Raw genomic sequence first — 72089 nt, forward strand, 5'->3', positions numbered from 1 at the left:
AGACTTCTCTTTTTCTAAAGTGGCAGTAATTTCCGAGTCTCTATCCTTGTGTTCATCTCTCTCTTCGTCGGTGGATTCTGCAATAGTAAAAACCTTTGTCTCCCTGATCCCTAGACATTTGAAAATTGTACATATGGTATGTGTTCCAGGCCACAGCAATGTGACTTTAAATGAATATGCTGACAATTTGGCAAAAGAGTCCCTTAATGGCCCCGTATTAACTATCCTTCCGGCGACCGCGTACATCACCGCAACGAGGTTTCGAAGAAACGTCCTATTAAATATGAAAAATGGACATCTTTTAAGATCTGATGACTACCTGCATCTAAATTATTCTTGGAATAGAAAATGATGTCATTCACGGCAACTTGAGATTTCACTAACAAGGCTGCGATGCCGTATCCCATCTTTAAATTTCTATCTTTACAGGTCTGGTTTGGCACTGTCTCCCGTCTGCGCATTTTGCGGTGAACAAGAAACATTAGATCACTTTTTATTGTTTTGCCGCCGCTTTACTACGCTGAGAAAGCAGTTGATGGAAAGGCCATTGCAACAGCTTGGCCTTAGTTTAAGCAACCCGACATTGTTATCATTTGGCGCCACAATCCTTGGGCACAGTCACAGGTCTGTGTTTACCGCCATGCAAAATTTTTTACTGGACTCAAATCGTTTGCCTTGCTAAATATTTAAACATCACTTGTTCTAAAATAGTAGTGTCAATCTCCCGTGAGTGTTACCACTTTTCATTTTATATTTCACTTATTTCCTGTTTTGTTTCCTTTGCTCTACCCCTCAAATCATTTTTTTATGCAAGTATATAAAAAAAAGAAAAAAAAATCTTTGCTACCCAATTCTTGGCCGATCCCCCTCTGTGGGTATGTGCCATAAGTTATTTGGACAACAACAACAACAACAACGTCGGCCGGTGCTTACAGAGAACGTCTGTTTGAAAGCCTTGTCTTCGGTGTCCGCCCTCTGCTACAAACTGAACTACCCCGTAACACCTTGGTGGAGGTACTTTCGATTCCCCTTGCCACAGCTCCTCGTAATTTCGCGCCAGAAACCTGGATTTGCGCAGTGGACGTCATCTCCCTGAGCTCACCTCACCGACTACCACAGTAAGCATGGCATCCCAGGACGCATCACCCGCTACGGAAACTCCAGCTGCCCCCATGGTTTTAACCAAAATCCGTCATCCGCCTATCTTTAAAGGCGAAGGCAACAAGGATGTTGAAGATTGGCTCGACGAATATGAAAGGTGCAGCAAGAATAACCGCTGGGATGCTAGCATAATGCTTGCAAACATAATCTTCTATCTGGCGGGAACGGCGAAGACCTGGCTCACCAAACACGAACAGGAGATGCCTACGTGGGACATCTGCAAACAACAACTGCAGGACTTATTCGCAAACCAATTGGGTGAGCTCTGGCAGCCAAAAAAAGACCTGGCTACTCGGGCTCAATCGTTAACCGAGTCATACCTGGCCTACATACAGGACGTTCTCGCATTGTGTCGAAAGGTGAATACCTCCATGACCGAAGATGATAAAGTGGGTCATATACTTGAGGGTATCGCTGATGACGCATTCAATATACTTCTCTGCAAAAACTGCTCTACGGTGGACTCAGTCCTGCAAGTCTGTCGCCGTTTCGAACAGGCGAAGCAGCGCCGCATCGTTCATCGGTTTCAGCGCCTTCCCAACACGGCGACTACATCCTCATGTGACGACGTGGCCACGTTACAGCAGCCTTCAAGTAAGAATAACCTCACTACCATCGTCCGCAGAGAAATCGAGGCCTTGACTCCTGTTACACATACGTCGCCTCCTGCACAGGCAACAATAGCTATGATACAGGCTGTTGTCCGCCAAGAATTCGCTAATGTGGGTCTCGTTTCAAATCCCGCCCAACACCCCCTGCACCACAGCCAATCCCAGTGGTTGCTGCTGCTGCCACAACCCCGCCCTACACACCGCGCTACCCTACCCGCAATCCTGCGGAGTGGCGCATATCTGACGATAGGCCTATTTGCTTCGTGTGCTGTCGAGCTGGCCATACATCCCGCTATTGCCGCAGCCGTCCGGCTCCCCCCTCTCAACCCTATTACAGCCTTGTCCGCCATAACTATTATGCACCACGACGCGTTTCTGTCACCCCAGCACATCTTCGTACTGAGAACATAGAGCAAGACCGTCGTCCTAGCCGTTCTCCATCGCCTCAAGCCCACCATTCCCGATCACCTAGTCGTCGCCGCAGCTTGTCCCCAAAGTACCAAGGCACCTACTCGGGAAACTAGGCAACGCAGCGCCCGGACGTGACGCTGCGTTACCAACCCGGACAGCCAACTCTGTTTCGACCATCGCACCACGCCGCAACCTGATAAATGTCCTCGTAGATCGAGTCCCTGTGCCCGCTCTTATTGACACTGGAGCCTGTATTTCAGTTCTTAGTTCGTCGTTCCGAGCGCCTGAAAAAAGTTCTTACGCCCGCTAACACCTCTACAGTTTGTGTTGCTGATGGAAACACTGCGGCCATCATCGGAATGTGCACTGCACACGTTAGCATCGCCGGCCACCACGTCCCTGTGCTCTTCGCCGTCCTTACTACTTGTCCTCAAGACGTGATTTTAGGCCTAGACTTTTTAACAGCCCATTCCGCTCTCATTGACTGTTCCTCCGGACTTCTGCGCCTAGCCCTGCCCTATTGTGTTCACGACCCCAGTGCTGACCACTCCGAGCCTCGCCTCCGCTCCAGTACATTTACTCGCCTACCTCCCGAGGCGGCAGTATACGTGCCCATGTCACCTTTTCCCTCCGTTCCTGACGGCGACTACGTTGTCAACCCCATCACCGACGTCACTCTACAGCGCAACATCGTCCTACCTCATAACATTCTACACGTCGAGAATAACCTCACCTACATTCCCGTACTCAACTTCAGCATGTCTTCACAAGTTCTCCCGGAGGGCATTTTCCTTGCCGAGATGTCGCCTTTGTCCAGCTTTACTATTTCTGCAGTGCTGTCCGACCGTCAGGCCGACGTACCTGCACAACCTGTCCCATCACATAGTCCGGAGGACCGCATCTCAGCCATGGTTGCCTCTGACCTGCATCCCGAATATGTCAGCGCCCTTGCCGGCCTTTTGCGGTCATACAGCGACATTTTTATTTCGGTCACGAATCCCTGCGCCAAACGTCCGTCGTCACACATCGTATTGATACTGGAGATGCCCGACCTATTCGTCGACGGCCTTACAGAGTTGCTCTTTCCGAACGCAGGATCATTCAGGAAGAAGTAGAGAAAATGTTGGCAAGCAACATTATTGAGCCGTCGAGCAGCCCCTGGGCGTCTCCAGTAGTACTCGTCAAAAAGAAAAACAACAGCTGGAGGTCTTGCGTTGATTATCGACACCTAAACAAGATAACAAAGAAAGACATGTACCCTCTTCCAAGAATCGATGACGCTCTCGACTGCCTGCATAGTGCTAACTGCTTCTCCTCCATCGATCTCCGTTCTTGATATTGGCAGATTTCTGTTGACGAAAGAGATCGTGAAAAGACGGCTTTTGTCACCCCGGATGGCCTCTACCAATTCAAGGTGATGCCTTTCGGCTTATGTAATGCCCCTGCGACATTCGAGCCTATGATGAACTCCCTATTACGCGGGCTCAAATGGAGCGCATGTCTGTGCTATCTCGATGACGTCATCGTATTTTCATCAACCTTTGAAGGCCACCTTCATCGTGTTTCGGCTATTCTTGGCGTCTTCCGACGAGCTGGCCTTCAGTTGAACTTCAAGAAGTGTACCTTTGGTCGCCGGGAACTCAAGGTCCTAGGACATTTAGTCAACACCCATAGCATCCAGCCGGACCCCGACAAAATTCGCGTTGTAAGGAATTTCTCTAAACCGAAATCTAGCAGCGATGTGCGTAGCTTCCTCGGACTTTGCTCATATTTCCGGTGATTTGTACGAAACTTCGCAGAAATAGCCCGTCCGCTCACGCAGCTTCTGAAAAAAGAGGTCTCCTTTACCAGGGGCCACGAACAATCGGCCGCCTTCGTCGCTCTTATTGCCCACCTCACCGGTCCGCCAGTGTTGGCTCACTTCAATCCGTCAGCGCCCACAGAAGTACTCACCGACGCAAGTGGTCATGGAATTGGTGCCGTTCTCGCACAACGTCAGCTCGGTTTACCTCGCGTCATCGCCTATGCCAGCCGACTCCTCTCTGCGGCCAAACAAAATTATTCCATCACTGAACATGAGTGCTTAGCCCTAGTTTGGGCCATTACAAAGTTCCGCCCTTACTTGTATGGGCGGCCATTCACATAGTCACTGACCACCACGCACTGTGTTGGCTTTCTACACTCAAAGACCCTACTGGCCGCCTTGGACGTTGGGCCTTGCGCCTTCAGGAGTACAATTTTTTAGTAAGTTATAAGTCTGTCCAGTTGCCTCGAGACGCCGATTGCCTGTCCCGTCATCCAGACGACCCGCCAAGTCAACCTGAATGTGACAATGACGCTTGCGTGCTCTCTATTTCTGATTTCTCCAACATTCGCCATGAGCAACACCAGGACCCTCAGCTTCGCGAAATTATCAATCGCCTCAGCGCCGATCGCCATGACCCTTCCCTTCGTTTCTTTGTGCTCCACGACGGCACCTTATACCGGCACAATGTGCTACCTGATGGCCCCAACCTTCTACTAGTAGTCCCTCAGCACCTACGCTCAGCCGTCCTTCAACAGCTTCAGGACTTTCCTAGAGCGGGTCATCTAGGCGTCTCTCGCACATACGACAGTGTGCGTAGTCGGTTGGCCAGGCCTATATCGCGCAGCCCGCCGCTACGTAGCTGCTTGTGACTGCTGTCAACGCCGGAAAAAGCCATCAGTTTTACCAGCTGGACTTCTGCAGCCAATCGACATCCCCATAGACACATTTTCTCGAGTGGGTCTGGATCTTCTAGGACCTTTTCCACTGTCCACATCGGGGAACAAATGGATTGCGGTGGCCACTGATTACACCACTAGCTACGCGGTCACACGAGCAATACCACCCAGTTGTGCAACTGATGTCGCTGCTTTCCTCCTCAACGACGTTATACTCGTCCATGGAGCTCCCCGCCAACTGCTCACCGACCGTGGCCGTTGCTTTCTGGCTCGTATAGTCGATGAGATCCTACGGCTGTGCAACGTTCGTCATTCTTTCACGACTGCCTACCATCTACAAACGAACGGGCTTACCGAACGCCTAAACCGGACACTGACTGACATGTTGTCTATGTACGTTTTTGATGACCACCGTGACTGGGACATAACACTGCCATTTGTGACATTCGCTTACAACTCATCGCGTCACGACACTACCTGCTACTCCCCCTTCTATCTTCTATACGGCCGTGAACCTCTGCTTCCTTTTGACAGTCTGCTCCCGTCTGTCTCCACTGCCAGCTCATATGCTCGTGACGCCATAGCCCGAGCTGATGCTGCCCGCGTTGCTGCTCGCAACCGACTCGCAGCTTCTCAGCACTCCCAGAAACGTCGCTATGATTCCTGTCATCGCAACACCGAGTATTCTTGCGGCGCTCTCGTGCTGCTTTGGACTCCAGCTCGCCGCGTTGGCCTTTCGGAAAAACTTTTGCCCCGTTATACAGGACCCTACCGTATTTTACGACAAGTGACACCAGTGACATACAAAATTGCGCCCTTTCATCCCGTCCGCCATGCCTCTACACCACGCACCGAGACGATCCATGTTGCACGCCTAAAACCGTACTACATGGACCCTGGTTTGGACGCTAGTACGCACCGGGACGGTGCTCTTCAGCCGGCGGGGTATTGTCACATTAGGCGGTGCATACGCATAAGGAAAGAAGAAGACTCTCGTGAGTTTGAGAGAAGACGACGTTCAACAGCGTCGGCTGATGCCTACAGAGAACGTCTGTTTGAAAGCCTTGTCTTCGGTGTCCGCCCTCTGCTACAAACTGGACTATCCCGTAACAATATGTTTGAGCTTGAAAGAAATGGAATCATGCCTTCTATGCCCCCTTCCACGATTTGGACACGTGTACATTTGAATAAAAATACGTAAATCCTTGGCGCCTTCTTCTTCGAGAACCTGCTTTGTATTGAGTACGTTAACTGTGGTTCAGAAAATAAAGCATGACTGTAAGCTGTAGGCTGCTGGATCGAACCATCACATCATTCAAGTAATGTTGCAAAAATAACCCTAGTGCAGTGTTCCGCTCACAGTTGATTACTATGGATAAGTCGGCTGCAATAAACCAACTCAAATTTCAATTAATAACCATGATGAATAAGTGATCCGCACACTGTGAAAAATACTTCATGTTTAGAGCACATAGGGCCACTTTTCACTGAACATAAGATACTCGAGTCAATTTCTCGACGACCGAGAAGGAGTGCCTTGCGATCATCTGGGCCACTTTTATGTTTCGTCCATATATCTATACGGCCGACCATTTATGGTGGTAAGCGACCATCACGCGTACTACTGGCTGGCTAATTTGAAAGATCTCTCCGGCCGCCTTACCAGATGGAGCCTACGACTTCAAGAATTTGACTTGACTGCAGCCTGTAAGTCGGGCCGGAAGCGTTCTGACGCAGACTGCTTATCTGGCGTTCCCGTCGACACTCCCCCGAAGGACGATGACGACGCCTTTTTGGGACCGGTAAGCGCTAGCAGTTGCGCAGATCAACAGCGATCAGACCCTGAGCTGAAAGCGCTAGCTGATTACTTACAAGGAAAGACCGCTTCCCCTCCTGGTGTGTTCAGGCGACAATTATCATCGTCAGCGTCAAGTATTGGCCTCCTCGTGAAGAAGAACTTCGCACCCAACAGGACCGCGCAGTTTCTTGTAGCGCCTAAAAACATCTTGCAGGAAATTCTGCAGGCGTTGCACGATGTGCCCACAGCAGGCCATCTCGAAATTGAGCGCACATGGCGTCGAATCCAGGAGAAGTACTACTGACCGCGACTGCCTGCCGAAGTTGCCCACTACGTGAAGACGTGTCGTGAGTGCCAACGACGCAAGACGCCGCCGATCAGACCAGCAGGACTACTACACGCGATTCCGCCCCCAATACTGCCCTTGCAACACATTAGCGAGCCTGTACAATAAACTCGATGGTGTATAAGACGTCTTCGATGAGAACACGGGCCGTGCACGCTGCTGAGGGATGAATGCGCTGGGATGAGGCGGTACGAAGCAAAAAGTCTGATAGTGCGCTGGTCACCTTGCAAAGACGACGGCAAAGAGGTTTACTGATGACGCATCCGTCGGCGCCCGTGTCAATAAGAGCGGGTAGTGTGACACCGTCGACAAACACTTATATTACGTTAGCGGGAGAAGACGACGGAATTGAAGAGTTCGAACCAAGGACAGTTCTTTCCCCGGGAACTGCGACGGGAACTCAACAGCTCTGATAGAACGTCTGAGAAGCGGGGATGTTGAACGGCGACGAGGGGAAGAGGATCGGCGAGAGGTATACGTTTGATTGGATCACGAGAAAGGAAGTCAGAACCGGGTTGAGTTCTCGGCGAGGGCTGGTCGGTGTCGTATGAGTAGTTCCAAGAAGTTGGAAGGCGTTGGCGGCAAAGGCGTGCAAAATGGCCCGGCGGCCCGCAAGAGTAGCAGATTGGCTGGTTGTCCACGGAAGGGTCCGTAGGGCGTTGGCGTACCCTTGAAATAGGGACATGGAATGCAGACCCAGGCAAAGGCTTAGGATGGTTGGAAGGGGCGGCCTGGTAGGAAACAGGTGCGGTTGGCATTAGCGGCCTGGCCGTAACTTGGGCGTACGTCAATGGCGCCGTTACTTGCGCCTGCACAGAGCTGGCCGGCCGCACAGGGCTGGGCGGGAGCACGGGGCTGGGCGGAAGGACATCAGCGATGTTGTCTTGCACGACACGTCGTATGGTAGGTTCCAAAAATAGAGCCATGTCAGGAACAAGGCAACCAGTATATTGTAATTGAGGGACCAGGGATAGCTGGCGGGCGACCTCTTCACGAACGAAGACTTTCATCTGTTGAATCAAAGGGCTGTCTTCTGATGAAGTAGAACCGCCGAGTGCTAGTGTAGAGATGGTATCGTCTCTAACACCAGACCGTGGGTAAAAGCGCGCCGCTTTCGAAGCTTGTCGTATTTCTGGCAAAGTTTAATGACGTCACTGACGGTGGTAGGATTTTTCATCCAGAGCAACTGACACGCGTCTTTGGAGATACCTTTCAGGATGTTTCCTATCTTAGCCGCTTCGGACATTAGTAGGTCGACACGTTTGCACAGGTCAACGATGTCTTCTGTATAACTTGTGAATGACTCTTCGGCATGCTGAGTGCGCTCACGTAAGTGTTGTTCTGCTCGGAGCTTGCGAACTGCAGGACGGCCGGACACTTCCGCAAAATTCTTCTTAAATGCAGACCAAGATGGCAGGTCTGCCTCATCGTTGCGAAACCAAAGGTTCGCCACGTCGGTCAGATAAAAGATAATGTTACTTAGCTTGATAGTGTCGTTCCATCTGTTGTAACTGCTGACACGCTCATACCCTGACAACCAGTCGTCGACGTCCTGGTTGGCCGTGCCACTCAAGAGGCATGGATCAATCCCGAGGTATTTAATAGATGACACACATATATAGGGAATAAGTGCAGTTATCACGGGCAGGTAAGTGTACAAAAACAAGTTTTACCACAGGAATTCACTTAAGACTATGATAGCATGTAGGCTTAGTTTTCGCGCTGTTAATATTCATTTAAGTTGTCGTGAAAACATTTCATGTGTTGAAGATTCGAGACTGCCTGTTCGTGCTTATGATGGTGAGCGATTAGGAGGGTGTAATCTGCATATTGAAAAATTATACTGGGGTGTGTGGTTTCGCTAAGATCATTTACATAAAGGGTAAATAACAGAGGTGCTAAAATAGAATCCTGTGGAACTGCTTTTGTAATGATTATCCACTCACTTGGAATTTCTTCTAATGCTGCAATGTGTGTACAATTTGTGAGGTAATCAATAAAAGAGACAGCAATGAAGTTTCCGGTGTAATATGCTATGGGCAACTTTGTCTGACGCTCGGAAACATCTAAAAACAGAGTATGCAAATTCATTCTTTTCGATTGCAGAGTTGAGAGCATCACAAACATCACATAAAGCAAACTGAGTTCCTCTGCTTCTAAGAAAGCCAACCTGACTGCTACAGAAGACGTCTTTTGTCTCTAGTAAGACATACATTAAAGTGTAAATATGTTTTTCTAAGACAAGACCAACAGGCCAACCACCAATGAGATTCACTAGCACCTGGAAGCTCTTCCGCACGCTCTCGGCGCGGCCAGCAGACGCGGTGAAACACAACGAACTCTAAAACGCGTTCTGCACACATACCCCAGCAATGGCGCTCAGCTACTGACGAGTTGTTCTCACGCTACCCCTGTCGCATACAGGATCAAGGGCGTCTTAGTTTCAGTACGCTGGACCACAAAAACGCAGAACTGGATGCTCCTTTCATGCTTCACGACCTTAAGAAAGCTCTCGCTAAGGCAAGGCGCGGTACGGCTCCCGGCAGAGACCGCATAATAGTCACGCTGTTGGTGAGTCTGACTCCTTGAATTTTTCACTAATAATTAGGATGGCTCAAGGTCCTTGCCAGAGTAATGGAAGATTTCGCTCGTAGGTTTCATGCCCATGCTTGGTAAGGCGGTACACTTTATTATTCTGCGCCCAGTTTCCCTCATTTCATGTGTCGTAAAGCTTATGGAGAGGAAGGTACGAGACGGTCTGTCCCCATACCTCGTGAATAATGAGTTTTTCGTCGACGCAATGTACGGCTTTAGTCCCCTATTTAAGCTCAGGACATCTTGCTTCAACTTCGAGAAAATGTCATCCTCGTAAAGCGTAGAAACAGGGCCTTCATTGCGCTTAACTTCAGAGGAGCATTCGAAAATGTAAAACCCGGCTTTATCTTCTCTAACCTCAGCCTAATCAAGTGTGGGCCAAGGGCATTTTGCGCAGATCCGGGAGTTCTTATCTCAGCTGCGGGTCCTCCTCAGAATCGGTGATCAGGAGTATGATCCTTACCTTATGGGGACCAGAGGTACATCCCAAAGTGCTACGCTTTCGCTTTTGTTCAACATAGCCATGATGGACCTCCCCACACTATTGCAGCAGGTGGAATGGATGCACAATGCACTTTACGCCGTTGCCATCGCCCTCTGGACCAACACATGATCCATTAGCGCCGTGGAGGAGAGCCTCCAGTAGGCAGCCATTATAGCCGAGACATTTGCTTACGCCTGCGGGCTCATCTGCGCCCCCATCAAATCGTAAATGCTACAACTTAGCGCCGTTAACACCGATCCCACCTCGATAAACATCTCCCTGAGCATAGGGCATGTGCGCGAGTTGGATGAAGTCAAGATATTGGGCCAACATATTCACTGTTGTCTCAAAGCAGACAATACAATCGCTAATCTTAAGCTCACTGGTAACATGGGGGGCCACGTGGTACGGCGGGTATCGAACCAGCGCGGGAGTCTCCAGGGACGCGACGCGCTCCGTCGTGCGCAGGCCTACGTTACCAGTGGCATCCTATGTTCTACCCCGTCCCTACGCCTCAGCGCAGCCAATGTGCGACAACTCCATGTCATCATTAGAAAGGTGGGGAAGAGGGCATTGGACCTCCCAATCATAACATCCACGGACAGACTACGCGGTCTGGGGGTTTGAACCTTCCGGGAGATGCGGGAGGCCCCAATCATTAGCCAGTACACACGCTGGGCGCAGACGAGGCCAGGAGAACGTCTGCTCAAGCGCCTCGAAATCGCACCATCTTGTGTACCGGAGGACGAAACTCATTGTATCCCGAATGCTGGCAAAGCAAGCTGTGGGTGGACTCTGTCCCAGGCATTATGAATCTGGACCTCTACGAAGGCCGCTCGAGGAGGTGCGCTGCACTCTACACATGGCTTGAAACACTGATCCAAGAATGTGGCTGGTCCGACCCTTTCGAGCCAATACTTGGCGGCGGTAATGCACCCCAATACACAGGTCGATGGATTCATTTTTTTTCCATGCCGAACGTGCTCATAGGGCAGAGGAATTCGCAACTGCTGTCGCGGTTTATGACTCTAATGCCGGATGGTCATCACCGATTCGACATTCACCTGTGAGAGTTAATGCTCGGTGAAGTGGGCATACTATGGCTCATCGCTTGCTTTCAAATCCTGTCTGCGGCGCGGAACCATAGTCTAGGCGCATCGTGTGAGCGCCGGCCCATCAGGGACTACTAGGGAAGCAAGCGGCGAACGTCGCTGCCCGCGCACTTACTCTCTGGGCACTCACCCACTGATCCCCGATGACGTGCTAGACCGACCTCTCCTGGGGGAAATTATTGACGACTGCAAAGCTCGGCACCAAGGGTATCCACCTCCGGTGAAGGGGCAGCCGAAGGCCGACGAAAGCGTTCTGCGATAGCTGGAGACTAACACTTTTCGCTGTCTGGCGTAGGCTGCTCGCTGCGACCGAATTAAACCCGAATGTCCACAATGTGAAAAGAGTCGTTTGCTCTTTATCTTATATGGTGTGGGCATGTCAGTCTAGTCCGTACTCTCTTCCCCATCCCACAGCTACTGAAGCGGCATGGAAGCGGCCTTCCTCCCTGGGGGCTCGTCGGGCAGGGCCCAAAGGTCCTGGCCCGCCGTGCTCGCGAGGCGGCTAGCACTTGCGGCGGCCCAGACTGGAACTGCTGCCCAACTGAGGCCGGCATTCACAATCGTCGCCGGCTGACGTCCTCTCATAAAGGAAGTAAAAAGCAAGCCCAATGAGCGGCACCGCATTCTTACTCCCTCGCGAAGTGCGCGCGCGCACCTCGTGAAAAGTTGCTTCCGCGGGGAGCAGTGGGCTGGCAGGATGCCGGCAGCGCGCCCAAGAGACGTGTATTGCAGCAAAGAACGCGTCGATACAGTTGCAGAAAAGTTTTTGTGTGGGCATTTTTTTTTATATAGCAGATTATCGACATATCGACCTACTTCGCGATCTCCATCGAGTTCGATATGTCTAGGATTGACTGTTGTACGGTACAGTTTAAGGATTCGAAACGGATAGTTTGGAACGCGAGCAAAGGGCAGTTATGTAGTGACTGGGTCAATAAACATTTTTACGTGAATGCGGTAGCCAAACGATATGCCTAGTGGAGGCAGTGGTCCGACACCAGGACGCTGCGGCCTGAATTTGTTTTTAACTAAGTCGCAAGTCGCATACTGAACCTTTTAAGCGTGCTTATTCGGCCCATACGTGAATACAAATTACCCTCGCCTGCTGCGGCAGGGTAGGGCAGTTTTAAGAAAGGAATAATAGCTATTTCATGTAGTTGGCTCCCTTTTCATCCGATTCCTCGTGTGAACAAAAACTTCGGAACGAAAAATGACATAGCGGTATATGTTTCCTGTTGCTGCTTCATAAATGACAAACCCGGTCAACGCCGCCGTTGGAAAGCCCTAATGCGTCCGAACCTTTTTCGCCGACTTGGGGTATAGCGCTGGGTCTGCGGACTGCCTGGCAGTCCCCTCTCAACTCACGGTGTCGGTCGACGGTGATTGCTGCGAAGGCTGCGCCAGGAAGGTAGGCATTCTTACAGGATTCCAAGTCCTGGCGATCAAGTTCGCCTCTCGGTGACCAGTTTTGTCTCTTGCAGTGTCGCCTAGAGACTGTGACACCGAGCCAGAAAAGGAAGCAGCAGGCCTGGAGCAAACCGCAAAGATGAAAGACAGCGTCGTATGAGCCCCACTGGTCTCGTATGTAACCTGTACAAATAATGTTTCCGACGTTATGGATTTGAAAGCATGATGGTAGCAGAGAAATAATTTTAGGCTTACAAAGACAGTGGCAGAAATGGGAGACAGCCACGAATAAAAGGCAGGGTGTCGTGTTGATCATATTTGTTCAACTGATATCCGCAGCGTATAAATTCACACTTTAGATGAACATATAAAGAAACACTTGAAAATACGTCTTTGTCCAAAATCAGGTTAACTTTTCTTAGTAGCGAAATAAAGTAAAGGTATTTCTTGACCTTTATATTTAACCGAGCTGCATTTCCAATTCTTCCTAACATTACGAAGTGCGTAAGGTATTAAGAATAAAATTCCTTGCGTTGTAAAGGTCAAGGCGGTGGGCCTAAAGAAAAAGATTTACACACTGAGAGGTGGCGTGAATACCCTTCTATGGGTCGAAAAACAGCCCTCATCTATGATTAGTTTTAGCAATGGCAGCAGAGCTCGACAGCATGTAATACATATAACCACTCAGATTTTGTACATACCACCACAAGGAGGTGTTAGTGTTGGGAATGACCTGTTGATGACTACTAGATAATTTCCAATATATTGTCATTTTCCGATTGGCAATGAGTAGTAACATACTAGCCTCCATATCCTTACATGCTTCCTGCCCATGGATGTCTAGAACCTCGTACACGTATCGAACATGTAGCAGCCCACACCTGTTCGTACTAATTCACCCTTAATCCTGGTTATTCTGCGCCAAGACTAGATAAAAACATTTTCCTAATAACATTATAAAGCAGCATTCTTTACCAGGAAATATCCGGTCATATACTTACAGCAATTCCTACAAGTGTGCTCTTAATGTTGCATGCTTGCTTTATTTATTTTGGTTTACTGTACCCCATTCCTTCAATAGCATCATCGAGACTGCAATATTTAGAAATATATAAATACGCATAACAATTCATTTTAGCCCCAAGCGATTGTCCTGTGTGAGTAACAAGCGACTCTCTGATAGCCGTTCAATTTTTGTTTGCTATGAACACAACTTCGTTAACTAAATACGTTTCGTTCGCCTTCCCGATTCGATGCAGTCACCGCTGCACCATGTTTACTGCAGTTCTGGCCAAAGGCGTCACTTTCGCCTGTTGAGGAAACCAGTGTAATGTCAGCAATCAAATGGTTGCACAAAATTCTTGAAAAAGGTTTGGTTGATCCGCTTTGAGCTTCATGCTTACGATAAAGGCAGTATCTTGTCCTTTGTGGTCTCCACTGAGGCGTTTTTAGAACAAAGCTGTTAGCTTTATTCAATCTCGTCTATCGGATATAACCCTTGCACATTCCTACCACTTCACTTCCCATCATCACGAAACATCAACTAGACAGTTGGCGGCTACTTTAAGCACGCACTTTATAATTAAAATAACACAGCGGGGCACACGAAAGAATACCGAAAAACTTTGGGACGCTCTCACATATACATTATATTACGGCGCGTTAAAGGCAGCAGGCCTTGAGGCGCCATTGCCACGTGCGATAGTTGGCATCTATCAGCCTAGGATAACTATCCAAACTTTGCCAGAATTATTCGGGATGCATGACTTCAATGAAGTAGTTTACTGGATCATGGAATTCTCGTCAATGAATTTCTTTTCCTGTAGCGATGACGACTGAGCGGTAAATAATTCATATTGTTGCGCTCGTTGGTAATTTGAACCTTGCTGCTCTGTTCACCGTAAAAATCGGTAAAACACGCCTATTCAAAATGATGACCACAGTAACAAAGAAGCTTGGATAAAGAAAACACCATTTATTTATTTCTTGAATATTGAGAATATTACTCACTATCTGGAGCCATTAGCCTTTTATGTTACCTTTGAGCTCAGGTTCTAGCCCCGTAAAAGCACTGTGCAATATGGTAAATGTTTATGAACATGCAAATTAGTCCGAAAGCAAGAAACTAAGTAAACCTTTTTTGCTTCCTTGTGGAGCAGGAGCGTACGGACGTTGCGCATAGCAGCGCGGGCGGTACCTAAAAATACGCGTGGACCTTTCAAACGTATTCTGGTTCTTTTTGACACATAAATTAAACATATTTCGACCTACAATTCTCAAGTAGCTGCATCGCCGAACCCATCATTCAAGAAATAAATTGCTCAAACCCATTTTTGCAGGGACTGACAATTTCAAGTACAGTTTTTTTGCGCAGACCGTTGTGGATTGGAACTGTCTTCCTGGGGCCATTTTCCAGTCTCCCAATTTTAGTAAAGCTCTAGAGGAGTATTTTCATGAGTAAACAAGCGCTGTACTTTGTTGTTTTTTTATTGACTAGAACCTCCTCAACTGCCTTTTTATTTATTTTTTTTTCATCGGCGAGGCATTGAATGTCTTGTGTTGTCCCTCCTGCATGGGCCAAAATATTGGCCTGCAGTATGTTGAAATAAATAAACAAAAAAAACGTTGTTGGCTTTTATTTGGTATATATTACATCTAGAAACAACCACACTATTCACCGTCATCTTTAGTCGACAGACTTCTATTGCGATTATTGTCAGAAGTGCCCTCATTTGTTTTCTGCAGCCTTCGAACATATACGTTTTGGCTTCAGGAAAAACTTAAAATACAAAATATTCCTACACATCGGAGATAAGGTGTAATAAAGCAAATGACTTAAACGGGGTCCTTAGAAAATGATGGAAACGTCCACTACAGATCAGATACATGCGTCATCGTCGCAGTTGGAAAAGCTGGGAGAGGGAATAGAGGGCAAGACGAGCAGTCTGTATCTTGAAGCCGGCCAGACTCGTAAACGGCGAAAAGGGTGTATTCTTCAGATCGTAACCCAATTGCAACCTCTGAACACTATAGAGAAAAACAGACTGGGAATATCTTCGGCTGCGCGAATCTTTTCTTGATGGTGTTGGAGATCGGCAGCAACAACCATGGGAGGGACGTTGATTTTCTTTCCACCGAAGCACCGTTGCTTGGAGTTCACCGCTGCTTGGAATTTCTGCGGCACAGAAACACGAAATAATTGTAGAAAGCCGGAGGACGTGGCTGTCAGACGTGGACGAGAAAACAACGACGTCGTGTAAATAATGTGCACAAGTCGTTCGTTTAAAACGGCAAAACTAGTTCACCATGCGTTAAAAGCTTGCAAGGCCATTCCAATGTCAAAGTGCAACTTATTTGTGTTAAAGAGGCCGCCAGGGGTAAAAAGAGCTATTTTTTATGGTCTCTCAGTGACGGACACCTGCGAGTAGCCCGGCGACCGTAGATCGGGGGAAGCTATTAAGGAAAATATCAAGCGCCTCATCAGTGCATGGAAGATAGACTTTTTTTGGTTATCATATATGTGTAGTCAGCCACATGCTCCAGTTGCTGTTTTTTTTTTTGTCTTCACTACCATGACAGGTGATACCCAGAGTTACTGAAAGATCTGATATATCTTTCGCCGACATCTATTTGAGCTCACGTTGTATCCCGCGAGAGTCACAATATGGCTGACTGAATAAGACTGGTGGAGACGGTGTTGATGTGGTGTGTGAAAGCGGAAGCTTGCCCTAAAACAGGACCACTAATGTCCAAAAGTTACTTATAGGTGAGAAAAAGCTCGTGCAGATTTGTGGCTAATTTGGCTTGCAGATCAGCTGCGACAGAGCTGGAAACAGGCTACGGACGCGATATTGGCGGGACAGTGGCTGCAAGTGAGTGTGGCAGATGAAGGATCTGTAATTGGAGTGAAGCTACATAATTGGTCTGCGGGGATAGAAAAGCTATTGAATTTCCTTTGGACATAACTTTGTTTGGCAACCTTAAGGTAAGGACAGGGAGAGGGATGTGATTCTTGGGAATATGGACAATGGGGTGACAAAAAGTAACGCGGCGCTGCAGAATGGCATCATGAGAAGGGAATGCGAATTGCGGCATGGATTGAAGAAGCGACATAGTGATGAAAACGGTATAACGGTAGCCTCAGGAGAAAAACAGGAACAGTGCAGCTGAGTGAATACTGAGTGAGATGGGAGTCTTTAGAGCAGAACGGAGGATCGAAGTGAAATAGGTCGAAAGAGCAATCATTAAGAGCCTTCGTGAGGGACAGTATAAAACACTGCGCCGTAAAGAAAAGCAATCGTAACTTGAGCAGCACACGTACTAGGGTATTCACGCTAATACTGCTTCTTGCACGACTACTGTGTTGAGGCAACAGCGAAATGAATTGAAACAAAGATTTGGCTTGAGTGGATTTGGACATGTACTCACATTCGATAGCTAGCAGCTTACAGGTATCAATTTAAAGGTGCTTAAATGCATCAATAATGAAAATCTTAGTGTAGTTTCACACTGGTTTAAAAGTAATTGACTAACGCTTAATACTGAGAAAATAAAGTACACCATGTCGGCTAACGCTTAATACTGAGAAAATGAAGTACACCGTGTCGGCTAACGCTTAATACTGAGAAAATGAAGTAAACCGTGTTTCACTCGCGCAGAGAGAACATGAACTACGAACACATATCTCGGACAACACGAATCTGCTAAGGGTACCCCGATACATGTATCTTGGTGCCCTGTCCCTGTCTGATATGTACCAGAATGAGCAAATTATTAGTATTTGCTGCAAATCAGCCTATGGTGCCATGTTTTACTAAGGGCCGGGGACCTCTTTGATCATTCAATTTTACGCATCCTGTATTCAGCCTTTGTGCACAGTCAGTTATCGTATCGTCTGGAAATATGGGGTGGTACATATAAAACATTCCTAGATCCCGTTTCTCGCCTTCAAAAACGAGCTATTCGTATGATTCTTGAGGTTTTTTTTTTGTACTACTTGTTTTCACTGTATTATATTCATTGTTCTGTATCTTAACTAACCCACTCTCCTCTTTATTGCCTTTCGCCCTGAGGGTACAATAAGTAAATAAATAAATAAATAACTTATTCAAATAGTACATACCCCAGTAGGCCACTTTTTCAGCAGCTTCGCATCTTACCGCTATCCATGGCATATAAACTGAAGGTAGCTGAAATTGTAAATACTGTAATAAAATCTAACAACCCCCTGCCCCTTAGTCTATTTAACAATGAAACAAACAAGAGTTGCGACTAACAACCTATTTTTTTACCATCTTATTCTAATGTACGGCCGCAGACTCCTAGAATATAGTGGCACCCATGTGCGGAATGAAGTCCCAAATGACGTTAAAGAAAAAAAAAATACCTTTTTGGCAGTTTAAAACACTATTCAATTTCCACGGAAATGTCGGAATGAATTAGTTTTGCGCGTTAATTTTGAAGTGTTTCTTTACAAGCTCTGCAGTAACATTGTACTTGTTTTGTGTTTGGACCTATCACTAGCCGTAATGGCTATGGGGCCAACCAACTGTTCGTATAGTGTTTCTTAGAGCAAATAAAGAAACAATTAAAAAAAAGAGGAAATTATACAACAGTTGCATCTTACCGGATCACTTCCGGCGCTTAAGTATGCAGGCTAATGAAACAGATCTACTCAGGATAAGTATATTGTTGAGGACTATGAAGCGGACAGTTGTAGGGGTGACGCTAGGATTCAAGCTGCGGAGGCAAGGTAGACCATAGAATTAAATGAAATTATTGATATACTACTAGGCATCATGAAAACGAAATGAGCATGGTCAATACATGCAGTGCGAAGAGCGAATAACCGATTCTCGCTAAGGAAAAGGAGTTTGATTTCAAGGAAAGGAAAGCATAGTAAGGTGTGGCAGCACATTACGTGGCAATATGAAGTTAGGAAGTTTGCAGGCCTCAGGTGAATGTACCGAGTTTAATTGGAAAACATTTGGAGAGTCCTTTGCACTGCAGGGGGTACAGCCCGGAAGATGATGATAGCATAAAGCACAATTTTCCAAGAACAAGTATAAAGAACAGTAATATCAATTCAAACTAGACAGCTTAACCAAGGGAATATTTTTACAGTGCCTTGCTAAAATTACGATTTTGCAAAATAAATTTTGGTACCAAATTTTGAACGGAGGCGCTGCGTAGAAGGAACTGTACTTGAATTCATCTGCTCGTGCAAAGATAGGCTGTAGCTTATGTTGTCTAGTGCGTTATGTTCATCTGGCAGTAGAAGGGAGGAACAATAAGATGTGTATTTACTCTCTGCTAGAAATTGTTTAGAAGGTAGAGAATTCGATTTATTTTGTGGTGGCCTGGAAGAAGTGGAATAGTATTTTCTTCCTTAGCATTGTGGGAGAATAAAATATGCGGTATTTGTTTAAATATACCTCACCGCTTTGGTTTATATATTTCAACAGCAGCTAGTTCGTTTTATATGCCACGAGCCTATATACTGAATGTGATGCGACCATGTTTTTGTTTTAGGACACGTAGTGCTGACAAAACCTGAAAAACTAATTTTGTCCATCTGCTCTGATCAAATGAAATGATTTATGCAAAGAATAAAAACATATGTGTGACTAATGTTTGAATATCGGAGCCCTGCAACGAATATTTGAATCGGCTCAGGAGTTTTCTCCTGATATTTGGAGCGCACCTTCCTTAATATTAATATTTACACTACACACCACGCAACATCTGTCGACAGCTGTAATAGAACCTGGCGAAGACCATGATCACAATGTTTCCTCGTCTGTTTAAATAATGTGCCGTCCGCTGCAAACATCCGTGCCGTTACAAAAACAAGAATACAGAGTACTGCTGGTGGAAGCAGTTGATGACAGATGCAAGTCGACTTAATATTTCTCAAATTTGTGTATGCATTCAATCGCGTCTCATACTCCAATCTATAGATAAATCTAAAAACTGTTTAAAGATTAAAAATTGTTTCAAGTGAACCTGTCGTCCTCGATTATAAAAACATAAGGATATTTTTATATTCAAAAGATTGATTGGGGGGGGGGGGTAGCTCTGTCCTCAGTTAATCTAAGACGAGGAATTGAAGAAGTGGGACTATTTTGTGTCCGGTCTTTATATTGTTACGGGAAATATTTACAGTACGGCAGTTGTCCACACCACTGAGGATGATCACAGCACAGCACAGCACTCGCACAGCACAGCACTCGTTTGCGTCTTCTTCTTCTGGGAGTCTGTCGCACTTCTTTTTCGTCAGCACGGCCAGCGAATACCGCTCAGTAACACTACCCCCCTCGGGAAAAGCACAGTCCCGGTGCGTTCTACGTTTGTGAAACAGAACGTGCATAATAGGGCCTCAGGCGGGACACATGCAGAATTTCAAAGGATGGCGCTCTGGACGAGGATTTCTGAGGCACAGATTCAACTTCGTGTGTGACGTCTGTCATGGGGCGCAAAACTCGGTAAGGGCCTGTGTAACGGGGCAAAAGTTTTTCACACAAGCCCACGCGACGGCACGGGAGCCACAGCAAGACCCAGGAGGGTAGTGGACATCACGGGGGCGACTGTCGTACCGGAACTTTTGAGAGTCTTGGGATGCAGAGAGCCTGGCATGAGCTATCCGGCGGGCATCATGAGCGCGGGCTACGGCATCACTGGCGTAAGTACTGGTAGCGTCTGCCGAGGGTAGTGAGGTGTCGAAGGGCAGTAACGGGTGTCGGCCAAATAACAGATAAAATGGGGAGTATCCTGCGGTAGAATGGACAGATGAATTGTAGGCGAATGTCACAAAGGGTAGATGAACGTCCCAATCCCGGTGGTCGTCAGACACATACATGGACGGCATGTCTGTGAGGGTACGGTTTCGGCCTTCCGTGAGGCCGTTGGTCTGGGGGTGATAGGCTGTGGTGAATTTGTGACGGACGGAGCACGAACGGAGAATTTCGTCAACCACTCGCGACAGAAAGCAGCGGCCACGGTCAGTTAGTAGTTCACGAGGGGCACCATGATGTAGAATCACGTTTTCTAGGAGGAAGTCAGTGACGTCTGTGGCGCAGCTGGTCGGGATGGCTCTGGTAATAGCATACCGCGTAGCATAATCGGTGGCGACGGCTATCCATTTGTTCCCTGAGGCGGAAACTGGAAAGGGCCCAAGAAAGTCAACACCTACTCGGGAAAACGGGTCAGTGGGTATGGGGATCGGCTGCGAATGGCCTGAAGGCAAAATGTGGGCTTCTTTCGGCGCTGACACAATTCACATGCGGCAATGTATTGCTGGACGGAGCGGTAGAGCCCCGGCCAGTAGAAGCGTCGGCGCAGGCTGTTGTATGTGCGAGAAGCACCCAGGTGGCCAGCCGTTGGAGCATCATGAAACTGGTCAAGGATGGTGGAACGCAGATGTTGAGGAACGACGAGCAAAAGGTCTGCGCCGTCTTGTCGCATATTGCGACGGTATAGAGTGTTCTCGTGGAGTACATATAAGGCAAGAGATTCATCAGGTCGTTCGCAGGTCAGACGGAGCATTATGGAATGGAGCAAAGGATCTAAGTGTTGTTCGTCGGCAATGTTAGAAAAGGCCGACACAGACAAGACACATGCGTCATCGACAGAGTCGGTAGGACTAGGGGAGTCGACGGGATGACGGGACAAGCAGTCTGCATCTTGGTGAAGCCGGCCGCACTTGTACACGACGGAAAATGTACCCTCTTGTAATCGAAGTGCCCAGCGCCCCAAATGGCCTGTAGGATCTTTGAGGGAGGAAAGCCAACACAAGGCATGATGGTCTGCTATAACAGTAAAATGCCGGCCAAACAAATAAGGGCGGAATTTTGTAATAGCCCAAACAAGTGCCAGGCACTCTCGCTCTGTGATAGAGTAATTTTGTTCGGACGTAGATAAGAGGTCCAGCGTGGACCAACTTGCGAATGGACCTCAGTTTTTTTTAATGCCTTCTATCGCTTTTAAAAGTGATTTTTTTTTTTATCTCGAGCTCCTGCTCTTTTTTTAAAGTTTTAATTGATTTTAAGCCTGGCAAAGCTTTTACTTGTCCGGGCTAACTCTCATTTTTTTATGATTTTTCTCTCAGTTCGAGAGGACGAATAAAATGGTAAAATGGCATACGCAATCCCCCTTGTGCGGCCGTGCTGTCGCTGGGCAAGTATAGCTCCAATGCCATGGCCACTTGCGTCGGTGCGGAGTTCAGTATTGGCAGATGGGTTGAAATGGGCCAACACGGGTGGTGTTGTGAGAGCAGCAATAAGTTCCGAGAAAGCTGCAACTTCTTCAGGCCCTCAGGAGAATGAAACGTCTTTCTTTAGGAGATTGGTGAGAGGACGAGGTAGCGCTGCGAAATTCGGGACGAATCGTTGGAAATAATAACATAGGGCAATAAAGCTTCGAACATCGCTGGATGAATGTGGAGTGGGAAAATCTCTGATGTCACGAATCTTGTCGGGGTCAGGCTGAACGCCGGCAGCATTAACCAAGTGGCCAAGGACTGATTTGTCGGTGACCAAAGCTGCACTTCTTGGAGTTTAGTTGCAGTCCCGCGCGGCGAAAAAGCGCTAGGATTGTAGCAGGTGACGGAGATGGCTTTCAAATTTAGACGAGAAACCTATTACATTGTCAAGATAACGCAAACAAGTGGTCCACTTGAAGCCTCGTAGCAAAGAGTCCATCATACGTTCGAAGGTTGCTGGGGCATTGCAATGGCCAAAAGGCATGACTTTTAATTGATAAAGGCCGTCAGGGGTGATGAACGCTATTTTTCACGGTCTCTCTCGTCGACAGAGATCTGCCAGTAGCCGGAACGAAGGTCGATGGACGAAAAGTAGCTGGCTCCATGCAAAGTATAAAGCGCGTCGTCTATACGTGGAAGAGGATACACATCTTTTCTGGTTATCTTAATTAAATGACGATAGTCAACGCAGAATCTCCAACTGTTATCTTTCTATTTGACAATAACAACAGGGGATGCCCAGGGGCTACTGGAAGGCTCAATTATGTCGTTCGCCAACATTTTGTCGACCTCTGTTTGGATGACGTGTCGCTCGGCAAGCGAAACACGATAGGGCCGCCTGTGAATAGGACTGGCGTCACCGGTGTCAATGCGGTGCCTGACAAGGTGAGCAAAAGCTGCTTTAACTGCGGCGAATTCAGGCTGGAGATCAGCTGCAGTTATGCTTTTAACAGGATCAGGGCGCGATGTATAGGACGAGGGAGGTTTTGCAGGGACGGCATTTGGATTATCGGTAGTCAGAGCTGAAATGTCACAATCGGTCATCGGCGACAGCTCTGCTAATGAAATTCCCTGGGGCAGAACTTGAGTTGATAAGCTGAAGTTAAGGACCGGGAGAGTAGTACGGTTCTGGGAGATATGCACAATCAGATGAGGAAGGGTGACGTGCCGCTGCAAGATGACATCAGTAATGAGACACGCGAGATAGTCGCCGTCTGGGACGGGTGGGAATGGTGACATAGGGATGTAGACAACAGCTTCAGGAGGAAGGCGGCAGAACTGTGCTAATCGAAGGCGGGGTACAGGAGGGGTCTTCAGAGCAGAGCGGAAGGTCCAAGCGAAGTAGGCCGGTAGAGCAGTCAATGAGGGCAGAGTGGGCTGTTAAAAAGTCAATGCCAATGATAACGTCGTGGGGGCATTCTTGGAGGACGGTGAACAACACTGGAGGATGACGACCACCAATGGTAACTCGCGCTGTGCACATGCCAACCACGACAGCAGGGCTTCCATTGGCGATGCGAACTATGGGCGAGACGGCTGGAGTAAGGACTTTTTGAGGCGACGGTGAAATGAGGAGCTGAGAACGGACAGTTGGGCGCCGGTATCAATGAGAGCAGAAACGGGAACACCATTCGCAAGGACGTCGTTGCGATTATTTTATAGGGCAGGGGTCAGCAGAGGTTTTTCAGTCCGGGTCACAAATGCAGTGTCACCTTCGGGAGCTACATTGGCTAGTTTTCTGGTATGTGGCTGGGATAGGACGGGGACAAACGGCGGCGAGGAAGAGGAGAACGCGAGCGTCGGGTCTGCGGGGATGGTGAACGGTTGGCAGCACGAGCAGGGACACCGGGGTCAGCAGTAGTCTGGTCGGGGCGAGATGAGGTATAGCGATTGGTATAGTCTTCGCGGGGGTCGACGTAGGTGAATTCACGAGATGGCGTGTACCAACGGCTACGGCAGTGACGGGAAATGTGGCCAACGCGGGAACAAGTAAAGCAGATGGGACGATTGTCATGGGTACGCCCCTCATTCGAATTACGGTACCGATATCCGGGCGAGAAACCGGCGGTAGGTGAGGCAGCTGCAATTACTGGAGGGGCAAGTCCTGAATCCATGGTGTCGGTGCGGCAGGTAGAAGGAAGACCCATATTGGCCACCTCTTGGCGAACAACAGCCTGAATGAGTGATATTGCAGCCAAGGTATTGTCGGGGGTATGCGAGAAAGAACCTGCAGGAGTCATTGCCTCGAGCTCTTGGCGGACGATGCGGGTCAAAGTAGTGTCATTCGTTGGCGGTCGACGAGGCGGAAGATCGACACAGGAAGAGCTGGCAGCCGTGTTCGGTAGCCGGTCGAAACGATGAGATATTCGCCTCTGTTTCGCTTGTTCGAAACGTCGCAAACTTGTACTACAGAGTCCATGGTGGAACAATCCCTGCATAAAAGGAAGTTGAAAGCATCGTCGGCAATGCCTTTTACTATGTGGCCGACTTTATCCTCCTCAGGCATGGCGTGGTCGACTTTGCGGCGGCACAGGGATAGGACGTCCTCTAATAAGGGATGTAAGACTCTGTAGACGTTTGCGCGCGAGAAGCGAGCGCCTTTTTGGCGGTAAGGTGACGGCCAATGGGCTTTCCGAAGAGTTCGTGGAGCTTCTGCTTACAGATATCCCAAGATGTGAGGTCCTCTTCATGGGTCTCAAACCACACCCGCGCTGTCCCAGTCAAGCAAAAGATGATATTAGAAAGCATAAATGTGGGATCCCATCTGCTGTGCTTGCTGACTCGTTCGTATAGGGCTAGCCAGTCGTCGACATCAACATCGTCGGTCCCACAGAAGGTTCCGGGGTCACGGGGATGGGCCATGACGACCGCAGGTGCGACGGCAGTAGATGTAGCGGTGTCAGTAGTCATAGTGGTGGTAATGATGCGTCGGCCGCTGCGGAGATCCAGCTTGTGACGGAGATCGAAAGATTCACCTCCACCAAGAGATGTTACGGGAAATATTCACAGTGCGGCAGTTGTCCACACCACTGAGGATGATCATAGCACAGCACTCGCACAGCACAGCACTCGTCTGCGTCTTCTTCTCCTGGGAGTCTGTCGCACTTCTTTTTCGTCAGCACGGCCAGCGAATACCGCTCAGTAACAATATATATTATCACCAGAGGTATAGTTGTCATGGACGTTTTATACAGAAAACTGAAAAATGCAAAAAGATGTGCAATTCAAATTAGCAGGCAGTTTTAAACATCTAATTAGCTTCAACCAAGATACTTGTCTGAAAGCAACAAAGCGCCTGTATTGTAAAATAAACTAATAATGCGATCAACTCGTGCAAGGAATGTATTAAACTTACTCAATATGGAGGAAACCTGTGTATTCATGCTATTGAGTTTAGGGCACCTAGGGGCCATAATGTTGCCATCAGTTAGATGAAGGTGGTGTATAAGAGAAGTTCATTTTTAGCATATGAAAGGAAGTTGACTTTACAGTATATAAATTAAATGAAGGATATATATCCGGTTAAGAAATATGTGTTTTATCTGCTACTGAGTAGGCTGGGGGTTCACCACGAAGCACATTCTGCAAAATTAAATTGCTGCCACAATTAAAAGTGTCCAAAGTAAATCAACTGTGGGATATTAGCCATACAGCTGTGCATAATGTTGAGATTGCTGAAGCCAAAGAACTCGAATCCTTGCATCTTAACACAACCTTGACTAGGAACATCTATTTATTATATAAACGCCTATAAACAATGTACGAGGATTGCGTATTTGTTGGATAGCAATTGCTTTGCCCGCTTGTTAGCCACCAACAATGTTAGAGAACTCGCTAGAACTACTGACGTGTGGGATTGCTCTTCCCCACACTAAGTTTCAGAAACAAAAGTGTCAACCACCAATATTCTTGATTCTCTTTCATACGATTGGTGTGAGCATTGGCATATGTATCCTGAAATTCCTCATCATTTTGTGGGCAGCAGTGTATATGATGGCTTATTTCTTTTAATCATTGTTCAGTTTAAAAGCAATATACCTTTGAATGCATGATGTTTGTTGGAATGATTTAAATTGCAAAGGTTCTTGTAGCAAAGGCAGCAGTACTTCTAATATAATTGAACAGATATTTTCATTACGAACCGGACTTCATATTGCTACGAAGATGAAAAAGCGGGCAGTGGCGTGGGGCGAAGTGCTCGCGCTAGGCCCGCTGGCCATTAAAGCATATTCATCGTCATGTCATCAGGTCATTCTGTTTCTGTTGTGTGGCCGTGTTAGATCGCTTGTCATGCCACCTCGTAACATTTGGTTGGAGGTGCGGTTCGTTCCCATCCTCGCCTTGCCCCGTCGAGGCCAACCGTACACCGGGTCCATCGGCCGAGAGCCCGTGGAGATAGCCGCCCAGCTTTACCCCAGGCCATTGTGCTCATACCCGACTAGCCCCTCTCCCCAGCCCCATCCTCAGCCCTGACCAACACACATGACGACCAGGAAGAGCCCAAAGCCGACCCAACCGACCCTACGACGAAGCGACCTCACGACCACTCGAGCGAATACAGCACCCCCGCCCAAGCCGTTCGGCGTGTCCATAAGCCTTGGCCTTCGGCAAACGGTGAAGATTAGACCTGATGCTCCGGGGCAAGCATTCATCCCATCTTCGCATTCACTGTGATGTCCAGTGTTTCATGTCCTAATCCTGTGTCTGTGTTCATCGTCACTTCATGCAATGAATTTCTAGCAATCGATCGGGACGATCGCTCGGTGGCCCCGGGTAGTGCTACGACGATGAAGAAGCGGGCAGGGGCGCGGGGCGTAGTGCTCGCGCTAGGCCCGCTGGCCATTAAAGCATATTCATCGTCATGTCATCACGTCGTTCTGTTTCTGTTGTGTCGCCGTGTTACATCGCTTGTCATTCCACCTCGTAACAATATATTTAAGTATTGTTTATTTATATTTAAAGCTAAAGCTACCTGTAAAGCTCTTGTCTCACACGAAAATGCAGCGGCGGGGCAACGTAAGATGCAGCAACCGGAGGATGTCGAGAGAGATGCAGCCGCGTTCAAGCAGATAGGACTATATGTGCCATCAAATTAGAGGAGAACAACAACTCACGCGCTAGGAACCAATGCCTTCTTCCTGTTTGAATTTTTTCACGGGGATCGCGCTAGTCGGCACTAGTCACCCTGAGGAGAGCAATTAAGTTGGCGCAAGTCGAAAGGTAACGTTGGAACAGTAATAAGCCTTCACACCGTCGACGTGGACGATTTCGCGGCCACGATGACGCTGATCCGACGATGAGGCGAGTTTTTCGATGAGGTAATTCACAGGTGAAGCCTGTTGAATGATGCAGTAGAGACGATTATAGAGGGAATTAAGTTTCGTACATAGGCCAGGGGTTAGACATGGGACCGAGGACCAACCAAGGGAGTTGCTTAGGTAGGAAGAAACTCTGATGCTTAAGTGGTTGACTTGCTTTCGTTGCTGTGTGTCTATGATGAATGCACGTGACAACTGGCCACATTATTTGGCGTGGTTAACACTCTGGGAAAGTATCGTCGGTTTCGGAATGTCCAGGTTGTGGGGAAAATTGTGTCTATGGTGCAGGTGCCGTCTGTAGAGATGGAAGAAGGGGGAGATCCTGAATTAACTTGAGTAGCGGTATTATAGACGTAGGTCACAAATGGAAGACTGACCAAATTAAATTTGGTAGTAGTGCACATACACACCGAGCATTTCGACAGGGTACAATCAAAGCGCATAACTAAGCCCTTTTTCTGAAAGTGGTGAGGCAAAGCGGTACTATGAATAGCGCGGCACTGCGTAAGAACTGTCTTGTACTGCAGCAAGAAAGACGCGGTCATGGTCACTGAGTAGTTTTTGTGAGCCCCACGTCGAAATATGGGGTGGATGATAACGCTGGCTTCCGCATAGCGAGTGATGGAGTCAATGTTACGATGGAATAGTGATGCCCCACAGGATTTGCCGGAAGGAGACCGATTCCAACATCCTAAAATGGGCGACAGGGCTCGGAAGAGGTTACAAGGGTAGGGTGGTAAAGAAGGTGGTGTCTACAGGCGCTGGCAGCTGGGAAAGAGCATAGATACTCGCTCACAAAGCATTACATGCCTCACCAGTAATACAGGAGACGAAACCGGGCGTACATTTTCAATACTCCAACATGAGCTCCCTGACGGTCGTCGTGAAAAGTGGGGAATATTTCTGGACGCAGGTGATGTAGAATAACAACCAGCGATTTCTGCAGTCAGACAGGTAGTTGCGACGGCTTAGTAGCTCGTTTGAAATGACAAAGTAGTGAGTTAGTTAGCTGTTGCAGAGCTCGAGAAGCAAAATGGCGGGAACTAGATACGAAAGCAATGAGTGATGCAATTCAAAGGTATTTTCGTTGTTCAGAACGCATTGCGCAGATGTCAAGGAAAAAGAATCGAAGACGGCAACAGGTGGTCTAAGCGGCTCACTCTCAATAAGCGACCGGAAATGAGCGTCGGCATCGGAAATAATGCGGCGAGAGAGAAAAAGACATGAATGCCGTACTCCTGCAAGTGTAGTGCCCAATGCGCATGGCACTCTGACCGGTCCTTCAGAGATGATAGCCAGCATAGGCATGATTGCAGGCAGCGGTTTAAGGGGGTGACTATAATGGCAAGAACGAAATCTAATTGCACAAATGATAGCCTAGCATAGTTTTTCGTGCTCTGAATAATTGAACTCGGCCTTTGTCCCTGCGCATAAGACACACATGACTACAATGGGCGAGGACTACACCACCCAGACCGACTCCACTGGCGTCCGCACGGATTTCGTTGGGAGTAGCAGAGTCAAACCGGCATAGAACAGATGGCAACAGGGGAAGGCGGCGTAGTATGGTAAAGCCGGATAGAAAGTTGCGAATAGAAAAACAAAACGGAAATACGAGCACAATCTTACGATGTTACGTAGTTCTTTCAGCTTCAAAGGCTTTGAGAATTCAGCAGAGGCCTGAAGTTTGGAGGTGCCGGGAATACCATGAGCCGTTTGTTCGACGTGGTCCAATATTCAGAACTGAAAAGTGGCGAACCAGCACTTCGTCAAATTCAGTTCAAGGGCAGCATCAGTCCGTTTAGTCAGGACGTGTTCTAGGCGCTGAAGTGATTAGGACTGCCCTTGAAAATACCACATCATCGAGATAACATAGGCTGGCGTGTTACTTCAGTCCACATAAAATAATACCATTATATACTAGAATGTCGCAGATGCGTTGCACAACCCAAACGGTATCCCGGTGGACGATTATAAGCCATCGGGTGTGAGGATTGAAAACTGTCTTCTCGCGATCAGGTTCGGCATTTGGGACCTGCTGGTATCCAGAGCTTAGATCCAAATATGAAAACTCTGCTAACTACATGGAGTCTTACGCGTCATCGATATGCGGAAATAGGTGCACATCTTTTCGAGAGATCTCTTTAAGCCTCCTGTAGCCGACGCAAAATCTTATAGTTCTAGATTTTTTCTGAGGCGGTCGACTAGAGAGAACTATGGAGACGCTGGATGACGTCGCCCTCAAAACATATCGGTGACGTTAGTGCTTATTACTTGAAGCTCCAAAGATGGTACGCGGTATGGGCGCTGGCTTAACGGGGCATCAGTACCATAATCGATATTGTAAACGGTAGTAGTTCTACCAAACGCTGCCTGTCGGAAGATAAATGATGCACGAAAACGACAAAGCGCTGCGTTGAGCTGATCGCAATGGGCTGGTGAAAGCTCGTGGCAATGGCTAGGGAAAGCACATCCCTGAAGTCAAGGTCATTTGAAGTCTCAGCATGAGAGGTGATTGCGTATACTTCGAGAGGAATCATGTAATCAGAAATGACGTCAGTCTAATGGTTCATTTACACCACGGAAGCATTCGCAGGCAAGAAATTAGATTTTTGAAGCGTAAAACTGAGGGACACCTGAAGATAGGTAGCACGACGAACGCAGCCAGAAGGCTCGTGGATTGCATTGAATTGCATTGAAGAGAAAGGTTCCGCGAATCCTAGAAGGACGTGGCAGCGAAACTACGGCTGCAGAAAACGGAAGAATTTCGGTGTTTTCCGCAATGAGCAGTCTGGGAAGCGAAGACTAGCGTTTACTGAAATTGCATAGCACACAGATGCCTTACTGTTCGTCTCAACTGAAAAGTGGCCACCGCAGGCCGATTTCGATCCCGCTTTCTAGTGGCCAGCAGTCGAGCACACTAACCACCGCACCAGCACTGGGCGACACGTCCTATCAGTCTGTTTTGGCAGGTTAGTGGTTTCACCGTACAACCATCCTTCAAAAGGAAATGGGCTTGCGTTTTTTGTATTTCATATTCCTCCATAATAAATAAACGTTACATTCGATAGGTAATGGGGATTTTAATAGTAATATATCCTCAAACCATTTCTCCTACTTGAAATTTAACACAATGCTGGCTTCGGAAAGCTTTATCAACCTCAATCAACATTTCGACAAAGGCAAGGCAAGAAAGTCAGTTTCTTCTTGATCTGCTGATTATGAATTCTATCTACAGATGAATCTGGCGTAATATCATGCGCAATCGTTTATATGTACGAATACGACAGGACCTGTGAAACACAAACAGGTAGACGCTAACTACCAGCGTAAAACTAATGCATTCCTCAGTTCATTTTGCAACTTACTAGCATAAGTGAGATTGCATTTACATTACAAGTGGCGGAACTACAGCTTATAGTGGTTATTTCCAAGTAATTGGACAACTGCACAACTTTTGCTTCCTAGTCAAAGTGTGTGGATAAAAGCATAAGGCTCCCCAACCTTGATTAAATCTCGAGTTACGGAAAAAATTACAATAAAAGATAATCTCTGCAAAACTGGTTTATGCACTCATTTAGTGGAGAATCTGAAGAGGACCCAAGCTACGTGTGACATGTTGGAAATACTATACGCGATAATGCGTGAAGCTAAATTGGTCGCCATACTTTTTGTGGTCTATATTTATTTTCATCTGAGGCATTAGCTACCATAGACTGCCCTAAGTATGTTAAATCTCGATTACAAGATATATCCTGGTAGAACTGGTCAACATCTTGAACAGCTTCTTTCCAACATCCGCCTTTAACAACTCACAGCACGATTCCGCTAACTATATTATTTCTTGCAATAGTAATAATTGCATGAAATTCGGTTACAATAAAAGCAATATCAATCACACAAAACCTCAATAACAGCCATAGGTGTGACAATAATAGAGTAAACGTCAGGCCTCCCAAGAATGCTGAAGGAGTTATTGCCTCTGCTCCTGAGTAATATTTAAGACATTCTTTATTATCACTACTATTATTGATATATATATATATATATATATATAAATTATTTATTTATTTCAAAAACTCAAATGGCTAAAGTAACGATTCTGTGTAAGAAAGAAGACCACGTGGGTTTAGGAAATTACAGAGCCGTATCTATATTGCAATCTCCTGGAAAGCTTTGGCAAAAGTTTTACATGTAAGACTATGATTTTATTGATAAATATAACTAACCGCATCCGTACTAAATGGTTCTTGCAAGCATAAATCTCTCAGGTTATTTTTACTTGAGCAAGAGGAGTAAATATTAACACAGTTTAAAATAAAATATTTGTTATCGATGGCTCCGTAGCTTCGTTCACAATGCCCCTTGGGGCTAATAAGGGGGGGGGGGGGGGGGGGGGGCTTTTTTCTACAAAGGTGTGTGCTTAAGATCCGCAAACGCGAAAAATGTAGGTTCAGTCTCAAAGTTAGAAACATATAAATGTAAGTTATATACTCAATCTTTCAGAACTGTAAGCCCGACAGAAAAGCTACGTAACAAGGGATGCAGATACGTAAGTAGGGCCGCCCGCGTGATAAATTCAGGTAGACAAGTCCTGAAATTTATTTTTCTTACCGGCTGGATGAATATGAATACAATTATTCTGACCTGTTCAGTTGTTCAAACATGTCTTGGCGTGTTAAGTACAGTATTATGCAGAATTTTTTGTCCCCTGTTTTCTTTTTGCAGCTGGCAACCGCATTTACCAGCTGTGATGCTGTCTTAATTTTGTGTAACGTGTCACTTTCGTTTGCGAATGTTTTTGATTGTATATCTGTTAATTACCCAGTGCGATTGTCTTTTTTTTTTTTGTGCAGGCCTTGGTTCCAGCCTAACAAGCGAAAGCGGGCTGCAGCTTTATCAAGCTGTATCTGATAGCTTCTTTGGCGCCTGCGCTGTGTGTCAGTTAACAAGGCAGAAATAAATCAATTTGGTCTGATTTGAAACATCGCAGTGCGCATAATGAAGTGCCATGCATTTTACCCGAAAATCGTTCTTTCCATATAGATGAACATATTCAACGAATGTAAATAATATTGTAAACCTATAGTCCTCCTTCATGTCCACAAACAAACAAGACGATAGAGGTGGCGGTGTGGCCATCGGCAATCCCATGCTAGGTAAAAAACACGGGAGCGGTACTGTGGCCAAGCTTGAGAAGAGCCTGTTATTGTGAGGAGCAGGCACTGTTTTGTCACACAAAATAACCATGTGCTCGGAGGGTTTACATGAGCCCGACAAAAGTCGTGTCAAGTAGCCTTTTTGAGGGAAAGGGCAAAACGCAGAGGAAGAGAACAAAACATTAGTCCCGTGTGTCCCATTCAATACTCGCTTTTTCTTTTGAGTAACCGACTCGACTCGCATTCTTTCAGTTCATCTACACAAGGCTCTGCGAGATGTTTCGTGAGCCTCAGCGGTGAGGACAAAAGCGATACATAAAAAAAGACAGAAAAAAAAACTCAACGTACACGGAATGCGGTGCCGGCTCCCAGCCGCACACCGTACCAAGCGGAGAGTGGGTTTAATGCTCATATGCGAAGCGTTGCTGCCCGCCAGGGAAAATGAGCAGTGTTGCTACCTTTTTGCTGTTTTCGTCCAACAAATGAACGACGGAAAGCGTCGAAAATTTCAAAGGTTCTGTGGCTTAGTCTCTTTCATTCGAGTAAGTAGACGGTGATTGTTCTCGCTCGTAAACAGCGCGCACAAGCTATATGCACGAAGTAATCAGCTCGAAACATATTTCACTCTCGGGTGATTCTTAATACCGAGCGGCAAATGACGCTTGGTAATCATGAAGCCTCTCGCTGGCTTCCAACGGCTTTTATGCAAGCATGGCAACAGTAGCAAGGGCATTGGGCTTCGGCACCGCATTTATTTGCTTATCCGTGAGTGATTGTTTGAAATCACCACGCTGCGCGCCTGTTTATTTGTTCTGTTAGCGGGTGGCTGTCGGCGTTAGCTTTCACAATTTCATCGCGGGTAGTGGTGGTTCCGTAGCTAGGGCAACCTAGTTCGTTCCCGGCCGCCATGGCCACATGTACATGTAGGATAAACTCAGAATCCCTCAGCGCGCCTTGCAATACGATGCCGTACGTAAAAAGATATTTAGATAGTATGAATTTTGATCCCATAAGTCGCTCGGCGATGCTGAACTCCACAACTCGCATTCACAATTAGCAGCTGTGAATACAACTAAAGCCACTCAGTATAAAAGAAAATATAGCTCCAATTGAGCAAACCAGCAGCTGTCAACGCGCAGTGGCAATCTTCATCCAGAAATAGATTAAAGTAATATCAGGCAACACGGCAAAGGCTAGCCATGCAGCATAATCACGATAGAGCTCAACACTGATCACTCGCGCAGCAGCTCACTAAGCACACGTACAATAAGCAAAGTGACAAAAAAAACTTGTTTAAGGAATTATATACATAGGTAAATACAACTATGCATGCTCTAACAAATAGACCGTCTTACGCATTACAATATACTGGCCTTTGAGCAGATAAACAGCTCTGGCGGCCCACGGTTTACGGCGAACTTCGCCGCTAAGAAACCTGTGCAAGCTTATTAAACTTCCCTTTCTGTGCCTTTGGGCACATGTCACGGTGAAGCAACTAGTCGGCATGGTGCTGTATTATTTCCTGCAGCAGCAAATCACTCTGCAATCACGGTAGGCAAACGCGACAGAAATCTTGTTTTGCCCATCATGCGAAAGTCACTGACAGAAACAGCGCCACCGCATCTTCGTGACGTAGCCGGAGCGAAGGAGATCTATTCTTCGTTCACGCATTTGTTTTTACGTTTCGATCGAATTGCATTCTTTAAACCAGAAGCAAACTTAGAAGAGGGTGCTTACTGGTGCAAATAAAACAGCTCAAAGCTAATGCCGAATAAGAGAGCTTTGTCGAAAAAATCAGTTTTGATGTTTCGGAACCTTCTGATAGGCATCGCATGCGTCTTAAAATATGTAGTATATTGCCGCAAAACCTTCAAAACTGTATTTGTTGTTTTTTAAGAGCCACCGCCATACGGCCTTATCACTCTGATTCTGGGTAACGTATCAGTTCTGCATTCTTTGTTTGTTAATGCTCGATGTCGCGAGTCACACCTTTATCAGTTTCGTTGTAGCGCAAGATGCACCGAGATTTGTCCCGAAAATTCCGGCCACTCGTGTGTCCTTCTACAATGTTCCAGCTTGTGCTGGTAGCTGCTTGCGACGTTATCTAGGTCGTTCTGAGCAGCCTTTAAATTGAGCGTTGACGAGTGTGGCGGGCATTCTTTGTTCGACGACCGACGAGCACGTTTGTTGCTATCGCCGCCGCCAGTTGCTTAGTTCTTTTGCGGGCGCAAGTCAGCCCCAATAAAAAGTTATTTCAGTACCATCACGCCTGTGTCTTCTTTGGCGTGTGCGGCCTTGTCACCACTACGTGACATCTGGTGGAGGTGCTCCTTTGATCCTTCAAGCGAAGACCCAAGCCGTGTTCCTGTCGCCCTGAAAGACCAGCCTACAGGTCACCGAGCCAGCCGCCGACTTCAAGGCCTACAACCCGAACACGGACTGCTGCCTGACCCTATTCGATCTCGGAAGGCATCGACGCTGACAATCGCCCAGCCTACAGCACCGGTTGGTTTCGTCCAACCCCGTGAGCCCCCCTGCTTCCATGGACTACCGGATGAAGATGCTGGAGACTGGATGGACCTTTTCGACCGTGTGGGCAGAATGCGATGGCTGGAACGATGCTGCGAAACTCAGGCAGGTCTACTTTGTTCTTCAACCACATGCCCGAGTTTGGTTCGAAAATCATGAGGCAGCTATGAAGGTTTGGGAGATTCTCAATGAAGCGTTTTTGACTGCCTTTTCAAGCGTCTACCGGAAGGAAAAAGCCCAGGCCCTCCTTCAGTCAAGACTTCAACTTCCTAACGAGCTTGTCCTGGCGTACGTTGAGGAGATGAAGCGCCTCTTTCGCCGCGCCGACCCCAACATGATCGAAGGTGAGAGAGTCAAATTTTTAATGCAAGGCGTTAAAGAATCGCTTTTTGGATCCGCCAAAAACCATGGCAGAATTTGAAAGGGAGGCATCTACTATCGAGAAGAAGTTGGCCACCCGGATGCGCCACTGCGAGCTACCACTTCAGCCAGATTGCTCAACCCACTACCCCAGCGCATCTGCAAGCGGAGAGAACCTTCGAGACTTCATCCGGGAGATCGTGCAAGAGGAGCTCGGCCTATTGATGCCCTCATCGCAACAACCCCAGGTGGCGACGCTCGCGGGCGTCGTCCGTGAAGAAGTCCTGCAGGCGCTGGGCGTTCCTCAAGCGACGGCTGCGACAGTTCTAGCACAAGAGGCAACAGCGATGAACTACGCAGCTGCATTATGTCGCCCTGCGCCCCATCATGATGACTTTCCAAGCCCTCGCCACTGCCGTCCTGTTCCTGAAAGCCGTACCTTGGCCCCCGCCCGCCAAGCCTACCAGCGACACCCAAGCCCCAGGAAGTGCGACGTCTCGAGGACCGTGAACAACCAGCCATTATGCTTCCACTGCGGTGAGGCCTGTCACATTCTGCGGCACTGCACGTACCGACGAATCGGTCTCCGCGGATTTGCAGTCGACGCTCCACGACCACGCCCAGGGGAACGACCGCAAGAAATCGACAGCTATCTGCGTAGCGGTGAGATTGCGCCACCGAGCCGACGGTTCAGATCTTCATCGCCGTACAGGGCCCACTTTGCGTCGCCAGGCCGAAACAATGATGAGAATATGCGCGGAAGGTCCCTAAGCCCGTACAGGGGAAACTAAAGGCAGCAACATTTGGAGGTGAGGTTGCGTAACGGGTAAAAGACGAAGATCCTCCACCGCCGACGATCACTAACGACGACGCAACTATTTCATTGCCGCCCCACACGACGACATCGACGACAACACGACCAGAGTGCAAGCCGACACCGTCGCCCAGCCAAGTAACAACGGTATGCCCCGGCCATGACCTGAAGAAACGACTGAGCCGAAATCGGACACCAAGGCCCACGTGCAATGCGGGACGCGAACAAGTGACCTTGAACTTGATGTCGACGGCCGCAGAGTCACTGCCCTAGTAGACACCGGAGCTGACTATTCAGTCATCAGTGGAACGATATCACCGCTTGGGGTAGCCCGCTGATTCGCACCGCAGGTGGCAACCTGATTACTCCATCGGGACGATGCACAGCAAGAATAAACGTAAATGGGCGTACGTACCCCACCAGCATTGTGGTCTTGCAGCAGTGCTCCCGCGACGTCATTTTAGGCATGGATTTCCTAAATGAACATAGGGCTATCGTCGACCTGTGAACCAAGCTTAACAAGCTCTCTGTAGACAAAGCCATTCCTGCTACGACGTCTTCGACGCAACAAATCGCTCTAAACGTCCTCGATAGAGAATTGACCGTGCCGCCCCGATCAAGCGTCGCAGTCTGCGTAGGTAGCGCAAATATTGCCACCGCTGAAGGCATCATCGAAGGAAATATCCAATTGCTCTTAGAACGAGGTGTCGGCATGGCAAGAGGCATCGAGAGGTCAAGCTAAGGTGCTGGTAACCAACTTCACCGAGGAATACCGGCATCTCAACAAGGGCACGACGACCGCTTTTCTCGACGAATCAGCGGACCTCAAAGATGTATTCACCCTCCACGACCAAACGCTGGAACACGCACCGAACCAATTCCGTCAGCCCACATTGGACATCAACCCGGCATTGACCCAAAGCAGGAAAGATCAGATTCTCAGTCTTCTTCGAAGCTACGGGGAGTGCTTCTCGTCATCATCGAAGGTAGGACAAACACCACTGGCCAAGCACCGCATTATAACGAACGAACACCACCGACCTCTGCGCCAAAGCCCTCATCGTGTATCGCCGCGAGAACGGCAGGCCATTCGCGATCAAGTTGAGGAAATGCTGCGTGATGACGTAATCCAGCCATCGAACAGCCTCTGGGCGGCACCAGTCGTTTTGGTCAAGAAGAAAGACAGCACACTTCGCTTCTGCGTTCATTACCGCCGCTTGAATAGCATAACGAAGAAGGACGTCTACCCGCTTCCCCGCATCGACGACACTCTCGACCGGCTCTGTAATGCAAGGTACTTCTCATCGATGGACCTGAACAGCGGATATTGGCAAATTGAGGTCGACAAAAGAGATCGCGAGAAGACCGCATTCATCACATCGGACGGCCTTTATGAGTTCAAGATGATGCCATTTGGCCTCTGCTCCGCACCAGCCACGTGTCAACGAGTAATGGACACAGTCCTGGCAGGCTTGAAGTGGCAAATTTCTTTGGTATATTTGGACGACGTTGTTGTCTTCTCGTCAAACTTTGAAGACCACCTAAAACGACTGCAGACAGTGCTGGAAGCCATCAAGTCATCCGGACTAACGCTAAAGGCAGAGAAGTGTCACTTCGCTTGCGAAGAACTGCGTTTCCTGGGTCACATCGTTAGTAAGGACGGACGAGTAAGGATGGATGGAAGCACCACCTGCAATGCCCTCCTGTACTTGGTCACTTTGATGAAAACGCCGAGGCCGAAATTCACACCTACGCGAGCAGTGTGGGCCTAGCAGCCGTTCTCGTCCAGAAAAGTGCCGGAAAGGAGAAATTAATTGCCTACGCGAGCAGGTCCCTCACAAAAGCGAATTGCTCGACGACCAAGAAGGAGTGCCTCGCGATCATCTGGGCCACTTCTAAGTTTCGTCCATACCTATACGGCCGACCATTCAAGGTGGTAGCGACCATCACGCGCTCTGCTGGCTGGCTAGTTTCAAAGATCCCTCCGGCCGCCTTGCAAGATGGATCCTACGACTTCGAGTTCGACTTGACTGTAGTCTATAAGTCGAGCCGGAAGCATTCCGATGCAGACTGCTTATCACGCGCTCCCGTCGACGCCCCCCCCCCCCCCCCCGCCCGATGGACGATGACGACGATGCCTTTTTGGGACCGGTAAGCGCCAGCAGTTTCGCAGAAAAACAGCGATCAGACCCTGAGCTGAAAGCGCTAGCCGATTATTTAGAAGGAAAGACCGCTTCATATCCTGGTGTGTTCAAACGACATTTATCTTCGTTCGCCTTAAGCAATGGCCTCCTCATGAAGAAGAACTTCGCACCCACCAGGACTGCGCAACTTCTTGTAGTGCCTTTAAACCTCCAGCAGGAAATTGTGCAGGCGTTGCATGATGAGAACACAGCAAGCCATCTCGATTTCGCACGCACGTTGCGTCGAATCCAGGAGAAGTACTACTGGCCGCGACTAACTGCCGAAGTTTCCCACTACGCGAAGACATGTCGTGAGTGCCAACGACGCAGGACGCCGCCTATCAGACCAGCAGGACTACTAAACCCGATTCCGCCCCCAGACCTGCCCTTTCAACAAATTTGGATGGATCTCCTCGGCCCCTTTCCAGCTTCGTCTATGGGTAACAAGTGGATCATCGTGGCCACTGACTACCTTACCCGTTACGCCGAAGCAAAAGCACTACCAAATGGTACCGCGGCAGAAGTCGCCAAATTGTTTGTCGAACAAATTCTTTTGAGACACGGTGCCCCAGAAGTGCTCATCACGGACAGGGGAACGGCGTTTACGGCAGAGTGGACGCAAGCCATCCTGGAATACAGTCATACAAGCCATCGACGAACAACTGCGTACTATCCCCAGACAAATTTCCTTACGGAGCGCCTAAACAAAACGATCGCGGACATGATCGCCATGTACGTCGAAGCTGAACACAAAACCTGGGACGCCATCTTGCCGTACGTGATTTTCGCGTATAACACGGCAGTCCAGGAGACGACCAGAGCGACCCCGTTCAAGCTTGTGTACGGCAGGGAGCCCGCGACGACGCTCGACGCAATGCTGCCGCACGTAACCAACGAGGACAACCTTGACGTCGCCGCCTACCTGCAGCGTGTAAAGGAAGCCCGACGACTCGCACGTCTGCGTATTAAAGGCCAACAGCGCAACGACAGCCGACGATACAACTTATGGCGACGCCACGCAGAGTGCAACCCAAGAGACCAAGCTTGATTTGGACACCAATTCGCCGTCGCGGGCTAAGTGACAAGTTGTTGCGTCGGTACTTTGGGCCATACAAAAACATTCGCCGCGTCGGCCCACTGGACTGTGAAGTCATTCCCGACGAAACGTCAGCATCACAACGGCAATGCGCACACCTAGAAATTGTACATGTTGTACGAATGAAGCCATATTACGCGCGTTGAAGAATCTGTGGTGTTAAAACTTTGCAGTGTTTATGTTTAAGTTGCTTTCTTTTGGAACATCGAGGCGATGTTTTTTTTTAAGGGGGGAGTAATGCCGCAAAACCTTCAAAACTGTATTTGTTGTTTTTTAACAGCCGCCGCCATACGGCCTTATCACTCTGATTCTGGATCGCGTATCAGTTCTGCATTCTTTGTTTGTTAATGCTCGATGTCGCGAGTCACACCTTTATCAGTTTCGTTGTAGCGCAAGATGCACCGAGATCTGTCCCGAAGATTCCGGCCACTCGTGTGTCTTTCTACAATGTTCCAGCTTGTGCTGGTAGCTGTTTGCGACGTTATCTATATTGTTCTGAGCAGCCTTTAAATTGAGCGTTGAGGAGTGTTCGACGACCGACGAGCACGTTTGTTGCTATCGGCGCCGCCGAGTTGCTTAGTTCTTTTGCGGGCGCAAGTCAGCCCCAATAAAAAGTTATTTCAGTACTACCACGCTTTTGTCTTCTTTGGCGTGCGCGGCCTTGTCACCACTACTTGACAATATGTATAGTTGTTTTTAGGTAATTAGCGAAACAAAGTGTAAAATAAAGGCCTTCATGTGATCAAAATTTTTCAACCGCTCCACCTGATGACAGGAAGGCAGAAAATGTTCTTATAGAGACCTTTCTGAATAGCTCATATTTGCTACGGAGAAATGAAAGCCTTCACAATTTCCCGCCTGTAACAGAACACATATTTAGCTTTCAGAAGAGATATTGAACATTAACGATGAATCGATGACGAGATCGAGGACAACGACTCCAAGGCTTTCTTGCTACCAAATTTACAGAACTCTCCGCTGTCAACGCCATGAATAAATGACCTTGATGGAAGTTGCAATAAGTGCTGCAATGAAAACATTTGCCACACTTTGGCACGCTGCTAAGAACAAATCTGCAAATGTGGCATGTGAGCCCGAAAATACTATGTGTGTTTCGTGCTCCTCTCCATCATCATTGCCGATATTCACAAGCATGCCACGTAGAGATAGCTGAGCGGCCACTTACCAATTATTACCGGCTTGACAAATGCTGTCAGCCCCATTACTCCGGTGACCAGTCCATAAGTGAGCAGCACGCGGTCCACACCCAGGAATTCCGCAATCAGCACCGAGCACATCACAAAGATGCAGCCAACGTAAGACGCGATACAACAGGTCAGAGTGAATATCGCACTGTACGTACTCACGTGAGGTAACAAAAACGTCCCTACTGTAGCGCCGCCCTTCACTAAGGTCAGCAGGCACTCTCTGGACACTATTTCTCTGTCAGCTACTGTAGGTATCACTAAACGGCCGGCAAGGTCAGCAGAAGCAGTCAGTGACATCATGGTGACGGCGCTTTAAGCCGGAATGCCTTTGTCGATGGCGACATCTACCATTAAGGCCCTATAGATATCGAACATAAAGGCAGAGGAGAGGAACGTGTACATAACCAAATAAAAAAATGGTTCTCTTAGGACAGTGAGGCTGTGGCGAACGGAGCACGGTGCGTGGATGCCTTTCTCGCTTCTCTTAGTTATAGCAGCTAGAGGTCCTATTGAGTTTGCAGTGGACCCACATACTGCTTTCATCGACATTCGCCTGCAGGCAGACTTCGATGCTAAAGATTCACTGGATTCAGTCGACACTTCGATTTCCTCGTCGGCAGTCTTCCATTCTTCTTCCCTGAACTGATCTGCACCGCGGCAATTCATACAGTTTCGTCCTTCACGCATAGTGTACTGCTCTTCCTGATATTGCTTCATTTTCTTTACTGCATCTATGTTTTGTGAAGCCTTCCCAACGACATTTCGTGCTGCTTGTTGGCTGTTGGCAGGGCGTTGTTCCAAATGACCCTTTCGTCGGAGCCAGTATGGCTCTCGGAGGAACAGTGTGAAGGCTAAGGCGTTCAGCGAGATTGCCGCGAACAGGAGGATCGCCATTCGAAAGCCATACAGCCTCGTCAGGTACTGCAGAAACACAGGGAATGCGAAGGAGGCAAGAGATCCTCCGGCAAAGTTCAATCCTGTGGCTAGACCCTTGTGCGCACCAAAGTGCTGTGCCAGACATGTCGGTTGAGCCATTATGACCATGCCTGCGCCAATCCCTGTAACAAAAGGGACAAACTGAGAGAAAAAGCTTAAAAAGTTTCCAACATGTGAGATATTTCTGCAAGCATTGTAAGGGACTTTGCCATCTCGACAGCACTAATGAAATCAGTAAAACGTTCTTTTGTTCCATATCAAACTTTTTTGGAAGCTAATCAGCAATTTTCTTTGCGATATATGTCTGGTCTACTGAATAAATCGCGTATATTTGTGGTTTTATGCATTTATAGCACTATTGTAATGCTCGCTGGAGTTTGCTAAATAATAATCTGTTAGGCTAGAACAGCTGATTGGACTAGTTGGTATAGACAATTGCCAGGCAACAACGTGCACGGAAGGCTGACAAGGAAAGGGAAAAAGAACAACACACTCTTGCGCCTTTCCACAGTCCATCGTCCGCGAGCGGTGCTGCGTAGAACTATTCATCAGTGCAATATTGCATATTTTAGAGCCCCATTGTAGGGGTTGTTTGATTCGGTAAAATAGTCTGCGCCCTCATTTGTGGGAAATTAGATACTTATACTAAACCTCCCCTGTTTGATGTCAGATTTTATGTCAAAATGACACTAAACTTACTACTCACACACGACTATTCTTTTTGACGAGGGATAAAATGACGACCGATTTAGCGCGATTAGGCCAATGCGCACTAAGTGCGTTAGTATTTGGGTCTCGGTATTAGGTCGTCCGGACACAGTTGCACACTTTCACATTATGTGAAAGATACTCAGAGAAAATATCGAACTAATACATCAGTGAAGGTGCACGAATTTCTAACGTGCCTGCATAGCCTAAGATAGTGTGTTTCTCTTATGATCCGAGCCTAATGGGAGTAGGTGCTCAAGCGTGTGTCCGAAGGCAGCGGCTTCAACTAAAGCCATCAGACGGAGACCCACAAGTCGGCAAAACCCCTATATTGGATCCACTGTTCCAGGGCACTAAAATTCTACATGCTTCACTGGACCGCCCACTTTGTTCTATATTTGCCATTTTCCCTCTGCTTTATCTCATTGCTCAATTTTTATAGCTTATACTGTCCAATAGAGGGTTTATAAAAGTACTTATGGCAACCGTGAGCGGCACGCTGATCCCGCGCTGGCCGCCATATTTTGTTCGCTCCATCCGTTCGCTTCGTGTCCGTCCGTCAGCGCTCGCCGTTCTGTTCGCGCTTTTCACGTTTTAACCTAGTGTGCTGTGCTTGGACCTCTCTTCGGTCCCTGGCGATTTTTGTTAGCGACGCCTAGAAGCGTATTTTGACAGCCGAGACGTGGCGGGGCCCACCGGCCGCGCTGCCGAGCGCAGTTACAAATTGCTCTACGAGTCGTGCATGGGCCCCTCGGCAATCAGCAGCGTCATCCCTATCCAGGTACAGTATCCAGAATTCTGTAATGTGGATTTTTTTATCTGTGCGCCTTTGCAGTTTACTTAAACGCCTATGAGAGATCATCGCGAGTTTGTTTGCTTGGTTTGCGCAATCACTGTCGCTAATCCCACTGGAAGATACTTGGTTGGTGAAATGAGCGAGGATGCATTTTTATCATCATCAGCCTGATTATACCCATTGCAGGGCGAAGGCCTCTCCCATATTTCTCCACTTAACCCGGTTCTGTGCTAGCTGCATCCACTTTACCCCTGCGAAATTCTTAATCTCATCCGCCCACCTAACTTTCTGCCGCCCCCTGCTACGCTTTCCTTCCCTTGGAATCCAGTTTGTTACCCTCAGCGACCATCGGTTATCCTCTCTTCGCACTACATGTCCTGCCCATGTCCATTTCTTCCTCTTAATTTCCACTAGAATGTCGGTAACTTGAGTTATTTCTCTGACCCACTCTGCAAGCTTTCTATCTCTTAATGTTATTTTATCTATCTCTTCTATCTCTATCTATCTCTATCTCTTTCTATCTCTTAATGGATGCATTTTATTTTATGATAAAAGGATCGTGCGTAATTTGACATAAGTTGGACTGGCGCTTAGCACTTTCCTTCCCATGCCGTCGACGAAGTAGTTGGCATTAGTGTCGGAAATAATCGGTGGCTGCGTAAAAACAAAGTGCCATGGTAATTTGTGCTTCCAGTGATTGAATATTGATTGGTGCGCGATAGGCGATGACGAGTTAATAAAATATTTGTAATTAATTGATCAATGGATGAAATAAGGAAACAAACAAAAAAGAAAAAATTGGAAAGTAGGGGTTTAAAAGTGTCAGAATGAAAAGCCAGTGCTTGATGATGATAAGGAAGAAAATGTAGAATGTGTAATTAAATAATTGAAATAGTTGAAGAATGTGTTCAAAAGTGGCAAATTGCTCAGAATGGAAAGCCGATTGTTGCTGACGCATGCGTATTGGTGTATAAAAATATAAAACGTCAAATAAAATAAACATAAATAAAGAAATGATAGAAATATAACATAACATACAAAACAAATATAACATACATAACAACATATAACTTACTACACTTGCGCGTAGTATGTTACTTTTGATGAATTCATATTTCACTGCATTGTATTTTTTTCGTCCCTCCTGCTCTCTTAAGCTAAGGCCGGCAGTATTTGGTAAATAAAATAAATAAATAAATAAGCTAAAATATAACGTGTGAAGAAAGAAAACATCGTGCGTGTGTGTGTATGAGAGAGAGACAGTATCGCGTTATACCTTTAACGGCGGAGATTAAGTGACCCCCTAACTTTTCTATAACGATATGATATAATATAAATCTGATTTTATGAACACAGCCAGTTGCACAAAGCACGAACACTTCGCAGTAATGTGAGTTGACTTTTCAAATTTCTTTTCGTTTCAGCCCAGTTACGCCTCCACCGAGTTCCTCGAAGCTTCCAATGTCAACGCTTACATACGAGATTACGGCTTTAAATGTTTACTTTCTGACAGAGGGAATAAACAAGAATTGACCTATTTAAAAATTCCAGTGAATTTCAGGTAGCTGTGAATCAGCGAACCGTCGGGTGACTCGAAAAAACACACAAAAGTGAAGCGCACGCTTCATTATTTTATAGGCCGCGCTGGCAGGTATAAAACCTGAGCTGTGCGCTCTGGACGTGGACCGGTCGAAACGGGCTGCACGTGAGCATGTTACAACACACTAGTGGGATGCCATCATTTCCTGCTTTACTAGACGCTGCGGGTTTGGCAGCCGCTTGCTTTTGCAGCGTGAAACAAGCACCTCGGGCGCACTACACAACCGTATTGCTCTCTGCACCAAGCACTACCATTTCGTACGACTGTAAAAAGTAGTTTCGGTAATCATGCCCGCTTCTTAAACCCAATACACAATGCTAAATGCAGCCTACGTACAAAAGTTTGACGTAGGATGGACAGATGGGCGAGTTAGTACAATTGCACCAATAAAAAATTAGTTGCGAGTCAGCGCTCCTCTGTTGTGCGTCTCTTCTTGTGTTTCGTCTTTTCGCGCTGTTGCACCCACTATGCACTACGTACAAAATGTTTCAATGAACGTATTTGCACAATAGCATTCGTTATACATGCATTGCTCCTTATCCCGTGTCCTCCATCGCAGCATTAGCTTATCGTTCAAGTTCACAAGTCTGCATAGCGCGCAAAACAACCTTGATGTTTTAGCTTATAGCACATTCTGTGGGCTAGCTCCCAGTCAGAGGAACGTGCAGTAATGCTTTACATGATGCAAGTGACCCTTGTAAAGCCGATTAGGACTGCAAACGAACGGTCGCATACACGCGTATAACCTGATTCCGTGCGCGTCTATGACGGTGCGCTGGCTGCAGAAGGGCACGCAACAAAATGCTGGCATCATTCCGAAAAGAGCTTGGAGCTAACAGCGACTGCTGTGATGTTAAAAGATGAACCAATCGCTTGTGAGCATTCCAATGCACCTTTCGGTGCATGCACGGGTTCTACGAAGGCGCACGTTGACAGCGTACTCGATGGGAGGAGCGGGCGGACTGAACAAAACATGGCCGCCGCGCACAGTTTCTGCTTCTTTCACTAGATGGCGCTAACTTTTGTAAAGCCTCTATTGGATTCCAAATCGCATGCGGACTGTTTACGTCTCACAGACTACACTATAACTTTCAGTTTCCTTTCCTTCTGGCATTGCATTCCAAACGATCACCAAGCATTGAAAAAAGCGAAATATGCGCGATTACTCCTTTATATGTTCCCCTGCATGTGCATCATGTCAGTGTGTGCCACTTCTGGTTATTTTATAAAGAAACAAGTCGCTCAGGCTTACCATGAATTCCACCGAGCGCAATTGTCAGCATAGTGGTGCTTGGCGCGAAGGATGCCAAAATGAGGCCCAAAGAAGACATAACGCTCCCGGCGATCACCACTGGCCTTACGGTGAAACGCGGGGCGAGGGGCCCCGACAGTAGTCCTGCGTGATAGAAAATGCTATTTGGATACGAGTGCTGTTTACGTATAAGTCAGATTCACATTCCATATCTGCTCCTCATAACAAGTGGCGTTTTAAAAAATAACGCCAGAGAGGTTCCATGTACTTAACATGGTTAGGAGGTGTAGTTGGTCTAAAACCGCAAACAAGAAGGAGGTGAATGACTTCTTATGCTTTGCGAAAGCAAGTCATTAACCTCATTCGAGTTTAGAATAAGAAAATGAGCATTTAATGGCAACAGGGTTAGGTGCTTTTGAAAAACATAGAAAGCTTCCTTCATCAGAAATCGTTTTCTGTACCAAGTGAGAAAATGTCTTGACAATTATACCTGGACCATAAAAAGCGGTTGCAATACAGCGTGCTGTCTCATTGGTTGGTTTCTGTCGCTGTTCTTTGTCTGTTACACGCTAATTGCTATGTTGCAATCACTTAATCAAGCGCACCAACTAGCCTAACTGTCTTCTTTGATGAGATAATTTACCGATATCAGAACTAACTCTTCTATTACCTACTTCTACCACGCACTCAGTAATGATAGCTGAATTTATTTTATTTCTTCATTGTCTCTACACTAAGGCCGCCTTCCTCAGTTAAGGCTAAATATCTGTACAATAGCGAGATTCTGCAATTCGCCTATCTTTCCCATCACCAATTACTTAATGAATATCTTCTTTCAATCCCGTTGTTTTCTTTCAAATTTAGACTAAATCGAGATCATAACATACTGTAGTCGCTGCACCGCATCTTTCCGATTACATGTGCATCGTGCGCAATGCAAGCCCTAGAATGCAGCATGAAGTTAATCTCATTTTCAGTTCTCTCTTTAGGCATTGTCTATGTTCACTTCCGGTGCTTCCGCTTATTGAAGGTATTTATGATTTGTAAGTTGCTGCTTTCTTTGCGAGCAACTAATAACCCCCCCCCCCCCCCTCTATATTGCTAGAAGAGTAAATACCACAGCCATCCACAACATGTTTCAAGCCTGTTTCTTGCCTAATTTGGCATTGAAGTAGTCCGTCACGTACAGCGTACTGTATTTTAAGCTCCAAATGGCTAATCCTACTTCCGTATTAGAGCTTTCGACTATCTGGTCATCATCACTGTGTGTTGGCGCGTAGACCTGTACAACCTTCAGCTTATTCCAAATATTAGGCTTAATCACGAATCCTACAATTATCTGACTAATTATGTAACAAACACTTATAGTATAAGCTATATGTTTATTCTTAAGGAACATAACTCTTAATTCTCTTGTATCTATGCTAAACCTCGATAACACATCACATATTCGCCCTTTATATATTCTGTATTCTTCATAGCTTAATGTTAGACTTCAAACAATCAATGAATCAAATAGAGCTTTGGAAAGGGTATTCTACCATCTGATCACATTCCCGCAATCAACCACCTCATTGAAAAATGCTCGGAATATAACCAGCCCCTATACACCGCACTAATGTATTACAAAAAAGCATATGACTCAGTCGAAACCTCGGCAGTCATGCAGTCACTGCGAGATTAAAGTGTATATGAGCTGCATGTGAAAGTACTAGAAGATACCTATAGTTGCTGCACAACTATCATATTTTTGCATAACAACGTAATAAATCTCCCATAAATGAAGGTGTTAGGCCGGGATACACGACCTCCCCTTTATTATTCGCATCTTTGTTACCCCTTTCGGCCCTGCTGGCTTCAACTGACACCTCAACACAAATGTTCCCCTAGCGCATCAGGAACAGAAAATAAACAATATATAATCATTGTGGGTGTTTCTTCTGAATCCCCGTTTCTATCGGCATTACTGTTGTCGCATTTATTGCTATTCTGTTCAACGACAGCTCACTGACAGCACTCCCGCAATCTCCGAGTATCTTCAGTTGTGCTTGGAAGTAAAAAAAAAAACAGACTTCCTTCAGTTTTTGGCGATACCCGTAGGCTCACAAAGTCCAGGCCGCGCGCATCTATCATCTGTGAAGCATTGGTGGCGCATTCGAGTGCCTGCAGGGCATCGAGTTTCTTCCATGGCTAGCTTTGATCACTGGAAAACTACCTTCACAGTACCTGACGACGTATATGATTTCAAAGTCATGTCCTTCGGCCTTGTCAACGCCCCGTCTACCTGGTACTTTTGAGCGCCTGAATACCACTTTTATCCCTGGACTAAAGTGGCACAGCTGGCTTGGCTGTCTGGATGCGTCGTGGTCTTTTTAATGGCTTTCAATGTCGCCTTCTACGCCTGAAGGACGACTTCCCTTATCTCGCCGCCGCTGCGCTACAGTAAACTTCGAAAAATGCCACTTTTCCGGTAGAAAGCCCACGAAGCTATGAAACGACTTTTATAAGGAAGCCATTCTTGCTGACCCCATGAAACTTTGTGCAGTTATCCAATTTCCACGCCCAAGATTGCCGAAGCAGCTTCACTGTTACGTCTGCCTTTTTTCTTATGTTTTTACTTCACCTTGCATTCCGCCTCTATCATCGATCCTCTTCCCTGGCTACTAGCTGGCAGTTTCGACCTCTGCGTGTGAACCAAAGCTTGAAATGAAGCCTTCACCACTCTGAAACGCGATTCGGTTTCATCTCCCAACCTCCGCAATTTTGACTCAAACAAAACGAATAGACGTTTGTACTGACGTCCGCTAGGTCTAGCGAAGTAGCACTGGGTGCTGTTTTTACCCATTGCGAATATTTCCCGAATATGTTGTGGCATATGAAAGGAGGAGTAGGATCAATTTTTGGTCTATTCAGAACTTTCTCCCCTACGCCTTCTAACAACTATATTATAGTGCCTCATAAGCAAGCTCTATGCTCGCCACACTTTGAACCGCACTCCTGATAGGATCATGCATTAGGCGCTGCGCCTCTCTGACATATGTGTCATTTTTCGCTGAGGCCTCAAACATACCGACGCACACGGTCTTTTGTACTTGTGGCAGCCTTTCGCTTCATTGACTTATAATGTCTGTGCATGTGAGCCACTTGCCCCTGCCGACATGACCACAGATCATTGGAGAGGCCAATGGAGGCCAGCTTTTATTTTCCTTTCCGTCCACAGCACCTTCTCATACGGAGCAGTTACCTGTTAGACGGACGTAAATGGTTCCTCGTCGATCCCTCACTTTTACATGTCGACATATCTTAATTAAATACTGACCCACACTTTGTCAAGGCATATTGTCGAACACCTGCCCAGACCTGCATGTGCTGTTCTAGTGGCGCGTACGTGCCTCTCGTTTGCCGTTAGTACTCTCTAGTCCGCTTGCCCGTCTAGCAACACCGCAGACCTCTCGTCACAAGTTGCCGATTTTGTTGAATCCGGCACCAGGTCCAGCCCACCCACTTGACTTGGGAGCATTGACGTATACGCAACGTCTCTGCCAATCTAGGTGGAAACCGCTGTATTATCGTCGCCGTAGATCATCTCACCCGTCATGGTGAGACATCACCGCTAGCGTCAGTTTCCGCACGTAATCTTGCGTCATTTATTCAAAGAATCTGATCATTTTCTTCGTCATAGTGTTCTTCTAGAGCTGTTTAGTGACCGCATACACGTTTCCTGCCTGACGCTCTTGAGGACCTCCTGGTAGAATGTCGCGCTATCTACCGTGCCGCTATGTCACCACTTCCGACAAAATGTGCGATAGCGCATTTCCTCCGAACCTTGAGTGATATGTTGGCAATGTACATTATCACTGGCCATTCCTAAAGGGACCAGGTTCCTCCCTTCGTCACCGACGTATTCAAAAAGGCCAAGAAAATAACTCCTAGATTTTCTTCCTTATTTCCGCCGCTTTGTGGACGCAAGCAAACCTACAAAATGGATACATTTCTTTACCGCCCTGATACGTCTGAATCCATGCCACTGCTCCAACGCTGGCAAGTACATAAAAGAGTGCAATAAGCTCGCCCGCTCGCTTTCCAACTACTCGAAGCCTTAGTATGAGTATAAACTCTGTGTTCTGTTGGGCCCATGCGTTACCATTATGGATGTAAACTGTGCCTGCTTTTTTCACCGGCACGCACCGACGCTTTGCTGTGAGTGAAGACGTTGGGCGCTCTGCTGGTGCTGCTGCTGGATCGCATTATTTTATTTTACAACAATTAGAAAATACTCTTAATCGGTCTGACCAGAAAATAAGGAACAGCCACGTTGTCTATTTATTTCTTACCTTTTGTAGGCAGGTATTCACTTTGCACCCTTCTGCATCTTTGTAATAATGATTTTCACAGCTTACACAGATCACGTTTCAATAAAAAGTACTTATTGGAAACAGAAGATCATGGTCTCGAAAACGTTATTTCATGATCGCTAATTTTTAAGCGCATCACTAGCTGGCAGCATTTTGCTCGACATAAAACGACCAGTAGCCATGTTTTAATAATTGGTTTGCCTCCCCGTTTCGCATACCATCCCACTCCGTATTTATGCGCTTAGAAAACGCGTTCCACGGGAGATGCGTTTCACATGGCCAATTTTAACCGTACAATAAGGTGTTGTACGAACCTTGAAGGGATTTTGCACGTGCGATTATTTATATCTGAAATGGAACGCTCAATAAGAAAAAGCTAAGTGGAGTTACGGAAAGAAGGAAGACATACAGGTGATCGCTTGATTTCATTCGTATGGTCCTCCCACAGCTATTATTTGGTCGCCACATAAGAGGTATATATATATATATATATATATATATATATATATATATATATATATATATATATATATATATATATATATATATATATATATATATATATATATATATATACTGCATGCACTCCATTTAGATGACGGACCAGTGTATAGTGTTTATTTAAAAAATATTTGTCGAGATTTCCAATGCACAAAACCGAAACATGTAAATTATCACCCATTGGTTGTTCAGGTAGCTGTAGCTTTGTAGCCCTCTCGCAAACTGTTCTTATCCGTTGATCTCTTACCTGATGTCTGGATGCCTGCTGACATCATGAGCACAGGCCAAGCAGCATCCCGATGGTTGGCCTGCCAATTCGCTTGGATGGCTACGAAGATGTAGCCCCCTGAGCGAGAGGCACACGTCGAGAAGAAGCTAGACAGTGGGCATGCCCCTGAAAAATTGCATGTAACTGCGTTGTAAAAAAAAAAAAGCTTCTGAATCAAATTGAGGCAATCATACCACACGATAAGAGCGAAATCAGTATTGCGACAAGTTCTGACACTTGGTTTCATAAATATGTTTCTACGTTCGTCTGAGACATCTAAAGAGCTTTGTGGGTCGTTTTGTCTCCACAAAGTTTTTGGTGGCGCAGCAAATAAGACAATTTCTTAGCAGCTTGTTCGTTCAGTGCATGTTATCTTTTAATCAACGTGATGTCATAATGTACAGTGCAATTGTGAAAGATCTTCGATTGGATCATTGTTCTGATAAAAGCATTTAAAATAAAATGAAATTGACATTTCCTGTTCTTTTTGATGACGGCACGTAGTATTGTAGTCTTAAGTATTCAGACGCTTTAGTGCATATATTTCATCTTTGGTTCTCCATGTATAAGCGGTTTGCAAGCAAAGCTCAAGATAACGTTTTCACAAGTTTGTATTATCCTCTCCTTTGGTTCTCTCTTTTTGCCTATATACAAAGCTTTAAAGAGCAAAAGTATAGAATAAAAAGACAAAATGCTAATTCACAGCAACATTAAGAATGTAGTGTGAAGAAAAGTGAGCAATACTGCATGTACCAAGTTTGTATTCATTCACAATTTCCTTTTGCTTGAGGGCAAAGAATGTACTGTACATGTGGTTTTAATACGTGTCCAAATTTCGTTCACGCCCGCCCATAGCACAAAAGTAAGCTTAATGCCAATTTGACTTTTCACTAGTGTGGTGTTTCAAACAGCATATCTAAAAGCATGCTCAACTTTTGATAAGCAACAAGAACTCACAATATGCAACACAGGTCTCGTTAGAACATAGGTGGGAAAGCGGCACTTTCGGAAAATGTCGCACTTTAGAAAATTGTCTCACATGACACCGGTGCAGCCAAAAACGCTTTTAAAGCATAGTAGTGACTGTTGCACCAATCTTCACTACAGCTACTGATTTGCGAGATTTTAAAATAGGAATTGTGTACATCAACAAAATATTTGCCGGAGGTGGTGAGGAAAGCAATATGATATTAGCCGTATTGCTTTCGTCACCACTTCTACTTTACGAAGATCTGCCATATTTATCAAAATCCACTGATTTATCGACACAGATATTTACGTAACACGCAGACCGCTGAAGGAAATGGCTCCTCTGCCGCAATTTCAGGGACCGCAATTGGTTTCCCAAATTGGTAGTAATTTGATGATTATACTTTCAAATAAGTATCTATTAGCCTGGCAGAAAATCACAGATTCCACAGTCCCATAAGACAAACCCATTTAGTTTGTAGTTTGCCAGAAAATGTGAAGGGAGCCTCAAAATTGGCTACATTTGTCTGAGGGTCATACCCCAAAAGGTATGGGTTGATAGGGAACAAATGTCACCATTCTACTTCATAGGAACACTCAAGAAGCCTCGTATCTTTAGACGTCAGATAACTTGCAGTTAATGCATTGATTTAAGTGACATCACGATGCCTCTACGCTTGCAGCTTTTATATGAGGGTGTATTTTTTCGTACTACTTGCGTCAATAATAAATTGGTTCACAGGAAGGGAAAGGCGCAGTAACTGTCACACTTGCTCTGTGGACACCCGAACCGCGCCGTAAGGGAAGGGAGGAAGGGGGGAATGAAAGTGGAAAGAGAGAAAGAGGAGCCGTAGTGGAGGGCTACGGAGTAATTTCGACCACCTGGGGATCTTTAACGTGCGCTGACATCGCACAGCACACGGACGCCACTTAATTGGTTCACAGGAAGGGAAAGGCGCAGTATCTGTCACACTTACTCTGTGGACACTTGAACAGCGCCGTAAGGGAAGGGATGAGAGTGGGAGTGAAAGTGGAAAGAGAGAAAGGGGAGCCATAGTGGAGGGCTACGGAGTAATTTCGACCACCTGGGAGTCTTTAACGTGCGCTGATATCGCACAGCACACGTGTCAACAATTTAAGATTCGGTTATTAAAATATAACGGTTTATTTATATACAATTTATATGTCTGCATGCATAATATTGTTACGGGGTAGTTCAGCTTGTAGCAGAGGGCGGACACCGAAGACAAGGCTTTCAAACAGACGTTCTCTGTAGGCACCAGCCGACGCTGTTGAACGTCGTCTTCTCTCAAACTCACGAGAGTCTTCTTCTTCTTTCCTTATGCGTATGCACCGCCTAATGTGACACTACCCCGCAGGCTGAAAAGCACAGTCCCGGTGCGTACTAGCGTCCAAACCAGGGTCCATGTAGTACGGTTTTAGGCGTGCAACATGGACCGTCTCGGTGCGTGGTGTAGAGGCATGGCGGACGGGATGCAAGGGCGCAATTTCGTATGTCACTGGTGTCACTTGTCGTAAAATACGGTAGGGTCCTGTATACCGAGGCAAAAGTTTTTCCGAAAGGCCAACGCGGCGAGCTGGAGTCCAAAGCAGCACGAGAGAGCCGCAAGAATACTCAGTGTTGCGATGACAGGAATCATAGCGACGTTTCTGGGAGTGCTGGGAGGCTGCGAGCGAGTCGGTTGCGAGCAACAACGCGGGCAGCATCAGCTCGGGCTATGGCGTCACGAGCATATGAGCTGGCAGTGGTGCCAGACAGGAGCAGGCTGTCAAAAGGAAGCAGAGGTTCACGGCCGTATAGAAGATAGAAGGGGGAGTAGCAGGTAGTGTCGTGACGCGACGAATTGTAAGCGAATGTCACAAATGGCAGCGTTATGTTAAGAATTGAATAGGCCAGCGGGGGCCTTTAAGAACATTTTATGCAGCTCATGTGTGATTTCCAAGTTTGCGGTATCGCCACTTTCTTGACTGCCTCACTGTATTTAATTATTTCTCTCCTGCTACTAACGCAGTTGAGGGGAGGGTCGGGTGCCGACCTAGCACATCCAGCAGATATGGCATGCTGGTCACAATAGGAATTTTACCACTCAAAGGTTACGCAATGACTGAAATGCACTGATGTTTGGCTCTCTCGCGCCTAAAATAAGTAAATACCTCGGCAGTTTTCGATTAACAGAATCTCCGCTTTCATCGACATCCCTGGCCTTGAAGAAGACAAGATTCGACGACATGGCGGGGAAATAACTCGTACTAACGACCAGTATTAATCACTACTTGCACCTATCCTTGAAGCGCTCCAGATATTTTTTCTTTTTGCCTTACATCTCAAAATGATGAAATATAAGAATTTGCTTGGTGGATCCTGGTGCGCAATAACATCAGGTGAAAAGGTGGAGAGCATGAAAATAAATGAAAACATGATGCAGTGGCGACTGAAAATAAATATAATTGAACCTTGTGCCCATTGAGGCGGCACATGGTGAGGTTGAAGAAAGGAACTTCTAATTTAGAATTTCACTGTCAGTGTCATGAATGCAACTTGGACGACAACTTACCAGTTTTTATGCTAGTATTTCAGGAGAAGAGACAAATCTGTAGAGACATTATTGAGGCCTAATATATCTTAAACGCAAATTCAGTGTTTGTAATTCAGCTGTCGATCACTTTTTATTGCAACTATCAGTGGTTTCAACATTTTTGGACACACACATTTGTCTCTGTTCCGTGCTTGCCTGTTATATCGTTTTTTTTTTTTTTATAGATATACTACTTGACAGTGTTGCAGATTCAGGCAAGAATCTGCGACCAGAACGATGAGAATCAGGAAGACGAGGTTTTCGAAGCGGGTACGCTCGAGAGAGACTAAGCGCAATGTTGGCACTTCAATAGCTTTGGAAATCCGGGAATGAAATTCAGTGTAGAGGCGTCCTGGGTCCTGCCATCCTTCTTCTAGAAATAGTTCAGCGACTGTACAGTTTTTGTCCTTCTTGTGTTATGTCCTTTTGGCGGCTTAAACTAAGCACTGGCGCTTTTGTAAATGAACAGAGAAACATTACAAATCTCTGTCACGGAAAACAAACAATTCAGAACTGCATACAAGGAATATACCCTTTTTTAAATAAATTATGTTGTCGTTTGTCTGAAGGAGCCCGGTGTCATGGTGCCGAAGGTTGAAGTTGAAACATTTGAGCAAAGGAAACTTTTGTGGCCCTCTGAATGGTCATTTTTAATGTGAACATACTTTCTTAGGTATAGAGCCATCGTTTGAACCGATAATTGGCATTCTAGCAGCATACCTTGCACTCTCGAGCTCCAAAGATGTGGGCGATGGAGGTACTATAAGAAAACGTATTTCTCAGCGCTAGCAATATGATAAATTTACTCAGCGACTGGATACTTTACCTCGCCTAGTGGCCTTGAAGGTAGTGAAAAAAAGGACGCTTAGTGCAATATAACATTTCTCTTTTTTGTAAAATAATAAAGGCGTAAAGATACCCGCACAGTTGTTCAAATTACGTTATGATTTCTCTACTTGAACGCACTTTGGCGTAGGTAGCTAACTAGATGTACGTTGCGGTGTAGATCCTAAAGTGAATTCATGCTGATCAGCAAAAAGACTTACACGGATGCTTCACTTTGACTACATATACTACCGCACCTACGCTCAAGCTGCACTTTTGTATCCCCGCCTCTTTCTTACATAGAAAATGTTCTCTCCATGTTTAGGTGTATTCACATGTTATTGCCTTTTGTGACGCTTATTTTTACTGCTACTAGCCACTTGTGGCCGCTGTTCGTATTAGCTAAGTAGTTGCCAGTACCTCCGCTTGAGACATCCTTATATTCCCATGAGCTATGCATGCCCGTGCGTGGATGTAAAAGACAGGGTTGGCTGCGTTTCCACTGCATTTCACATGTGCTCTGCCCGGATATATAAACCATATTTTGTGCTGTTCAGGGTACATCGCGAAATAGAGAGTGTTCGCTAACCCTTAATAAAATAGGAGACCCCACAGTTCGCTTGAGAACATCGATGACCTGCGCGAAAACCAGTCCGGTAGAAAGCAAGTATCATCACTTTAAATTTTCCGGCAGGACTCTGATCTGGAAACCATACGATGACTGAAGTAGCGCCTATAAACTATTAGGTGTCATTGTGCTTATCTGTCGGACTTGTAGACACTATTTAATATGTGTTAGTGCCGCTACGGTGGAGCGACTGCCACCAGAGCCACAATAGCTAACTCGACATTTAGTAAGCAACAACCGGACCCTAACGGGCGTTACACCAGCAGAATCCCAAAACAAGCGCTATGCTTTCATAGAGCCTGCTTCTTAATTAAGTCTTCCCAAGCATACCTGCCGCCGCAACTGTTCACAAATGCTACAAGGTTTCGATATAGGGTGCTAAACACTCATCTAGGCCAAGTGTCTGCAGCACATGCCAAACTTGCTCGAGGAAAAAACAGAGCCCACTTCCGACCTTATTAGTTGCAAGCTTTGGAGGACTAAATATAGTGGGGTTTCATGCATTCAGATTACAGATAAGTAAAGAAGCACTTAACAAAAAGTTCCCACAAAGCTCGCAAAACCGAGTGCTCGCCCCTAAGGTCAACGCATTCCGCATTGTTTCACTCCCGAGTCTATTTGTCTTTCCGAATGCCCCAATGATTCCTTTTTTATTCTCAGAAAAATGTACGATAATACTTACCCGCCGTCATCCAACTGTGCACACTATCTATCCCGTAACGCTTCAGTCCCATCATCGTTTTTGATTTCTCCAGGTCCTCTATGGCAGTGGCCACGATAGCCACAGCCAGAGTTGCAAAATATGCTCTTCAAGTTAGAGGTCAGAGCCACTTTATAAAGCAAGGACGTCAGAGCATCAAACATTTACCCACGCTCGATGGTGAATGTTGCCGAGCATGCATTTTTTTATCTTTCTGCTTACTTTCTGATTTCGCTCCACGTTTACGTCATGCACGTATGATGAAGTACAGCTGCTTACCAAAGCGTTTCAACTATGTTTACAGATTCTCCAAACGGACTATTTCAGAATGTTGCTGTGACTTTTGACACTGTCTTCCAATATATCACTTTTATTTGTGACTACTGATCGCAGCTGGAATGTGCAGCTTCACAGAAATGAATAGTTCTTTGACGTTAAACTATCAATCGAGGTGTTCGTTGCAAAGCAACACCTACACCTTTCTCCATTTTCTTGTTTATGCTGCTTGGACTGAATCCAGAGATTCATAACAAAGAAAAGAACGATCCTGGAATACAGAGTTAACGAGACGTCCATAGTCTAGAAAGTAAAAATGATTATTGAAGGATGCCAGCAACAACTACACATTTTCCATATCGCCATACATTTTTTTGTTCATGTTGCTTTGATTCAAAACCAGACTGTCATAAGAGATCAAAGAACGGTCCTCGAATACTAAATTAACGACTACCTTATAGTCTAGAAGTATAAAGTGATTACTGTGGGATGTCAGAATGAGCTGCATTATCTATTTTGAAGACACCATCGCGCGTAGCGTATACCACCTCCCATGGTAGGTAAAACTGCGATCGGGTAAGTAATCAAGGGGCCCGAATCGCAAATGAAATTGATGACTGCAGCATAATTCTACTTCTTTACATTTTTCGTTCTGCTGACGGCAGCTCTACATTTTTCAAGAAGGACCCGGATGTTATCCTAAAGTACTGCACTTCCAGACACCACGTATTCACCGTTGCCTGACAAGAAAAGGCAGCTATTCGAAAAGGCGTTTGTCTCCAGACAAGAGAGCGAAACATTCACGCACCCTAAAGGAAAAACAAGCATTTATTTTTCATCGTTTAAATAACATCTTTCTTGCGCGCCCCGGCTAAAGATTGTAGCATATGGGATCTTTTTCAAGCAGCATAATGCAACTTTTTTACTTTCATCTGGTTCTTGATGCGTATGTTGTTTGCTTGGGGAAAACATGGTTAATGCTGGTTGTCAAATTTTCGCGCAAATATTTAATCAATACAAGATGCATTTTAGGTATTGGCGTATAGTGCTTTAACGGTAGCGACTAAAAAGGCCACAGTTCAAATATGAAGACTCGTAATCATGGCGACTTCTTCGTATCGAGAATAGTCGCCACAGATGACGAAGGATCGTTCGGTCTTCTTACTTTATCATAGCGTTCCCGGCTCCCGCTTCTTAAGGAGGTTGCGTTCTAGTCGAAAGCCTTCATGATGATCGGAAGTAGCACTCACGCTAGATTCTGTCGATGACAACACGATTATGTGACCTCTTAGTATTTTGCAACATAGGCGGCAGTTTGAGGGTTGAACATGCAAAAGGCAAAATGTTTGGAAAAGTGGCGCCATCTAGTGCCATTAACGTGACTCAAACAAAACAAAACTTCTTTAAAGTGTTGGAGGTGTGCTTTCTGGATGGAAGCACGTAATAGCATTACGCGATTTTAATTGGGTCATAGACTTACACGTAGATGTTCAAGGCCCTGGCCCTGGTAGAGGGTGACTTATTTGGAACGCACGCGACCTGCACCGCCTGGTTCAGAACTTAGCACTTATTGATGTCACGAACTCGTGCATGGCCGCACTTCTGCTGGTCATGGCGTCGTGGTTCATCGGCCAGCAGGCTAGACCGCCCGTATGTGCCGCAGTCCCCTTGTACATGTGAGACGGCTATGAATGTTTTAGCTTTGTATCAGACGCCGATTCACATTTCCGACCACCGGCCATTCATGCTCACTCTTTGTGTTCCTAGAGCTGGCTCCATTCGTCCTTGGCGTTTCGATGTGCGCGTAATACATGATTCGCGTTCGCGCGAGATCTTGTCTTTATCTTGGCCAGCCTCGCTTAGTGACAGTGCTAAAAAAATGGGATATGCTGAAATCAATTTGGCTCATGCAGAGTTCGCTCGAGGGTCGCGCACTATGGCGTCTAGTGTCTCAGGAGCTGGCAGATAAGGCTGCGAAGCTCCGCATTGCACACAGGGCGGGATGGCATTCGCCTCTGATGCGTCCCTGGTGTCTCTAGTTATATACCCGGTATCAGCGCCTCATTGAAGCATCGTCCCTTTTGGCGGTTACCTGGCGTGTGAGGAATAGTCCACCATCATGGCAGTGCCATGATAGCAGTATTTAACGTCACCACGAGAATAACGCCCTCACCACAGTTGCAAAACATGCATTTCAAGTTAGGCGTCAGAGCCACCTTATAAGTCAAGGTACTCAGAGCATCAAAAATTGACCCACGTTCGATGGTGAATGTTGCCGAACATGCAGTTTTCCATGCTTCAGTTTATATTGTGTTTTCGCTCCACGTGGATGTCATACACATATGATGAGGTACAGCAGCTTAACACTGCGTTGGAACTGCTTACAGCTTCTCCGCATGGAGTATTTCAGAAAGCGGTCGCGACTTTTGTCGCCATCTCCCAATATGTGACTTATCTTTGCGGCTACGGATGGTAGCTGGAATTTGCAGCTTCACAGAAATGAATAGCTCTTTGGCGCCAAGCAAAGCGACATTGCTTTTTATTTTCTTGTTTATGCTGCTTGGATTGAATCCAGAGTTTCATAACAGGGCAAAGAATGATCGTACAATACAAAGGTTACGGGACTGCCACCACTAGACACTTTTCCACATCGCCATATATTTTCCTGCTTATGCTGCTAGGCTTGGAAACCAGACTTTCATAATAGATAAAAGAATGGTCCTCGAATACAAAGTTATCGAGAGGCTTATAGTATAGAAGAATAAATAGATAATTGAAGGATGTGAGACTGTGCTGCATTATTTATTTTCAAGACACCATCGAGCTTAGCGTATACCACCTCCCATGTTAGGTAAAACTGCGATCAGGTAAGTAATCCAGGGGCCCAAATCGCAAATGGAACTGATGACTGGAGCATAATTCTACCTCTCTATAATTTATGTTCTGATGACTGCAGCTCTAAATTTGTCAATAAAGATCCGGGTCCCGTATTGCCAAGCCATATCCCGTAGGTACACTGGAGGAGACTACGTTTTCAGCTAGTTAAACGGCGATTATTGCTGAAAGGTCTCTCTGAACGCAACCTAAAGGTAACATGCACTCACTGCAAACGGTGATTGTTGCTGAAAGGTGTCTATGAACGCAACCGAAAGGTAACATACATTCACTGAGGCAGGAAATGATTATGAGGAAGGTAATATCTTTGCAGATAGCACAGAATGTGGGGCCCCAGTAGGTCCGATGTAGGCAAGTGGGGCTGGGGCAACCACCATAAAACTTGCTTGGGCCCCCGATGGAGCAAATGTGGGCAAGCCCTATTTGAGCTTGCCCCTGTTCCTTCTGCATGGGTCCCATAGAGGCTTGCTCGGGCTAATGCAAAGCACATTCCTGCATCCAGACAGCAACGGTCCTTTGTCGGATATTGTTGCGCTCGTCAACGCGACATACCACACCGCCGGCTTCTGGACTGGCGCCTGCTCGTCGAGAGCGCAGCTGCGGTGCTTGCACTTGAGAGCCGGCGCTCGGTGCGTGCCTTTTCGTTCATTTCCCGTGACCCTGGATCGCGGATTGCCTGGCTGGGGCGGATTTCAAGTCGCCGCCGCAACGCCGCCCGCAAGACGACTCCGGATGTCCCGCGTCGGCAAGGCGAGCAGCACTATTCCGGACTGCAGATCATCCACGGTGGGCGGAGGTGTGTGCGTGCGTGTGCGTGCGGGGCCCTTGTGCAAGGAGGAGGATTAGGAAAAAACTTTATTTGCAGAAGAATTCGAGGCAGGCAGGCCTCCTGGGTCTCCGTACGACCCCACTCACGATCTAAACGATCCATGATGTATGCGGCCCGGCTGACGACGATCTTCTGCCTGGCCGGGTCCGCTGATCTGATCGCAGTGAGGTCCCCCAGTCCTCCCAGGTTCGGAGAGGCACCGGCCCGGCGGGGGGAGGAGACGCAGGGCAGGATAAAAGAATGTGGGTAAGAGTGGCCTTGGGGTGGGAGCACAAAGTGCATATGGGGGATACCGGCTTAAATTTAGAAAGTAGAGCTGGTGTCGGTAGAGGTCGTGTCTGCAGATGACGCCAGATTGACTGCTCTCTGATAGTGAGGGATGGGTGGGGTGACGGATAGATGAGGTGCTCAGCGCGGGAGTTTGCGGTGAACTAAGCAAACGAGTGCATACGATCCTTCGAGAAATCCCCCATGAGGTCCGCCTGTGCCCGGTTTCTAGACCCTCGGGCTATGGAGTCGGCAGCCTCGTTGCCGGGAATCCGTCGGGGGAGGTGGGCATGTGCAGCAAGCGGTGCGCCGGAGGATGAACCCGGCCCCTGGCATAATTTAGAATGGCAGTTTTTGAATCACTGAGTATATAAATGGCATCGGTGTATGCCAGAGCAATAGCTATGGCGGTCTCCTCGGCTTCTTCAGGGGTCATTCCTGAAGGAAGCTCAATAGTTAAGGGGGAAATGTGGGGGTTGTGGACAACTGCAGTGCTCCGCTCTCATCGCAGGCGGCATCTACCCAAACGGCATCGGGCTCATTCCCGTACCATTTGTGGAGCGCTGCCGCGCGCGCCTTCCTGCGACCTTGGTCATAGTGGGGGTGCATGTTCCGCGGTAATGGTTTGACATAGATTGAAATGTAAATGTGGCTAGGGAGTGTTAATAGGGATGAATTGTTTGCAGGAATAGTGATGCCTAGCTTAGTGAGTATATGTCGTCCGGTAGTTGTAGCAGCTAATCTGAGGTATTGTGCTTGTGCAAGGAGCAGCGGATGTCAGGAAGCTGATTCCCACGGTACTCGGGCTGTCCGGCAAGGACGCACGTGACGACTGCTGCGGATTCGAACTCCGTGGAATGTGCACGCGTGATGTTTTGCGTACAGAACTACGGGTGTGAGGAGGAACTATGCTGGATCCTATTGGCCCCGCCCAGAGAGTTTCCTTCGTTCCTATTAGCCTAACGATAGGGTCTTTGTTTAGCGAGTCTAATTAACGAGCTGGTCCGGGGTGATTTAGGGGGAAGAGAAAAGTTGCAATAAACATGCTGTAAACCTGGTTCGACTCCTAGTAGTTCTCCAAGGTGCTCAGCAGATACACCTCAACAGACCGCCGGTCAGCGCAACCGAGCACGGTGGGTGAGAGAACCATTTCGAATGCCAGCAGCTGAACAGACCGTCGCCCTACGGACGAGCACGGCGGGTGACAGCTTGGAAAGCGACTTCGAAAGATAACTGATATTTAAGGGCAATCCAACCTAAATGTGGGCTCTTTATGGGAAAGCCCTCAAAGATCCGAATTGAGACCGCCCTCATAAAATCTTTGTGGGAGCTACATCGGTCGTAATGGGGAAAAAAACGAACATATGTCTGTTTTTCGGCCCCTTGTAGGTTACATGAGGGCAGGTGAAATGTGAATAAGAGCTCAATTTGGGCAAGCCCTCGTGAAGCTCAAATGAGGCAGCCTTAGCTAAACCGCTGTAAGTCCCACCTAGGCTGTAATGGGGCTGGAAGGCAGGCGTGCCCGCAAGGTACCAAAACTGGTCCCTTGTGCGAAATTTGAAGGCGCCTAAAATCGCAGGTGGGCTTTAGGTTCAAAAACAACACCCAACCCAATTGGGTGCTGCCCACACAAAACTGCTTTATATCCCACAAGGGCCGTTATGGGGCTGGAAGGCGGGCCGGCCCGCTGTCACCCGTTAATAATTATGAAGGTATTATTAATGATGCGCCCTTAACGGTGCGCATACTTCCAGACACCCTTTGAGTGAGGGGGTGTAGCTGTTCCGGTCGCAAAGGAGATGCCCTCGACTTGCGTGGCAAGCTCAGCCGGAATTCAACTATCTTGTAGTGACAGAAGGGGGTGGTCGTTTGGTGCCCAGCTGTCGCCGGTTCAAGCCAGAGTAAGGATCGGAGTTAGAAGTACCAAACAAAACACAATTTATGCACAGCAAGAGACGATACAAAGGAATACACACGAACACTTGAAATGCACAGACAAGAGGTTCACAGAATACAAACGCTGAGAATGCAACTACAGAGGGATTCAATAGCACACAGTCTTTACAACACAGATCAAACACGAGAGAGTAACATAAGCAAACACCAAATTGTTCCCCGCGCACTGTTGCAGTCCGACGCCTCGAGAGTCACGATGTGGCCGCCATGCAAGACGAGCGTCGCTCCCTCGCAGTTCCGTGGGCTTGCCAGCAGCAGGTGATCCCCGGGAGTCCAATCGAAGCACTGGCGAACACGCCGCAACCACTGACTGACTGACCGACTGACTACACAAGCGCCGCGGTCTCTTTAAATACGGCGTGCCGCGTCTGTCTGTTAGAACGCGCCAATGCTAGCGCGCACACGCACTTAGCTTCGCTGGTTAGAGCGCTCTCTTCTCCTCCCGTCGAGCCGCGCGTCGTCATTGGCCACGACCCATAGAAAAGTCTGGAGATCTCTGGCGTATTCCTGTCTGATGAGTCACCGTCATCACCGACTAATGGGAAAGAGGCTGACGGCGACGCGTACAAAGCTACGCGCTCTTTTGCGCGGGGAAGGAGGCTTTTTCTCGAACTTTGTGGAATCGTCCATGCGGTTCCACAACGTTCTACGGTTGCGAGGCCCCCGCGGCGCGCCGCGGGGGCCTCGCGCCGCGCCGGCTTGATAAAAATGTGCGCCGATTTCGTGACACCCGCATGATACCAAAATCGGTCCCTTGTGGGGAATTTGAAGGCACCTGCAACAGTAAGTGGGCTTTAGGTTCAAAAACAACACCCTGCCGAATTGGGGCTGCCCACACAAAACCGCTGTAGGTCCCACATTGGCCGCAATGGGGCTAGAAGGCGTGCGTGCAATTGTGTAATGATTTCAACCTTTATTTGTATTAGATGTTGCCCTATATTATTATTATAGATGATTTGTATAACAGTTGTTGCCATGTTTAGTCGGTTTAGAAATATTATGTGGCTTTAGTTTTCGCGCTCATGCAAATTGCGCTAAACATACTAAAACATACTGATTGCTAACTGTTGCTCCTAATGTGGTTGCATGGGGTAGCCTGCAACACTTAGCACAGTGTTACTGTTCAGTGTTCAGAACACACATCTTTATAGCCTGAACAAGACGCACAAGAAGTCATTTAGGCTAGATTAACGTTAGGAAATATTGTAAAATTTATTGTGGCTGTTTAGAAAGGGCACACATGCATAAAATAATTAATTATGCGTATAAATAATGGTTGGGAGAACGTGGACAGGGGCTTTCCATCAATTTCCTGCGTCGGACCCCTATGAGAATACTGTGGGCAAGCCCAAGTGCGGCTTGCGCTATAGAACCCGCATCGGTCCTATGTCATTATCTGAGGGGCTAACCGAAATAAAAAAAAAAGGTTCATCCAGGGCGGCTGCCCGAATCTGTCCAAAGTAGGACCATCGTGGGCAGTTGGCGGGATGTGCCCTTTTGGCTATGCGGGAAAAATGTGGGGGCTGCCTCCATCGATCCCCAGCGAGGCCCATCGGGGCTTTGTCGACAGCCCCCTCCAGGCCTACGTCGGCCCCTCTTGCAGCACCTACATTGACCCCACCGGGGCTGTCCTGCATTGCCTACATCGGACCAATCGGACCCAGCTATTCATAGCCCACTTCGTGCTACCTGGGTTAGTGTAACTGTTGTCAAACCGATTGCTACTTAAAGGTGAACCTAAAGGTCACATACACTCAATGAAGGCAAGATATAATTATGGTGAAGGCAATTGCAAAAAATTATTTAGAAAAAAAAAAATTCAACACAGGAGTCGAACAGATAGATGTTGAAGTGGCGTCAGTGCTGAGATGGGTGATGTTAATCCATTGCGCCACCAAAACGAATGAATGGTGGCCTTTAAATGCGTTCTTATTCGTTTAGACAATATATCCACTAATAGTCGCCAGGTGGCGCTGCTGAAAGGAATTACGCTTCAGAGCGTCGTCTGCTCGAGTGCTCCTACGATATATGGTTTGCTAATAAGCATCCGAATCTTAGATGCCACCTACTCTCCATTGCCTAACACGAAAAGGCCGCCGTGCGATGAGTGTTCTGTCTCCAGATAAAAGAGAGAAAAAAGGTAAAACAAGCATTCATTGTTCATCTTTTACATAACATATTTCTTGCGCGCCGAGCCTAAAGAATGTAGCTAGTGGGAGCTCGGTCAATGCCCCATAAGGCGGCTTTTAACTCTCACCTGTTTCCTGATGCTGATGTTGTTTGCTTGGAGAAAAAAACATGGTTAACGCTGGTTATATCAAATTCCCGAGCAAGTAATTATTAAATAGAAGGTGCATTTTTGGTAGTGGCTTGAAGTGCGTTAGCAGTTGCGAAAAAAAAAAGCCACAGTTCCTACGTGAAGACTGGCAACCACTGCGACTTGTTGGCATCGCCTTCTAGACGAAAGCTTTCGTATCGATCGGCAGCAGCACTCATGCTAGATCCGTCGATGACAACGCCATTATGTGACATAATAGTATTTTTCAATACAGGCGGCAGTTTGCGGGTGGAACATGCAAAAGGCAAAACGATCGTTCATTGCTTTGACAAGTGGCGCCATCGGTGCCATCAACGTGAACCAAATAAAATTCAAACTTCTTGAAAGAGTTGTATGTTTACTTTTTGGACTTTGCTGCATATTGACAGCAGTTCAGATTTGTGAGGAGAGCATGATAGTCCTCTATATAGGGCGTAGTTCTCAACTATATACGCCACTTCCAGCAGCCAATGGGATATATTGGCGCTGGAGTCGCCATCGGTTCAGATTGGGATGTCGTCTGCAATAAATGCTATGTTTTGTAGGGCTCCGCAGCCCCTTTAAGTGTTTTAAACCGCGCGCACGTTTTGCTATTTGTATTATGTTTGCGCGGGCAGCGCGAGTGAGCATGAGCGAGCTGGTTTAACGGAAATAAACTGAATTTGAATTTTATATATTGGGGGGCGTGATGCTAGCGGCGAAAGAAGAAGGTAAATAAGCGCGTGGGAAGAAAGACGCGGGGCCGTTTGCCACGGCGGGCAGGCCAGCACGAGGCAGCCAGCGAGCGTCATGGGCAAGCGGGGTCATGAAGATGGAAGGAGTGCCTGACGAAACTGCCTAGGGGTATTTGGGTGAGTAGCTGTAACGCTAGGAGCAATGTTTCTTGTGCCGCCGTTAGCGCTTTGACCCTACTGCTCACCCTGTTCTCTTTTCAGTGTGTTTTCTCGCGCCGCGGTAAAGCCCTGACATTCTTCCCGCTCTTCTTCGGTGTTTTGTTGTCGCGCTCATGAACAGCCTGTTCTCAGCAAAGTAGCGCCTGATGTTGTTTCTTTTCATTTGTCAGCACGCAGTTCATCACTTAAGGCCACGCTCGAGACGATCCAACTCTCCCGTAACCGCGGCGACCCGAGAGGGCGCGCTTACGCCACGCGTAACCCAGCGAAGAGCACATTCGCTCGGTCGGTCTGTTCATCTATCCACACCTCCGTTACCGACCGCGCGGATACCGCGAAGAGCACGTTCGCTCAGTCGGTCTGTTATCTATTCAAACCACCGTTACGACGGCGCGGAGACTTCGCACCCCGCGCCCCCCGCCTGAGTTATGTCTCCCCTCGAACTTCGGAGAAGAAACGCAAGGACCCGACGCCTCGGGAAGAAGGCATTCGGAGCCGAGACGAAACGAAGCACGGATGCGCACGAAGGCGCACCACATCCAGCCAGGCGACCCTCTGCAGATCAACCGAATCTCTTTTTAATAAACAGTTTGATTTTAACTCCTCATCAGGCTTCACTGCTATCACATTCAATGCTTTTTCGTTTATCCGAATTAAACTGGTGTCTTAAGAGACTGGATTTGTCACTAATTGGGCGAGACAATTGCTCGCGGACCCGTTTTTTGAAGGCGATCAAAGGCTTCATCTGGCGCCCGACACAACTTTTGCTCGAGCTTTGGTTTGCCCCTTGAGTATCGCAACTTTAGTGCCAACATTCCATGCTTTCGTGCGTAGCTATGACAGATGATCTCAACTTACCTGGCACAAAGTCCCAGTTGATAGGTGAATTTCCGCCTCCCACCAATGCGGGTTCTGTGCATGAACAATTAGGAGCCCGGAAAAGTGAACAGTCGTATTTCGATAGCAGAATGATTGGCCTACTGTCCCTGCCACTTGAATCAAAGGCACGTTTAGGAGAAATGGTGGGAAGTGAGCGACGTTCGTTAGCGCCCACTCCAGTGTATCGCAATAACCATCTGCAGCTGAATTTGCGCGTAGCTAGGTTTGAAGCATACGCCGACAAGAAATCAGTTTTCCATTGTCTTCATGAAGTCGATGAATAACAGATGGCAATGGCAATTTCGGACAGTGCTCTGGTCACGCATGTGATTCCTGTAGCTTTAGTAGGTTCTGCAGCAACCTGGAGGCGTAGACAGCGGCAATTCACAACAAAGCAGGATTTTATAGAGCGTTTTTGAGAAGACGTTTTTCCGCCTGACTACGTCATCAGCATCGTGGATAAGCTTTGCGACAGGACGCAAAGTGAAAACGAGGATTTGCTCGAGTTCTTGCGCAGTTTTCAAGAGCTGCACGAGCGGGCAGATCCTGGAGCTCCGGATCCAGAGCAGGTAGCTCATACCATACATCGGTGTCATCAGAGGTACCAGCCACACCTCCGGCGCCGCCAGTTCATGGACTTCGATGTCATGTCCAGGGAAGCCTCCCGCATCGAGGCGTCTTTCCTGGTGGAGCTCCACTATAAGCCACCTCCCCCAGCGGATACCGGCCTCGAGCCGTCCTGTGCATGTTGGCAGCACACACCGACGGGCCTCCTCCGCTGACGCGCCTACTACAGGGGGTGGCAGGGCAGACCGGGCCTCCTCCGCTGACTGGCCTACTGCAGGGGGTGGCAGGCCAGACCGAGCCTCTACCACTGACTACCGACCGCAAGCAGTGGCAGGCTGCACCAGGCCTCCTCCGCTGACTGGCCGACCGTAAGGGGTGGCAGGCCGCACCGGGACTCCTCCGTTGACTGGCCGACCGCAAGGGGTGGCAGGCCGGACCGCGGCCTCCTCCTGTGACTGGCGATCGCAAGGGGTAAAAAACCGGACCGGGCCTGCTCCGGTGACTGGAAGACCGCAAGGGGTGGCAGGCCGGACTTCGCCTCCTCCGGAGACTGGCTGACCGTAAGAGGTGGCAGGCCGGACCGGGCCTCCTCTGGTGACTGGCCGACCGCAAGGGTTGTCGGGCCGAACCGGGCCTCCTCCGGTGACCGGCCGAGTGCAAATGGGGCAGGCCGTACCGGGCATCCTCCGCTAACTAACTGACTGCCGGGAATGGCAGGCCAGATCGGGTCTCCTCCGCTGGCTGCCCGACTGCCGGGCGTGGCAGGCCGGAACGGGCCTCCTCCGGCTGCAGCCTGCTACAAAGCGGCCGAAGGAACAATTTGGTCAACACGGAGCCTGGTGTTTTTTTCGTCGCATCACCCGGCGGCCAGGGTACGGGGCTGATGCAGACGTCATCCTAAGCGACGCAAGAGACGGGGAAAGAAGTCTCCTTTGGCCCAGACAACCCCGGCACGAGAGGTGATTGGTGGCCCTTTGGAGAGTGAAACAGGGCCGCAGGATATCAAGGACCAAACAGTAAAGGCCGCTGTATGGTTGCTTTTTAGACCCGCTCCGCACCCATGCGATGCACGTTTTCTGTCCGCTTGCAGAGGTGGCGCGGAAGGGGTATTGTACGATCGTTTTGCTGACTGCCGTCCAGCCGGACGGTTCCAGCGTCCCGATTAGCGCGCCCGGGCATCGCCTTCTGTCCAATAGCATGCTCCCTCAAATGATATTCAAAGCTGGGTCGCAACCCATGCTGCGGGGTACTACCGATTTCGGCACCTCGGCGCTGTTCGCTTGCCTCTGGATAACCATGGCGTGGTTTTTGCTGTGATCATGGACTCTCGTCAGCTGCCAAATGAGAAGCGCTGAACTACAGCTCTAGAGTGCTTACATGGCCACCACCGTAAATTCGAATTGGCCTTTGCTCGGGTGGTTCGTATTTGCCGCCGCATTGTCCATCCACGTTTCTAACTTTTCTAGTGTGCCTTGGCTGATCTATTTAGACGTTTCTACGCCGAATTTAAATTAAGCATTGTCGAATGAACGTGCATTCATAGTTCGATGACCTATTAGCACGATTGCTACTATTGACGAAGCTGTTTTGTTTTGTGGGCCCAAGTCAGCCCAATAAAGACATATAGTTCCAAAAGTAGCACTCACCGGTCCCGTTGATGCCAATGTATATGTGTGCAGTGAGAAAAAAAGACGAGAATCTGCAATGACGAGATTCACTAGTAGTTAAAATAACGAAAGGTGACAGAAGCATTCAAAAAGGAATGATATGACGGTTTCAGCATACATTAAAAATATAGTGAAGGTTAAACCAGCGCAACCCGGGAAAGATACCAATTATGGAGTAGGATCTAACATTAAGTAGCCTCAAGTATGAACAAATTCAAGCTCTCTTTCGACTCCAACCCTATCCCCCTAAAGGAAAATTAAAATGAAATATGGGACAGATGTGTGAAAAGGAAATGGAGGCTCAACGTCATTACCTGAAGAGAAAAACAGCTCACTCACATCTGATCGCTTTCGGCATGAAACATATGTAGCTATTGCTATGTGGGACCAGTGCCAGGGTAATTATTGCCCAGGATGGCAGTATCTACATTAGCTGCAGTTTGCCCTGTTGTTACTGCATGTTTGTTCCACATTGCTCTCTTTGTGCTGCTGCTTTATGAAAGCAGTGATGCGTGCAATAAATAACATTCTTTTAATTCTAGAGTTCCAAAAATCAAATCCTAGCATATTGTGTGATGTACTTAAAACAGAAGGTGGCTGTGACGTTAAAACAACTAAAAAAGAGAGACCATGGTGTGTTATATACCAGGTGTCCTAGTTTTCAAAAAGTCGATGTGCCCTAGCCCAGTGAATTAATCCAGCTGCAGGCTACTGAGAGTTGCCTGGCATAGTTGGTTTTCATTATAGAATAATATAATGATTAAGACTATATAGTTAGCATTTGAATTACTGCATTCAAGAACAATTGGTGTCAATAAGGAAGTAGTAAATTGTCTTCTAAAACAGCTGACAGAATTGTTTTCAACAAGTTGCCTTCATGATCATAAACGGCAACAAGCTCAATACAGGAAGCATCTGCATGACAGAAATTCCACTTCAATGTCCCAAAACATGACTCAGAGAACAAAATCGGCTTTTGTCAGAAATGATCTCCATGTTGTGGCTTTACAGAATGCGGGTGAGAGATATGTGTGTTGTAACTGATTCAAATCGTTACGGCTGTTGTAGTTTTAAGATAACTTCGTTTATTTACAACAACAATTGATAATCAAATACAACATCTTTAAGAGGGGAGCAAGAGCTCGGAAATACACATGCTTATCGATGGGGCTCCCCGTTCGTTCTGACCGCCCGCATTCTTTTCTCCCTCCGTTCGGTTCGGAGGGGTCCGCGGTCCGCTTGTCCCGGCGTTGGCCCCTCTCCCATGGCATCCCGCAGAGGGTGGCCCGGGGAGGAGCTGTCGCCGGCCATAAATTACTGAAAGGCGCCTGTTTAGTGTCAGGCGAACACTTTACACAAAGGGGGCAAAAAAAGGAGAGAAAAACGCAAGTTTCAACACTGCCCCGCCGAATGAGCTTGCTCATTCTCCGTTTTCGAACAGCTCTAATGGGTACAGTAGCTGAACGGGGCGTCGTATCGTTTTCCCCTGCGACATCCTGACTTCACAAGAGCGAACTTTTCCGTCGCGCCCGGGATTTATGGCAGCGATGATCCCGCTCTTCCAGAGCACTCGCGGCCGGTTCTCTCGGACCAAAACAACCTCTCCAACTTGAGGATTCGCGGAATTGGTTCGCTTAGAGGCGTACGCAGAGCGCAGCTGCCCCAAGTATTCTCTCTGCCATGCCTGCCAAAACAAGTTCAAGATCTGGCCTCTTTTCTTCCAGAACGCACGCAGCGAAGCCGCGGACGTCTCAATGGCTCGTGTTTCAGGCGAAGGCAGAGCAGTTAGGCGTCTTTCGGTTAAGAAGCTAGCCGGTGTCAGTGGGGCGCCGTCCTTAGGGTCCTCGTAAGTGTACGTGAGGGGTCTGGAATTTATCACTGCCTCTACTTCGGCCAAACGGTTGACAGCTCAATAGCGTCCAGGCAATGAGGTCCGATCGTTTTCCTCAGCGCGGTTTTCACGCTACGGACTAGCCTCTCGTAGAACCCGCCCCACCACGGCGCCCGCTCAGCGATAAATTTCCATTCTATGCCTGAATTGGCGAAATGGTCCTGTGTGTCAGGGTGTCGCAGGAGCTTCCACAAAATGCCCATATCTTTCGAGGCTCGTTTAAACGAAAGAGCATTGTCTGAGTAAATGATTCGGCACAAGCCCCTTCGCGACACAAATCGTCGGAACGCCTGGATTAGACGCTCAGTACTCATGTCCACAATAAGTTCAAGATGCACGGCTCGCGTCACAGCACATGTAAATAGCACAATATATGACTTCAGCGTCCGACTGCTCTCCCTCACCATGAGGGGTCCGGCGAAATCCAGGCCCACGACCTGGAATGGGTCTGCTTGGGACGTTCGATCAGGTGGAAGGAGCCCAGTCGGTGCATCGAAATGAGAAGCACTATACCGTCTACACACCACACACGACCTCACCACACTTTTCACCAACTGACGGCCGCGCACAATCCAGTACTTCTCTCGAAGCTGCACGAGTGTGTCCCTGGCGCAGTTGGTCCCACGAAAGGGTCTCTTTCCAAATCACTTGAAATAGCGCCTTTGCCCTCATCGTGTATGGGGATAAAAAGTCCAAGAGGGTCGTACAATCGTGCCGTTGTTTGCAGTACAAAGCGCTTGGTGTTTATCCTTTCCTTGGAGAATTCAATGATCGGGTCCAGGGAAAAGGTGAGAATGTCTTCGTTTGCCTGCCAGGTGAGACCAAGCACCTTTGACAAGTCCGCTGGCTGACCTAGCGGCCTTTCGTTCGGGCAACTTTCCTGGAAAATTGACTTCATCCTCTCGCTGTTCGATCCCCATTTATGCAAACGCATTGAGGCTGTTTCAAAAATGCCGTTTGCCT

The 72089-nt window shown here is 47.4% G+C and overlaps 1 protein-coding gene and 1 pseudogene across 1 annotated transcript; both read right to left on the bottom strand.

Moving 5' to 3' along the window:
- Positions 1-15178: 15178 nt before the first annotated feature.
- On the bottom strand, positions 15179-56858 carry LOC146209383 (monocarboxylate transporter 3-like). The gene is made up of 5 exons (XM_084599982.1): positions 56672-56858; positions 50950-51096; positions 45847-45990; positions 28835-28948; positions 15179-15803 (listed from the first exon to the last, which is right to left on the bottom strand). Exons 1-4 carry the CDS (start codon positions 56724-56726, stop codon positions 28875-28877), a joined length of 420 nt encoding a protein of 139 aa, XP_084456108.1. The 5' UTR covers positions 56727-56858; the 3' UTR covers positions 15179-15803; positions 28835-28874.
- Positions 40490-41607, bottom strand: LOC146209384 (uncharacterized; annotated as a pseudogene).
- Positions 56859-72089: the final 15231 nt, after the last annotated feature.

Source organism: Amblyomma maculatum, chromosome 1 (assembly GCF_055883805.1).
Source record: "Amblyomma maculatum isolate TAMU_Amacu chromosome 1, ASM5588380v1, whole genome shotgun sequence".
NCBI classification, from domain to species: domain Eukaryota; kingdom Metazoa; phylum Arthropoda; class Arachnida; order Ixodida; family Ixodidae; genus Amblyomma; species Amblyomma maculatum.

What these genes read in the sequence shown, in the direction of transcription:
- LOC146209383 (XM_084599982.1), bottom strand. Translation starts at nt 56,726, where the DNA reads ATGATGGGACTGAAGCGTTACGGGATAGATAGTGTGCACAGTTGGATG. An exon ending in GCACAGTTGGATGACGGCGG is followed by an intron (nt 51,097 to 56,671) that starts GTAAGTATTATC and finishes GCAATTTTTCAG; the next exon opens with GGGCATGCCCACTGTCTAGC. An exon ending in TGCGCTCGGTGGAATTCATG is followed by an intron (nt 28,949 to 45,846) that starts GTAAGCCTGAGC and finishes GCCACTTTTCAG; the next exon opens with TTCTGAATATTGGACCACGT.